Source organism: Macrobrachium rosenbergii, chromosome 2 (genome assembly GCF_040412425.1).
Source record: "Macrobrachium rosenbergii isolate ZJJX-2024 chromosome 2, ASM4041242v1, whole genome shotgun sequence".
Taxonomy (NCBI): domain Eukaryota; kingdom Metazoa; phylum Arthropoda; class Malacostraca; order Decapoda; family Palaemonidae; genus Macrobrachium; species Macrobrachium rosenbergii.
This window is the reverse complement of record NC_089742.1, coordinates 38,757,234-38,829,322: the sequence shown is the minus strand read 5'-3', so window position 1 is coordinate 38,829,322 and position 72,089 is coordinate 38,757,234. Positions and strand designations below refer to the sequence as shown.

Sequence of the window (72,089 nt, the reverse complement as noted above, 5' to 3'; positions counted from 1 at the left end):
AGCTGTAGGTCCCGTTGCTAGGTAACCAATTGGTTCTTAGCCATGTAAAATAAATATAATCCTTAGGGCCAACCCTAGGAGAGCTGTTAATCATCTCAGTGGTCTGGTTGAACTAAGGTATGCTTAACTTTTACTGCAACGTTATATACTATGATCTCCCTAACTACTTACTAAGAAAATTGCAAGGAGTATAAAATAGAGCCGCCAGGTTAATAAGAGGGCTACGTGCCTATGATAGAATAAACCCAGCACTAACTGGGTTACATTGGCTCCCATTAAAGCTAGAATAGAAAAGAAAGGGTTGTTTACAGTGTAGCTGGCCAGGCCGCGTAACACCTTCTGCCCGGACTACAATCACTCTGCCAAGGTAAGTAGTTCCGCGACCCGACCCTGCTCGCTACCCCATGTGCCCCAAGATCTGACCCAGTCTCTTGCCAGTTTGCCAAGATGTCATCCGTCCCGTCTGCGCATCCCTCCCACATGCAAATCCTGTGACAATACTCGATCTAGCAGTGCTGTGCAATGACGAACGATCATTAATCATGTTTTTACTGAAGAGTGGCCTTATTGGTGATTTCAGTGGTGTTTGTGGCCACTGCAAAGAAGGAACTGCTGGACTGGTCAAGCATGGCGACAGTTTCCAGTGGCGTTGTAATGCACGCCACTGCATTAAACACACATCCATTCGGAGTGGCTCATTCTTCTCCCGCTCACACCTTTCATTTGGGGACCATTTTAATTTCATTCACGGCTGGATCACGAACTTCCCTAGAAATACAAGCAGATGACTGAAAATCGGGTCACCTAACACCATAGTGACTGGTACACTTTCGCCGGAAGTTTGTATAGACATTTTGCAGGACAACCAGAAAATCGGGTGGCCCAGGACACGCCGGAAACTGACGAATCCAAATTGAAAGCGAAAATTTCACAAGGGTAGACGTGTCACGGTTGTTGGGTTCTCGTTGGATTGACCAGAAACAAAGGACACGCTTTTTCGTTGTTGCCGACAGAACTACGGAAACACTCCTCCCAATTTTAATAGACACTGACTCCATTGCAATTTCGGACTCTTGGAAATCATACCACACTTTGAACCAACATTTCAAAACACACCGTAACAATCACTCATTACACTTTGCTGATCCAGACGACACAAGCATACACATAAACACAATAGAATCTACTTGGTGGGTGTTGAAGCGTAACGTTTGCCTAAAAGCGGTACAGTAAAAAATTTGTACAATTCTTATTTTTCGATGTATTGTATTAAGAAACGCTACCTTTCAAATGTTGATTGCCCTTTCAAAGCCTTTTTGGAATTAAACATACATATCCTTTAAGTAGAGTCAATTCAACATCCACCAAGATGCGGCCTAATTTCGCTGAAACCCGACAATCCCGAGACGTCGCCATACAAACCGATTCGTCAATTACACGCGTCCCTGTTCCGCCTGTTCCATTCGTCCAGATTACGCTAAAACCAGCCATCCCAGCCCAAAAGTGAAGAAGAATCGAGCCGCCCAAATTTTCTGACGATTCCGACTTCGACTAAGGTACGTGTGATTTATCATCAATTTACGGTTATGCATTTTACTGGCTGTCTGGGTCCCCCCTGGACAGGTCAGGGCACGCCATCTTGTGTAAGATTAGGTCGGTTCTGCTCTGCTAAGTCAGACCTTGCATTTTTTGTTGAATTGTATTAGCTGGCTTTGGGGAGAGAAGGCTCCCCAAGCCAGGTTGTTTCACCCCATGTTAGGTTAGGTTAGACTCTGGCACCATGGGAAGGGGTTAGGTCTGTTTATGAAATGATGGTAAACATTGGCTTCCGACCGCTATCTTGTTAGATTTATCCACAGTTTCCTAGTCGAACCTGCTGCCACCTGGTGGTGGGTCCCAACCCAGAAAACTGGCAGACGACAGCCTTGGCCAACCAAACTGTAGGCGCTCCAAAAGAAAATACTACTTACAGTCTTTAAAGTATTAAAATATGATGAACCAACATATCTGAGAAACTGCTTAAGCTTCTTTAAACCCAAAATGAATATTGTAATCAGACATGCAAGTGAGGCACATAGGGTATTTGACCCTAGAACAAATTGTAAGTCAGGCGAGAGAATATTTGTACACTGCAAACCAAGACTATACAACAAAATACTGCCTGAAGTGAAATGCATACTAGAAGAATGCAAATTTAAAAGGAAACTAAAGACTCTATTCTGCAGGAGCTACAATACTGACGAGAAAACACTGAAAGACAATTATAAAATATAAGAGGCACCTTATTTTGAAAACGTACATGGGCCCCGCCAGAGGGAGTTATCCACGTGGAGGGCTGTACATGAAACCAAACAAAGTGAAACGGAACTAGCGTCGCTACTTTTACAATATCTTTTACCCCACCAGCATAAAATACTTTCATGACTCTGCTTGCCAGCACCTCCAGAAATGGTGCCGCCACTGCAGGCCCAGTACCTAAAATTGGGCTACTTTTACCGGTGACATCGGCCGCGGCATCACTGAGCCAGACTTTATAGGCCACTGACAAATGTAATGTTATTTCATTGTTTTACAAGAACGAAAGACGGTATTGAATCTAAACTGTATTGATTTTGGATTTTTAATAAATACTGTTCCGCCGCGTCCACCACCTGCCCCATAGCTAATGAAAATTTACATTTTTTTTTTTTTGTTTTAGCTGTTGGTTTTTTAGGGGTCAGACTGTCAATTCCAGACACTAAACAGGTAGGTGGGGGCTTCTCCGCTGAATGCCGCTAGATCTACCTTCGGCATGAGTCACTGGTCAGATTACAGTTTTTCCCATTCAGTGAGAAAATATTACTTTAAATTCTTTAAGATGCCAAAAATCATCAATTTTAGTGTTTATAAGAAACATTATTATCCTAAATGGAGAGTGATAAGGCCTTCCAATGTCTGTCGTTGTACACTGTTCTGAGATGAACTGCCTTCAACTTAGCCTACTGGCGCATTTTTGCAATGCTCCGGATATCTGACTAAGAGCCTCACCATTCGATGTTCATATGAAACATGGCCAACACAAAACTAAGACCCATAAAAACGATACTGTCATCAGCCTAAGAGGGTCAGAAAGCAGCGGGTAGCTTAATGAAGGTTTGGCCAGTAACCTCATCAGGTTAAACCAGCCGACTGACTAATACAACCAAAGAGCGTAAATTTATTTGAAACGTTAGCTGTGTATTGACGTTGCCATACCTATTTAAATTTGTTTGTTGAGTCACGATCTGGGGAGTTGTTCCACCAAACGAATGTGGAAAAAGCTGTAATTGTTGTAAAAATAACGTCAACAATCTAGCTGTAAAGCAGGGCATAAAAAATCGTTATCAAGCTACTTTTTCAGGCTATTGTCCATGTTTTAATTTATTTGAATCGACGTTTGACTATCAAGTTATTTGGCAACCCCAGCCAACATAAACTTATTATACACAGTGACATATTACAACTTCTATATTCCTCAAGTACCCTTCAATATTCGCACAGAATTATCATCTACAAATAAAATCCGACTTCAACGAATATATTTTACCTTTGGCTGCTTCTTTATCCGTCATTTTCCCGGGAAATCAGACAACTTTGCAAACAATCCAACCCGGTGAAATTTACGATCATATGGCGGGAAGGTTCCATCTGAGCATGCGCACTGTCCTCCCTTTGAGCCTCTGACGAAAAGTAAAGTCTTCTCAATTAATTCACAGACGCTTTTTACAAAGATGTCAGAGATTATGAAGTAAAAAAGTCCATATTTTCCTTTTGAAGACCAGCAATACTCTTAATTACCTAACAAGATAAAATTATACAAGGAGCAAAATAATCACAATAAAAAGCCGTACAATGAAATACTGGAACATCTACAAAAGCCAGTAAAACTTTAGGAGGAAAAAACTGGTCACTTTTTAGGGTTTAGCTGGGGCGCAAGATTATTGCAAGAAAAACCATTGAAACGCTGATGGAGGTTTTAAATGGGGGCTCTCCGAGAATTTTCGGGAATTTTATTATTAGTCTGTTAACCTCTATTTAAAAAAAAGGTTGAATTACAGTGTTATTTGGAAAGCTACGACAAAATATTAGCACAATAACATTAATGAAAAGAAACTAATGGGAAAACATAGAAAATCATCACACATCGTCAAAATCTCTCTCACCGCGACAGGTCCTTTAGATTTCTTCTTTTTTACCTAACCTAACTTCGGCAGCGGATTAAAAATGAACCTTTCCACAGTGTCCGTCTTGTACACTCACCCGTTAACTGTACATCAAGACTAAAACTCAGGGCTATCAATGATAAACTTAGATAATAAAGAACATACAATTTCCAGCCAACTCTGAGAATCTGATAACCCGGGCCTCATTTCCATATCGAAATTATGCAGTTCCGTAATTATTGGCCTGAATACAAACTAAGATCACCTATAAACGATAAAATCAGCCTTGAAAAAGTAAATTCAAGAAGTAGATAATTAGAGATTGAAAAGACCCTTACCTGCTGGGAACGGTTAACCTAATGGCTGACAGTAAGAATTGCAAGCCGACTCAGATAAATACACAGAATCAGGGCCAAGATGTTATTGACGCGTGCGAGCGGGTAATGTTAAGGCTGCGTATACACAGACAGGTAAAACGGCTATTTCGACGCCTTTGTTTGTCGGCAGACAAACGGTATCAAGAGACATGATTAACGTACGGTGATGAAACACATCAGTGGACGTTATTCTACATATGGCCAATTGCATGAGATTCAAGACACATTAATGGATCAATGCAACAGCATAATCTAGGTGAAATGGAGGGCATAACCATCGTTACAAACAGAAACATAAGCCAGGGACCAAAGTCCAAGCCAAAATTTAGTACATGATTGAACTGACGTCAACAAGTAGTAGGATTGTCATACATTAAACATAAACTTATTATAAACAGATGAAATATTGTAACTTGAAATCGCGTTCCTCAGAGAAAGAAGACAATATTCGCACAGAATTGTCCTCTCGACCTGATAAAACGATCGACGAACAACGAATATATTTTGGAAGAGACCTTTTGGCTGCTAAGGCTTTATCCGTCATTTTCCCGTGTGTAACGTCAATTGTTTGCAGAACAATCCAACGGGTGAACATAATCCCCACATGCGAGGTATTCCATCGGAAACTGCATGGCGACAATTGTAGTTGGTTGAGGGCTCTGAGGGGCGAAAAAGTAAAGTCGGCACTAATTCTCACAGACGCTCAAAGATGTCGGGAGATTATGAAGTGAAAGTCCATGATTTTATTTGGCCGGCTGTGGGCTGATAATACGGCGGCTGATTTGGACCAGCTAAGAGGCAAGATAAAAATTACGTGGCAAAATAATCGTTGGTCAGCCGTACACGAAATACTGGGCATCTACAAAGCTCTGAAAGGTTTAGGGCCCGGAAAAACTGTCACTCGAGGGTCGGACTAAGTTCCAAAATAGGAACGGCGGGAAACATTAGGCGGCGAAGGGTCAACCATTGGGTCGTCATCTTGGGTCGGTTGGTCCTTAAATATTCCTGGGTCACATCGAGTTATTTTGAGCGAATTTTATTATTAGTCTGTTAACTGGTTTATTTAAAAAAGCTTGATAAACATATTGCTGTTATTTGAAAGCTGGCCTTGTGCCAGCACGGGAATCTTGAAGATGAAATTGAAACTAATGGGAAAAATAGAAAATACATTCACATCGTCAAAAATCTCTCTCATCTCTCTTGTCGGCAGACAAACAGATGGCTTATCAAGAGTCCTTAATGATTTCCTTGAAAACTTTTTTAGTAAAGGGTCAGGAAATTTACATAAAGTAAATGGATTCAAATGACACATTAATAATCAATGCAGAGGATAATAAAATGTGAAATGGTAGTCACTACTTTAACTGTTACCTAAGTACGGAATCAAGACTAAAACTCGAGAAACATTATGAGTAAGAGAAAGATTAGAAAGAACACAAGTCAGGGTGGATTGTCCATACATTAAGAAACAATGACTTAAGGAGAAACAGAGGAAATAATGTATGGTTGAAATCGCGTAATATGATAAGAAAGAAGACGAATGCTCCTGTTTTGATCCTGTCGACTATGGATACGACAAAATAGCATTGAAAAAGTAAATTCAAGAAGAAGGATAATTAGGAGATTGAAAAGACCTTGGACGAGATGAGGAATAAATGAAGAAGCGAAGATTTATAGAAACTTTCAACAGGAACCATTTCATTACAGAACTTGAAGCATAGCTAAACTGGCATTACAATGAAAGCCAGGCTCATTATGCTGGACCTGTAGGTGAACTTAAGGGGAGCCGAAGTAGACAACACTTAACATGTATTCTCTGTAAAGAATTGAAGAAAACAGATCAGTACATAACCTTGCTTACCCTAAAATTTCCAAATAAAAGATTTGGAGAGTCAGGAATTAAACAGCCTGCGGAGCCCACTTTGTTATAGCCTACTATGAAAGGAGGAGAGTATCTTTTTTTCTGAAAATGCCCCTTAGACCAGGTAGAGTTTTTATATGAGAATAATCAGCTTGAATCTTTGATACATTACTACCCTAAAACAATTCACCTTGTACTTAAGTATTCCTCTTCTTTCAGCATTTCGTATTATCTTCTGTAACTCATTTCATGTGAACACTATATTCTTTGGAAGCTTAATTCCAAGTCAGTGGCCCCTTTAGGCTTATTCTATACGAGGGGGTTCATCTTTTTAATAATAATAATACACTTTTCATAGTGCAGAGAGAGAATGAATGAATGATGACTCGTGAAACTTAGCCTATAAAGCCAAGCTACTAAGGCAGAAGAGAAATAAGAATTAAACCATCTGTTGAAACAGGTACTGAAGAAGATACAGACAGAAGATTATCAATAAAGAAAGAAGGAACAGTGGACTCAGATTACTAAGCTAATTTTCTCCTCACCTTCATCGATTACATAATTCCTGCGTAAACGTTAACATTCACCTAAATCATTCCATTTACCTAGACTGAGCAACCAAGGTCCTAAGCTTAATATACAGAATTATTATGCGTATTTTTTACTTACAATATTTTCCTTCCTTAGTGACCACCAATGACCATATGCTGACATATTTTAATACTTACTAACGCGAAGTTAGTCAAAGGTGATTCTTTGGGATTTTCATCATCAGCATCATATCCGAAACCTAATTAACAAATACCGAATAGATCCGGTTTATTCATTCAATCAGTTCGGTGCTCAAAATATACCTGTGTGAACACAGATGTTACAAATTACCGTAAGTAACCAGGGTGTCATTAATGAGAGGGTCACACGTGCTCGAGTATGTAAACTCACGAATATGCTTACCTTAGTAATGTTCGGCTACAATATTCTTCATTGTCGATTACTCTGGCCTCACTGGGACCCATAGCTGCTTACACCAGTCTGCTGCAAAGTGGTTGCTAGTCTCATAACCATTCTTCCCTCGACTAATCAAAGATTATCCTTAACCCCTCCCCCCTTTAGTGTTGGGTGGGAAAGGCTTTAGCTGAGCCTAGATTATGTGAAGGAAATGGGAAAAAATTATTAGAGATGGGAGAAAGAAATCATTTGCTATTATTTCATTTGAGCACCACCACATCATTGCTTAGCCTGTAGTTTTTAATGGCAAGCGAGTTTTAACAATCTGATTTGTGAAGCGACTATTGATGGTTTACAATCCACTTTATCCCACTGCTTCATTTTGTGTTTCGTTTTCCACCTTCGACACTTTATAATTATACTTTTGAGAAAGCTGCCTTGTTGAAATTCACTTATATAGTCTATAACACCGTTTAGTGAGAAAGTGGAATCCATTTTACTGAAACCTCCTACAACTATGATACATAAATATAAACTAAGTGCATTTATACAGCTAGACACAAATTTCAGCCCAGAATAAATGTATATAAAGATACTTATACAGCGAGAATAATGTTATGTAAATGCGTCACGTACAGCTGTATGCAGCTCAGACTGTTGGCTAATTCATGCGCTCTAATCGGCATCCTTGATAACTTTCACAGATTTATTGCTTTACCTTTAAAATTTGTTACTGAAATGGTAGCAAACTATCGATCAGAATTGCTGCCAATCACTTTGTCTGATTACAGTTAAGGTTTTAAGATATATTATTTTCATACAGCTCACCGAAAAAGTTTAATGTGGCTCCAAACAGAATGTTTTTTTTTATGAAGTATTTGTGGACCAAAAAAAAAAAAAAACCGTCTGAGACGGGGATAAAAAACAGGTTTAAAACCGACCCTAGCACTGGCTCGGCATTATTAGCAATACAGTTGGTGAATAAAACTTTTAAAACTGAGCATTTATACTAATGCACCTTCTAGTTTTTCTGAGGATTTTCCAGGCCATGTTTATGGTTACCCAAGCACTCCGTTCATTTTCAGTTTCTTATTTTTTTCTCTATGCCAGGATGAAAATAAATGCTTTCAACGAATCCTTTCAGTTAACAGTCTAAGGATTACCCAGCTTCATTCTTTAAAAAATCATAATTGTAAAATTAAAAGAATTTTTGGCAGATTAGTCTTTCATTATGTTCAAAATTATTATTGCCAATCATTCGTTTCGTAATCACATAATCACAACTCATAATAGCAAATATGATGATGTATACTTATACGCATAGAAATAACAAATGTGTACAAAGTATTTGTAAACATACAAATAAATTTTACCCCATTACTGAAAATTATGGCTTTCTTTTGTCCATTTTAGAAAAATGATGTGTTCAATAAACTGGACACCTGTGACATCAACACAGATGTTGAGAATTTTAATGAACTGTCCGGAAAAAAAAGCAGCCTATCCCCGAGACGATTGAGAAAATTTACAGTTATAATCGACTTTTTTAGAGGAATTGCATATGCTTTTAGAATTAATATATGTATGTATATATATATATATATATATATATATATATATATAATATATATATATATATTTATATTTATATTTATATTTATATATATATATACCTATATATACAGTACACACACACACACACACACACACACATATATATATATATATATATATATAAAACATTATAACATTAAACTGTTTCTTCCTGACAAAGGATGGTTCCAGAAGAAAAGCCAAGGCAGCCGTTACTCTTACGTTCACAATTCAGCTGTTGATCGTATCGTAGAGGAACTTATGTACAGAAATACTTCCACAGCATAGGTGTTCACGAACCACAACATAGGTGTTCACGAACATACACAGAAGTTTTATCAGCAGCATCGAACATTCCAACACACACTCTGTCATTCGTTCTTCTCTATGTTGCACGCACTCTCTTTATTCCAGGGTATTGAGGGCCTTGTTTATAGAATAGCTCTTTTGCACCATCTATCAAGCCATTTCTAGATATTCCTCGCCTTCTCTCTCCTAACACCTTACATTCATGCACTTTTATTCGCCATCCTTTGTCTTCCACTCTTTCCATATGACCAAACCATCTTAAAGCACTCTGATCCATCCAACACGTTAATTATTTTTTTGTATCTGCACGGTTAATACTGTTTCAATTTTTATTACACCCCATTTTCCTTTTAAAAAGGCATGTTTAAATAACAGCATTGTTGTTTCTTTAATTCTTATTCAACATCCATGCTTCCACAGACACTCCAAGTCTCTTCCCAGTCTTCTGCAAACACCCTGCTTCCTTCCTTAATTCGCCTTTTCTGTGACTCGCCTCTTTGCTCATCTTAGGTATAAAATAGCAACAAACAGACCTGAATATATATGTGGTTAATATCAAAGAAACATGAATTAAATGGGATATATGCAACTGATAGCAAATAACAATATATTAAACTTAATCAGCGTAATTAATACCAGAATGAAATAAACAGAAAAGGAAAGGAAAGTTATCATTAGTGTATCATCAAGCACCAGAACTCAAACCCAAGATTGTTGAAGGCCATGGTACGAAGACTAAGGTATAGCCATCTCTCTCTCTCTCTCTCTCTCTCTCTCTCTCTTCTAGATATACATACATACATACACATTATATATATGCATATATTGTGTGTATGTATGTATGTATGCATGTATCCATACTTTTACGCAAGTATTTATAGCCTCTCATAAAACCATGCACTTAATAGAGAATTCTTTGTCGAATTTAAACCGTGGCATTTCAGAAACTCTCCCTTATTTCGCCATTCGTTTCATGCGCAGCCGTTCACTCCGAGTACACATGGCTTCATCATTACTGTCTTTTTTTACCCTAGTCTTTACGCCTCCCACTAACACCAGAAGGAAATAGACCGACCCAAGCTGTACTGTTGCAGCAGCTGCTCTCGGTTACTTTGCATTTAACATCTCAAGTTACTCCAACAATATGCTTGAACAAAATCGCATCGTCTTTACACTTTCACTGAATCTGGGTATACCCTTGCGTTTGGTTTGCTCTTCCTTTGTTGATATCTTTAGACTTATTACGACTCAAAGCCATTTACAAGGCAGCTTTGCCAGTCTTAGGTTTAGCCCTCCATTTATTAACCATGTTTACTAACCGGTGTATGTGTAAATATCTCTCGCAACAGAGTACTTGACGTTATTCGTTTTTGCAGATTTCTCCTGTTTGTCTTGTCATTGCATTATTACAGCGACATTTGAATAAAAAAAAATGTGGAACGGGTTACTACAGAGTAGAAAAAGCGCTCGTAGGGCCCATCCCCGCGCCAACGTCATACCACCCATGATCACATATTTTGATGGACCAGAAACGATTACTTCTCCGACTCCGAGTGAAGATATTTCAGTTTAAGAAAGGACACAGGCAGTGTCCATGGAAGGCTGAGGCGTGTAACAACACAGGCTCTCATCTCCTGGGAAGAATTAAAAAAAAAAAAAAAATAGAGAATACCAGAAATGAAAACTTATATTGATAAATCCGTAAGTCAAAGCCACGTTGACCCCCTCAACTTTTCCTTTGACTTTCTGTCCCTTTCAGAATAATCTCCGCCAAGCATTTGCTTCGTAACTCTCTCAGGATTCCTGCAATTCGACTTCCCGCCCTTTTCTACCCACTCACTGGGTTGGGTCTTCCACCTCTCATTGTGACAGCGTCTGACATTCATTACTAGTTATCTATCTAATTACCGAACATATTGAACGTCTCTCAGCTTCATTGATCGAGAGACCCTCAGTTTTGAAGACGAATGAGCTCCCTGTGTCTCATCCGTTCTCCTAAAATGAGACATAAACAAGAGGCACTCAAGTTTGAGTGGAGAGACCTTGAACCCAATAATGGGTGATGCCATCGCACGGGTACGAGACTAGCACTCCAGTTAAACAAAACCATTGTTGAACTTTACGCCTCATTTCTACTCGTCTCGCCTCTTAACAGCATTCTGCTTGGAGGAGGAGAGATAAGGTTTACCTAGACGCAAGTCGGAGTTTAGTTCGTGTCTTTATAACTATTTAGTGGCGTTTAACAGTTGATAATTGTAAAGCAACATCATCAGATCAGTAGAGGTAAAGATATTTGTCCAATTTTTTTCCTTTACTTGAACACATTCTTAGATAAAAGAAGTCAACTTAAATTCATTCAGTTCGTTAATCGGGCCTTATTGTGGGTCACTGCCTCTTCCACTAGACTCCCTGGATAACTTGCAGGTTTTTTAGAACATTTTTTTTTTGGGGGGATGAGGTTGCTTGACTCATGGTCGTTGAGAATGTATCCTGCTTTTTTGTATATCACTAAGAAAAGACTGCCTGAAGGCCATTCATTTTAAATGAAATCGTTCAAGTCAAATAACAGTATCATTGTCTCTTGGATGAATATGGACGTGGGGTCACAGAGCCTTTGCGTTCTACGGAGGGCGGGCCGGTCTGCTCAGGAAAACGCCAATAACCTACCCTTCTGCCCTTATGTAACACTAGCCTACCCAATACTGCCCATTACAGTATTGCCTTTTCTACTTGTTGAGCACTGTTAGCCGGCTGAGAAAAGGGTTCTTGTGACAGAGATAAAAGTGGAATTCGAGAATAAGTTATTCTATTATCTTAGTTATTTTCCTTTATATGAATATTGATGTTGATTTGATTTTTCCTCCCTTCTTTATCTCGTGTGATTTAGAACCTGACACTTGTTGCTGATCTTGGCTTCTTCCAACCAATTAGACACCGTTTTTCTTATAAAATCTTACTATAAAAATTCTATTTGCACCCATATATTTATTTGTGTGTCTGTGTTTGTGTGTGAATGTACCTTCCAGCACCACCCTACAATCAGCCAAGAGTCATCCTGTCTCGCCACTGGCCCGTCTATTGTGCACGTAAAATGGACGGGTTAGGACATAGCCCGAGAGCTGTGACCCCAAGGTCATTCAGCGCTAACTAGCAGCATTCTATCGTCCCCCACTCTCTTTTACATTACCATCATTTAGGACGGTATGGGTATAATAATAATATAATAATAATATTGCCAGAAATTCGCCGTTGAACGTAAGATTTATGAACGCAAGATTTATGCATCCACAAGAACAGAGATGCAAGGAATAAAATATGAAAGAGAAACAGCAAACTAAAATAAATTAGATGAATAACAAAGGAAACCAAATAAGATAAATAACAACAAATGAGAAATAAAGTAAAAGGAATGAGAAAAATAACAAATAACCTAAGAAGTAAGACTCATATCAGCCTGTCCAATGAAAATGCATCTGAACCAATATCAAGATTCGATAAGTCTAGCTACCTAACTGTATTATTCACGTTTTCTTTCACAAGCAGAATGAAGAAGTCACTTTCTGTTTTTGTGCACGCCAATGACCATATAAAATAAAACAACAGAATCAGCTCCAGATTTAAAATCACGCCAAACTTGTATCAAATGCTTCCTAGAATATAATCAATCGTATTACTATTTCTTAAAATCCATTTGACGCTCCTCACTTAATCCAGATAATAAATAAATACCAAAAACGTTGCCTACTGAACGAGAAGGATAATGAATGTAGTAAAAAGGCGATACGAATAATGATATGATGATGAACTACGTGGATGCATTGTGAAGAATTCAACTTGAAACAACACGAAAAATAGAGAGAGAGAGAGAGAGAGAGAGAGAGAGAGAGAGAAGAGAGAGAGAGAGATTAGTCCTATAGCATAATACTTGTCCTTCCCAAGGGTAACCAACGGTTAACCCACAGCCGGATGATATTAATTTACCTCATCGCATTATTTAATGGACGACTATAGCTCACGCATCCAGTATCTGAAGTGAACAATATATATATATATATATATATATATATATATATATATATATATATATATATATATATATGTGTGTGTGTATAATTTTCTTTGACTCTCAGTTGATGCTGCTACCCATTTAGAGCTTAATTGGTGGGTCGAGTAGATGAGACTAGGCTAGAATCAAAACACGGACAATCTCACCAAACGACAGGCCTATCTCAGTAACCAATGCACAACAAAATCCATTATCTAGCTATTTATTCTTTTTATTTGTCTAATGATATATTACGACTGTGGACGTATGCACTAATATCACATGGTAATTGTGAATGTGTATACGTAAACGAATAATATTTCGATTATGCGTTGATAAAAGGACGTTTAACATATTTTTTTTAAAAATTGTAATTCATTTCATTAAAAATCTAATACACTGACACCCTAAGAGCTCAGTAATTTAGGGTTTCGTCCACCCTTGAGTTATCCAAGAACTGTAGATCTTGCTTGAGCCGAGGCGAGACAAACAAAACGAACAAACATCACCAACAGGTTTTATGGTATGTTGACCTTTTATTCCAAGAATGCTTCTCAGTGTCGGAAGACTGACCATATATTATCGGCTCTGTTTGCTAAATGCCAAGAGTTTCTTGACATTTAATGTCGCTATTCATAGCATTCATCATTCTCTAAGCTTCCATAGCCAAAAGGTAAAGAAAAGAAATTATTTCAAATAATTAAGAGCTTTAGTCTACAGTATTTCCTTCTCACCACACGATAGGCCTGCCTGTCTCAATAGGGGAGCTTGTCTAGTCACGAGAGCACGACTTCATCCTCACAAACCCAAATAGGAAATAAGCGAGTTTATGACTCGACCAGATATCTAACAAAACAGCCTAAAGGCGACAGAGAAACTGTCCTCTAACAAACGTAAGAGAATAATCAGCTAGACTAACCAGCTTGCCACACTCGGCCGTTGCCATGTTGTTTGGAGACCAGGGCCCGACGGTGGAGAATGTCTCTTCTATTGAAAGGTGTTCAAGCAGCACGGGTTCTGTAGTGAAAGGAAGGATTCGAGTTTACTTTCACTCCCAGTGAACACAAGGATAGTTTATGAGGGGTGTGTACGGACGGGGGGTGGTGTCTGGTGAGTAGGTTAAGTTGGAAAGAAAAGTTGTGTATCTAATGAAATCTACATTGTCTCACCATCTCTCTTAAAATACGAGATATCAAAAAAAGAAAGATGTCTTACAGAATATGCAGTGTAGGCTACTCTCTCTCTCTCTCTCTCTCTCTCTCTCTCTCTCTCTCTCTCTCTCTCTCTCTCTCTCTCTCTCGTTTAGATTATCCATATAATTTTAAGCCAGTGGGTTTGTGATGAAAATAAACAGAAAATAAATGTTTATTCTTGATGACCATATTTCCTGCAGCCAGGTTTTTGAAACTGGAATAAATTACTATTTACTATGAGGCAGAAAACTGCCAGCGCATCCAAAAAATTGTGAAGAAATCGAGAAATAAAGACAACATCATAACTGTTGCACGCGCACACTCACACAGACCTGAGGGATATTCCTGCTATAATTTGTTTCTGTTAACTTTTTCGTGGGATATCGAACTAAAACCCCACCTCCTACCTCGTCGATCTGCCCAACACACAAGCAGACACCTGTGAAACACAACTGTATTACAGCTTCGTTGGAAGAGTTAATTACTCGGCGTTGAAATTGGTTTCGTGGAAAATAATTATGCTAGGCTGAATTAGCATAGACAAACCAGTACTGTAGGAAGTAGGAACTTGCTGCCTGAATAGAGGTATGAAGGAAATTCCTTTAGGTATTCATTTAGAGGTAATATAGGCTTTGCCTTTTCTGATTTACATTTTTATTTAAGCACTTACTGTATTTATGCTCACTTTGACTTATTTGTGGATTATTTAATGTCATTCGTCATCTTTTATATATTGTTTCAGGATGGGTCTTCAACTCTATGTAAGTTTTGCAGTATGAATGCTTGCTCGAATAATAGTAATAAAGCAGAAAAAGGAGGGATAACTTTTCTTCCTCCCTCTCCCTTCGTTGTCTTCTGTCTTTCGCTACTGTCATCATCAAACAATTATATTTCTCGATATTATCACATTGCTTCCAAGGACATTGCATTATCAACAACACCCTAACTTTATCACAGGTTTTAGTCTACTACCAGAATGTAAAAAGGAAAAATCTGATAACTTTAAGAAAAAACACTTCATAAGCTCTTATATAATTTTCCTTAAAATTGCATTCCCAGCAGACGCCTTATCGAAAAGACCAATGGTTACAAAAAAAAAAAAAAAAAAAAAAAGCTCTCGTGTGTCTGGGACCTAATTTACATGCAATTCTCTATGCGTCTACAGGCCATTACCTCTAATCTTCTCGAGAGAAAAAGGACGGTATAGTGTTGTCACTCTTGGCTCCCACTTTAAGGAATAGGATGAGACTGTCTCGCTCTCTGCTTGCGATTCTTGCAGTGATTTTTTTCCAAGGTTATATTTGGCAGCATCTTCTTAGCAACAGTAACAATGTTGCTAATAAAAGGGGCAGGTTGCAGATGCCTTATGGAAAATTAAAGGTCTATTATACACGTAAAAGACACTAGCTTCTGTATATCTGTTTTGTGTGTGATGTTGCATACCTACGTGGATACTTGATACGACGACATACTCATGTGCTTGTATATATATACGAGGTATGCGACATGCACAAATATTTCCGAGAGCATATAATTCATCTCCGGGCCTTTTTATACAAAATTTTTCAAACACACTCACTGATTTTAGTATTTGAAGGAAGGAGTATCCCCCGTGTGCCTTAATTGACCAACATCTTTGTCTGTCTCCTTTCTCTTTCCTTAATCGAGTCAGTGGTATTTACATCTCACCTTGGAAGCACCAACTCGTAAAACCTGTTCTTTGTGGTGATGACAGTTCCCTAACTTCTACAGTTGTGTCGTCTTGTCGTTCTCACTTCTGGAAAACCGGAGACCTTGAAAAATCTAGTCTCATCTCTGCGAATGCTAATGTCCTGGAATATCTGAACACGCTCTTTCTCTTTTCTGCAAAACCTTAGATCTTTAAAGTTTTTTTTTTCTTACCTTTGCAAAACCTGGAATCCTGAAATGTTTGTTCTTACTTCCCCAGAAGCAGAAGTTTTGCAATATCTCCCACCACTTCGGCAAAATTTGAGAAACAAATATTTTTTTTCACTTCTGTGAATCCTTCAGCACTGATAAATCTGCTCATCACTCGCTCTCTGCAACTACACCGAGGATATTCCGTCACTATTCTATAACGCTTCGACGACGTCTCAAGCCCTAAAATATCGGAATTCTAATTATTTACCTTGTCATAATCCCATTCCGGAACAGTGACGCTAAACGTGAATGTCCAAAAACCAAGACCCTTGTTTTTTCTAACCTGTCTTTGCAGTCAATGAGGTTACGTTTGCTCTTTTGCTATCTTCTCCAGTTTCCTTGTAAGCAAAAGTCTCTAGTCCTACGTGACTTTTCACCTTCACAATCAACCGCTTGGCAGTATAGTGCGTCATTTACCTCTTAACATGTCGGTTGCCTTTAATTGTTTTCTCTTTCCATAAACGGATACTGAGACTGAGGTTGACACTTAACACCAAGCTATATAGTGGCAGGGCTCCTCTCTCTCTCTCTCTCTCTCTCTCTCTCTCTCTCTCTCTCTCTCTCTCTCTCTCTCGGTTAGCTGAGCAAGTAATTTTTAATGTAAAGTTTTGAATTACAAGTATTATTGTTCTTAAGGAATACATCGTAAAGCCCCTGAACTCACCAAGCAAGTTTATTCAGAATAGGACGACTGTATGTGAAGGAAATATTGAGGTAAAACATAAAAGTTGGTCAAATAAGCGGATAAATGAATAAGTAAATAAATATGAAAGGAAAGCGCTTGGGCGTTCATTCAAGGAATGTAACTCTAACCCTAGACTGAGGAAACATTGGCTACTACTCTCAGCAACGGAACGGAAAGGAGTGTGGCATCTGGGATCATCCACCTGCTGCTGTAAATGGCGCGAAAAAGGTTTCCATCAGTGACCCAAAACACGATGAAAGGAATGAATGCGCAGTTTTCCTTAACGGGATGGAGTGGCTAGTTCAATCAATGCTTAGGACAGCATTTCTACGTCTTAGCAGATTAAAAATGCAACATGATCTCTCCAACGCTGCACGATCTTCACGGCTCACACTTACAGCGTATCAGCGTAATACATAACCATAGGATTTGCTGTTTTATATATATATATATATATATATATATATATATATATATATATATATATATATATATATATATATATATATATATATATATATATATATATATATATATTATATATATATATATATATATATATATATAATATATCTTCCCTATGATTCGCAATGATCGCTCTCTTCTATGATTGGCAGTTATCCTCTCTCTCTCTCTCTCTCTCTCTCTCTCTCTCTCTCTCTCTCTCTCTCTCTCTCTCTCTCGTTTTAGTTAGTGGTCCCTGTATTTTGTTTATCTCGGCTCACAGTCACGTCAGTTGCTTGGAAAGTGAGTGTGACGTATTGTTTAATGACATCAGCAACGTGCGCGAAGCAAGTTTGATAACATTAACAGTGATAAATTCACCTTCAGTGTGACTCTCCCATCAACTAGAAAAATTAAGTATAGGAGCTTCACGAATGTTTCATGGGTAATTTGTCACATGTTATATAACAAACATTACTGTTCTGTATATAGAGTTGGTTTTTTAGTATGTTCGTTCTATAAATACGACTGTAACTGCCACTGGGCCAAACAGGTGTTCAGGCGATGCGCAGTTACACTAAGGCAAAGGACATGTTTTATATTTTATACAGTTATAGACTCAAGCACTCGCACCATGGTAATATGATAAAACTGAGTTTTCGCTAATGTTTATTATGTTAAAATTCACACCCAAAGTCACTTCGTAGACGCACGAACATAATTAGAGCTAAATACTTAAAAATCGTTGCCGATTAAGGTAAAACGGAAATTTTATCAATTTATAGATATGTAGTGCAAAAGCGAATGGTCGGTTTCCTGAAAATGAACTACGCACCATTTGCTGAGTCTAAAACGACCTTCTAGATGACACGTCATTTGCAGACTCGGGCAGATGGTGATTGGATAAATTTTACGAAACCGGTCATCGACTTTTAATGGTCTCTCTATTAACTGATGAAATTTCTACGCTTGTATAAATGTGGGTTTACTCTTAATGTTACAGGTATGCCCGCGCACTCATTTTACAGACACACACAAGCGCAGCACACACACATTATATATATATATATATATATATATATATATATATATATATATATATATATATATATAGAGAGAGAGAGAGAGAGAGAGAGAGAGAGAGAGAGAGAGAGAGAGAGAGAGAGAGAGAGAGAGAGAGAGAGATAAGGTCTATAATTAGCCAATATTTTTTCATACGATAACGTCTGAAATTACTTTTGGAATAGCTCATTAAAAGCAATTATCCCTACTGCTGTTTCCTACGGAGGTCATTAGGCATTGCTTTGTTCGCTTGCCCGTCTCACATCGTGGTAATTGCCTGACGGCAGCTTACACAGTGAATCGGTGATTCAAACCAAGAAATCTGATATGACGACATATTTTCACTGACACGCCTTAATTCGGTCAGTCTCTCAACCACCCAACACCAAGTCTACGTAGTCTATGCAAGAGACAATTTTTTTAAATTCTCTTGCTCTCTCTCCGCTCATGAATGCAGTTGCCTTTTATATAACCATCTATCTTATACATACTATGATCCCTCAAGCACAGATGGTGGTTTAGTGTTTACAGACGCTGTTGTCTTGTAATAAAAGCAATGTTGGGTCGGGTTGGTTTCTTGCTTCAAAAACGGTCATCATAGATATACACTTTTCATGGAGAACCTAAGGAAAAGGTGATTATATATATATATATATATATATATATATATATATATATATATATATATATATATATATATATATATATATATATATATATATATATATATATATATATATATATATATATATATATATATATATATATATATATATATAATGTGTGTGCGTGTAGGCCTATATGTGTCAAGTGCCACTGAACACGTATCATCTAATTACCTCTTCCTAACTTTATGGCCGAAGTCTTGAAAGATAGCCAAAAACTGCTACTGTGTTTCTTTAGTTATCCGTTTCCAAGCCGACAGCTGTCTCAGCCATTAAGCCATATCCTTCTTCAGAGCTACACAAGCTATTTGGCTGTTCTCACCTATATGTTAGAGTGAGATCGACAACAGGATTACACTCCAACATAGAGGTGAGAACAGCCAAATATTAACTGAAAAACAATAATCCAATAAGAAAATTTAACACAAATTTCACAATAAAAAAATGAAGATAAAAAAATTTCACCGGCCAGGAAGCTTCTCTATGAATAGTACAGCTCCCAGAAGTCTGCAGCCACTCTGCGTTCAGCTCATTTTATACTGAGAGGTTTAACGACTCTTCCGAATTCAAGCTTGCAAAGTACGCCAGCCAGCTTCCTTGGATCTTTTAAGGATGACAATGTTTCTCGTCATAAGAGTGGGAGCTCTCTCTCTCGAGAGAGAGAGACCCAGATTCGTGTGGGGTATCGAAACGACCTTGCCATATTTACATTATACTTTCCTCCTCCGCAGAAGGATGCTTGAACCTCGTCCTTGTTTGTATCGGGGTGAAAATTTATTTGTTACTCCCACTTTGGCTGTGTTCCTCTTATGCATCACTCTCCAGGTCTTTTCTTCCCAACGTTATCATTCAACACATTGCATCCTTTCTTCAGTCTTGGAATTTACGAAGAATCTTGTCAGGTTGTGTGTACGGATTGTAATAAGCAGGAGACAGGATGCAATGTGCTGGTCACATTTATTCTTTGGTGTATAGCATGGCGACTTTTCAGCAGACGACGCTACAAACCCATTTATTTGTTCAATTCCACTCACTAGCTAATAGACCTATTCAAATCACGTCTTCTCACTGGAATCCGTATTCCCATGTATATTGCTATATGATACGTCTGAATTTATACTTTCATAAAGATTATGTACACACTCTTTAGTTAGAGTTTATTATTTTTTAATGCATTGAGGATAATGCCAAATACAAAAAAAGTGTGACACCTGTTCTGACTCCAGAGTGGATTGATGAGTCAGCTGTTTGATACTGTAAATTAACTTCCTTTATGAGATTTGAGGGCATTGCCATCTCTTTGATAATTACCTTCTACATGAACTCTGAAAACATTACTCTAATACGAATGCCGTCGAAAGTGGAAACCCAGTGGGTTAATCTCAGACTAGAGGGTGGCAGAGATTGAAGCAACAGGTCAAACAACTGTACCCTGCTTCATCTAAAGGATAAGTATGAGGTTGCTTTATATTGCCTCTTCCTTCAAGTCACCCTCGGGTAAAGTGTACAACCCACAACCTTGTCAGATTTCAAGGAACCTCCCGCTGAAAAGGGAGTGTTCTGTTGTAGACACAAAGACAGGCCTTTGGAAGGGGTTTCCTAATCTGTGGCCCAACTCCTCTCGTTCTGGTTCGTCTTTTTGTTTCAGAAGGTGATTCGACCTAACGACAGGGTACAACCTGGTCAACTTCCGGTCTCCATTGACCTAGCCTTGGCCTATTCGCCAAATGCCTCACTGCTGTCGCCATATGTTTGGAAGAAGGACAGTAACAACCATTCGATCCTGCTGGGGCGGCCGAGAGAGCAGAGAGCGCACATATGCAGTTGTTGCGATCTCCCAGCTTCTTCCTTTGCGTGACATTTGTTTGTTTTTGAATCATGAACAGCCATGCCCTTTTTTTCGAGATTCACGTACCCAGGGTGCAGAAAAATTCATTTATAAAATTAATGCTCAAACCCAAGATATAATAGTGAAAATGATCGGTACGTGAAAAAAGATACGGAAATGAAACTTAAATAATTTCAACTGGATACTCCCATCGTGAATCTAGTTAATCATTTGTCTCTAATGCATTTATTTTTTTCTTTTCCTTCATTTTCTTCTTCAGGCGTGTTACAAGATGCCCTTGAAGGCACCTGTAAAATTTGGTATTCATCGACTGTGGTCCCAGGAAATGCATAATTTATTATGGAACTTCACATTTAGCCCGCGAGCACTCTGAAAGTTTAATGAATAAAATATAATTCAAGTGGTAATTTGGGGCAGAAACAACGAAAGGAAATTTGTAATTCATAACTGCACCTACCAGGTCTATGGTTGTGGCAAATATCAACCCTTACAGAGATTTCAAGGTAAGTTCCAGTACTTATAGATATTCGTAACACTAACACGTGACTCAGAATCATACAGCATAACCGTGCTTCGAATTGCAATGCTGTAAGCAACGAGAAACGTTTGCAAAGGAGGCACATCAAGCAGTGCAAACTTTGAATTGGTCTCCTTGTTAAATCTGTCCAAGAAATGCCTAAACAGGTATTAACAGCAATGATAATAATAATGATATTCCTATGGATTCCCACGTACCGAAGTACGATAACTATATCATCTTTACATGGTGCGTGCATATGTTACCATCTCTGTACTCGCGGAAACGCGTGCACAAAATATGGGTACAAACACTTGTCCGCATATGTACGTGTGTGTGCGCACGTGGTTGAGCCAGAGTACAAATAGAAGGTTAAAGAGTCAGCCAACCCAGTCGCTGGTCAGTCTTTGATTTCTTCGCCTCAGACACGTGGAAATCTCTCTCTCTCTCTCTCTCTCTCTCTCTCTCTCTCTCTCTCTCTCTCTCTCTCTCTCTCTCCTCTCTCTCTCTCTCTCTCTCTCTCTCAAGAAGGCTTGCTTGAAGTATTCACTCTTGATTTTTGTACATATATGTTTTGGAATATTACTTCCGCCCTTTTTTGCTATCATCATAGATTTTACTTTGGATAAAAATAAACTCTTCGTAAAATGCCACTCTGGGAACAAATACCATGATAACATAAAAGCATTAAAACTCAGTATGGAATGCATTTCATATTTCGTAGGTATCTGGGATCTTTAACATAATTTCAACGATGTCTGCTAACAGAGAGAGTGCCTTGTGCAACACAGCTTTCATTTTTATTAGTAATTAACATACCAAGGCCAAAAAGTCTTAATACTTCTAGAGTCATCAAATCATCAAGGATCAACCAAACTATGCAATCGGACAAACCGAGATCTTGAAATAAGTGCGGACAAAAAAAAAAAAACAGACTGAGGCACTTAATTAAATTAAGTGCTGTCTGATGACGTCAGTCAAGGACATGAAATGGGAACGAGAGATGCATTGATTAAACGATAAAGAGGTCATGAAGAATATATTTTTGAGTTTAGTGAAATATCCAGTTTTGATCGTTGACAAATTTTTAATTGGCCATGCGTTATTTCAAGGCTTAAGAAACAGTCTTATTTCTTGCAATTGCAGGAAACTTTAAATCTAACCGAAGCAGGAAGTTGTCGATGCTGCAAGAACAAGACTGCGAAGCCTCACCAAGGTCAAGGAACTAAGATTTGACTCGGTCTTTTCAAAGTTGGCACTCGCTTGAGGAATAACTTTGGTTTGTTTCACAAAAAACAAATCGCGGACTTTGGTAAGAGCGTGCAATTGATTCAGAGAGAACCATGTTTGTTATTCCTGACGTGACATGTATCATCAATGAGTTGTCCGCCGAAGATAAAACAATCATCAAGTGGTTGCTGCTCTATCGTGTTAAGTTGGCACCACGTGACATCGAAAGGCACTGTAACCTCGTACCTCAGGCAGGCGGGGAGATGTATCCGGCAAGGCCATTGGTCCGTTGAGGAGATCTTCCGACCAATCGCCTTCCAGATGGGTAAATCTGCCACGCGCAGCTGTTGTCAGTAGCCTGTCTCCAAAACAAACAAAAGACAGTGAGGCATAGGTCTATTTACCTTTTGACATTTCCCACAGAACATTATAATTACCGGTAATTTCTCTTCGAGAATTGTTACCCGAAGTTAATGATGAACTGACTGCTCATAGGAAGAGCTGTTTTTAATGGAGTGACACTTAATTGCAGGAGAGATAAGTGAAATAAGTTGAGGATCGCTTCGAGAGTTGAAACTGCTCGACGGAGCTGAGAGACATTGAGAGAACCTCACGTCTTCCTTCAGTGTTAGAAAAAACGAATTCTTTCTCATAACTCGTCGCCATGACCAGCTACATTAAGGGCATCTACGGCTATATAAGACCGGTAAGTTTTTAATATTGTATGTTTCTAGTCTTTTAATTAAATCTCTGCCCATGTTTAACGGAATGAAAATTGTTTTGGGTAAACTGCTCATCTAAGTTGATGAGGCAAGATTTCAATTGGCCTGTGCGTAGACTTTACGTTAACTTAAAGTAAATGTCCTAGTTTTATTAAAATATAATTGTTTATAATATAGAACATACACTATTACCTGGACATTTCATTTGGTCAGAGTTGCGTAAAATTTAGGGGAAATAGGCCTAGGCTTAGAAATATGAGGGAAGTGGAGTCACTAGGCCTACAGAGCAAAACGGCCATTTAAAGTGTGAAATGAACCATGTTTGTATACTTTTATGCGAAACTGGGTCGCTAAACTGTAAAGTAGTCTAGCCAGGGCTATTACTGCATGGCAAATTTTGATATTGCCGTATTTTCGGTAAAATTTTACGTTATCTGTAGGTCTAATTGAATTTCAGCATAGCTGTTGCTTTTCCAGTAGTTTTTCATGTGATTTTGATGCTTTTGACATAAGTAGAAAATGCATAGGGCTATTTACCATAACACATCCCCTCCATGTCTAACAAGAAAGGGGATTTCAATTGGGAAGCTGTTGGAAGGACATATGAATTGGATAAGGGATGCTTTCTAACTTTAACTAAGGTACTGGGCCCTTACCAGGCTGAGTATTTAGTGGGATTTGGATTTCACAGAGGGAAAGTAGAAGTTTTTTTTTCTTATAGGAGAGCCAAAAACAAGTGAATTGCACCAATAGGAGTTGTCTAAAATGCATAAACAACGTGTTGAAACCCAACCTTACCGAGGGTGCTGGGTAAGTCAAAGAGTAATGGGTAAGAGTTTGTTTCAGGTCTAAACTCCAATTCCACATGAGGGCTAGTACTAAAAACGGGGAAACAGTGATTCATCTAGACTGTTTCACCATGTTTAGTACTGGCCCATGGTGGTCAAATGTATTTTGCTGTGTTTAGTACTATCCCCTGGGGGATCAAATGTCCCTAAAGAAAAAATCCCCAATCATTTACATGTATTTTATATTTTATTGTGATAAATATTAGTTTGTGAGAATTGTGTATATAGGAATATTTTTTCATATTTTACGAAGATTCTAAAGATGAAATTAGAAAACCGATTAGTGATGTTCAGACCGGAAACGAACATTATCCATGTAATGTAGGCAGATGTTTCTTAGCCTAACCTAATGTAGGATACTAAATGATAGTTTTGGGATACTAAGAGGGGCAGTAACAGCCTTTTAGTCCTGTTAAGGGAAATAAGTTGTGCACGCACTATTAACTGTTGTGGTTGATGGAGCCATTCAACACGATGCTTGCAGCAGACTGCTAAGTCGTGTTGTAAGTTTAATTGACATTTCATTTTCTTAATGCAAAATTATAAGTCAGGGTGTCAACCATGTTTTAACCCATTTTATCTGGGCTTGGAATCATCATTAGTGTATAAATTCTGTTGGCAGGGTTATTACTCGGTATTTAGTCTGATTAGTTACAACTGTTGAGTATTTTTGTACTGTTGGCTGCGTCTCAGTGGTAATGGAACAGGATAGGTATAAGATTGATAAATAATAGTGTTTTCAGTACAGTATATGGTGGAGTAATCCAATTTTTGTAATGGAGTGAAAATAAAAATCCTATTTCCATTTTCTGGCTAAAGGTATCTTCCATGCAATATTTAAAAGAATCAAATTGTAGGAAGTCAGACAATATCTATATCAGATGAAAAATAGAGTTTTCAGAATTATTTATTCTTTTGTCATATTAATTATAGTACAGTATTTATCTCTACTTCATGCTCACCTAAGTGATGCCCCTGATTATATATGATTAGTCCTACAAAATATTCATGAGTATTCACTGATGTTGAAAACTTTCATCAATATTGGGTGTGCAGTTCACCACCCAATCTCGGGATAGAACCAAATATTTGGCAAGCCTTAGCTGTGGTAACCTCCGCTGTCAGTCTTGATATTAAGTATATACATGTCATGCAACTGATTCATGTGGAAGTCAGCTGGCAACTAGCCAGCACTTATTTTGGCGCTATTTCTTTGATGCATATGATTACACTTTACATGTAGGTCAGCAGGAAGTACAATTTGAGTATTTTATGATTGTTGTGATGAATGACAAGGTCATTCAGGAAGTTTTGTTAGTCATCTTAATGTGCTTGTCTGCCTTTTCTGGATTTGATTCATTTAAGTATTGCATGACAGTATCTTTCATCCAGAAATTGGAGGCTGTTTTTTATTTTAATTTCTGTACAAAATTTGATAACTTAATTATGCTGTACTAGGAACGAAGCCATTTCTCTGTCTTGCCAGATGGGTTCATGCACCATTGAGACACTTGCTAACTTATTGAGTTAGAACCATGAAAACTGCATTTGATATCTCTGTCTTTTGAAGTTTACAGACACTAACAGTGTATGTGGTGTTCATCAAGGATCTGGGAAGAATTTTATGCTAAAGTTGACCTGATGACTGTTCCCAAGGTCAATGTTGTGTGAAGTTTGTGAAACATTTTGTAATGGTTTATGTTGCAACATGACACTGGTATAATTAATTTTGCATTAAAACTCAAGAGGGAGTCTTTGAAGATTGATAAGAGATTTGAATTAAAAATTTATTGGCTTTGGATTGCAATTTGCAATGGATCTGTAAGCATCATGGAATTCTCTGCAAGAAGGCTGAAAAAATGACCATTTCATTCCAGCATTCCCTTGTTCAGACAATAAAAGGTTTGGGCTTGGTGTGTGACCTGGCCTGAAGGTGGGACAATGATTTTTTTGTTCTTTTTTTTCCTTATGTGGATATTGTATATTTTTTTTTCCTTATGTGGATATTGTATATTTTTTTTTTCCTTATGTGGATAGTGTATAATTTTGAACCTTCAGTATGCTGCCTTTATTCTAGTTATTGAAGCTTTCCTTTGGAGTTGTACCCTCGGTTGAGACAAATAAAAATGCTGGTAAGGTACCTAGTTGTGGGGATCTGTCCAAGAAAAAATATTAATTAAATTATCAAGGTTCTTAGATTTGGGGACGAAAATCAGAAGAGCTACCACCCCTCATTTCAGTTTCAAGATTGAGATATGCTAAATATACAAACTTTAGGCTAACTGACGGAGGCTGGATTACTCAAGAATTGGCTAACAAGTTTGATAAAGCCATACACTGATAAATCTTACAACTAACAGTAGCCAACTGGAGCCTCACCCTGTTTTAAGTGAAATCAGAACAAGTTTTTACTTTTTATTTAACAGATATTCATGAAACATGTGCAATTGATAATTAAGATGAAACATAGAAAGATGAGATAATAGGTCCCTAAGTTTTAAAATAATTTTTATTACAAAAGTTGCAAAAAATTTATATGATTCAGTGAATAATAATAAAGATTATTTTAATACCAGTCAGTGTTGTTCCTTGTAGTGGAGCTATTCATAAGTACAGAAATAGCCATAGACGCTTTTCATTAAAAAAGAAACAGTAATTATTTAGTTGTATTTGGGCGTAGACATGTGGCTTAGGTTTAGCGGACTGGCTGCCCAGTTAGCCACTAAATGCTTTGTGTAAGCTTTATTTAAGCAGCCAATGCATAGGTTAAATTATGGCTTGAGGGGATAAAACGGAGATGTTGCACACAATAGCTAGTTATCTTACACTCGTTAGTTTAACGTTCACGTTTCCCTTCCAAAATTAAATGATGACTTACTTGGCTGAACTTACTGGATGGAAGGGATTGTGTGTTGGGCTTTTAGTTGTAATCAACTCTGGATAAAAGGTTCCTCACCTTTCTGTGTCTGTTATTATTATTATTCAAAAGATGAAACCTATTCATGTGGAACAAGCCCACAGGAGCCATTGACGTGAAATTGAACCTTCCTAAGAATATGGTGTTCATTAGGAAGAAGTAAGAGGAGGTAAAGGGAAATACATAAAGAATAGATCCCACTCATTAAAAAGAAAAAATAATAAATAGATAAAAATGTAGTAAAATACAAGGAGAGTAGAATTAGGGTAGTAATGCATTACATTTTCGCTTGAACTTCTGAAGTTCCAGTTGCACGACATCCTCTGGGAAACTGTTCCACAGTCCAACGGTGTTAGGAATAAAGGACTCTGGAACTGAGAAGTTTGACAGTGAGGCACATTTACTGCATATTGGTGCTGCTGTTCAGCGAATCAGTTTACTCTCGACAGGTAAAGGGGATCAGGGCTCAGTTGTGAATGTGAGGGATTTTTGTTGAAATACAACTTACGAAAAAGTGACAAACAAGAGACCATCCATCGATGGTCCAAGTCATAACTGCTGCTATTAGGAAACAGAAACCTACCATCACAAACCACTCTATCTAAAAGAGATAAATCTCTGGTAGAAGCAGACATCCACACCGGAGAACAGCATTCTAGTAAAGGAAGCATAAACGACAACCTAAAACAGGTTGCATTGATTTTATCACTGTTATAAATATATGAGGCCTTACAAACAGTACCTAACTTTTGTGCGGCATTTGCTGAAACTTTCATTTGATGTTTCTCAAAAGTTACACCTAGAATTACTAAAGCTTCAGACTCATTCAGTGGAGTTCCATCCACCTTAAGGAGAGGATGGGGTAGGACCGTAGGAAATCTGTACAAGATCTGCTAATCAATAGTGTTTTTGTTTTATTGGAGTTTACCTTCATACCCCACTGACTACACCATTCACTGACCCAGTCCACGTCCCGATTGAGGCTGAAGGCAGCTTCATTTCTCATAAGTGGAGGTAAACCCACAAGTGTTGCATCATCAGCATACTGATCAATCTTGTTTTCCAGGCCAACAACCACATCATTTGTATACACTAAAAATAACAGTGGACCAAGAACACTGCCCTGTGGAACTCCAGACAAAATAGGTTTTGGTCACCAAAGATCCTGTCCACAGCAACTCGCTGCTTCCTAACTATAAGGTAATCTTGAAGTAATCCAAAAATATATCCACCCTCTCCAAGATTCTGAAGTTTATAAAGAAGCACCTTGTGATTTACTAAAAAGAAAGCAGCACTAAAATCTGTTTGAATTACTCTGCACTCAAAACCCCTACTGTATCAAGGTTCCCTTGCAAATAGCAAGTCAGGTCTAAAAGAGCATCACAGGTACTGTACCTAACTGCTTCCAATATGAGAATAGAAATACAAATTGACCTCTAATTACTGCAGTCTGCAGATATGCCACTCTTTGGAACAGACACTGTATTACTAAACTTATGCTCACCCCCAAAGATACATACTACCTCAACATAAAAATCTATAGAATCTACTTATCCTGGGAGACAACTCACTAGAAGCTTTCTTAAAAACAAAGGGAAGAAACCATCAGGATCTTGTCCACCCCAGCTGTCAAGATTATCCAGAATTTTCCCAACATGGCAAGTATCAGGGAGAGGGACTTCCTCAGCTGATTGCTTAGCTTCAAAAGCTCGATGAAGCAGTTCAGCCTTTTTCCTAGGGCCAGTAACTGTTAGTGGTGGAATGGAAGACGACCTTGACCCAAAGATAGATGATGCCAATTTGGTCCACCACAGATGAGGCTGGGTAATTCCTTCAAGTTTCCTCTTTAAGTAATTATTGTAATTTCTCTTGGCTGCACAGTAAGATAGTAAGCTCTATTCGCAGCATGGCAAGACTCAACAAAAATGGTGTCATTTTCAATTAAACTATTTTGTATCCATGCGTTGGATTTGATCTGTTTGTCGTGGTAGGTTCTTCTACATGTATCATCAAACCATGGCTAGTCATTTGTCCTAAATATGATGACCTTTCTAGGGGCATATCTTATTAAAATAGTCATCATAAAATAGTCATCAGCATTTCATTTAGCTTCTTGGGATTAGGATCTAAGTGCCTGACAAGCTTCAAGAATGCGTTTCCAGTTGACTCTGGATTTTAGCCAGACTGTTTTTCCAGTGGTGGCATTAGGAATATACCGATTGACAAATATGTCCATATCAGTGGCACAGTAATAATAACGGTCAGACATGTGTTATGTGAATGTCCAGCATGACCGACAAACGAATGTCTACTTTGAAATAGATCAGTGAAAGAAATTTTGGTCAGAAATCCTTCACATTTTCAATTGTTTTAGTTTTGATGTTCTTGAAGAACTGTAATTTAATTAATAAAATATAAAAATAAGTAAATAATAAATCATGAAAACCCTTTTAACATTTGAATTTTACAAAAGAGAATAAAAATAAGTAAATAATAAATCATGAAAACCCTTTTAACATTTGAATTTTACAAAAGAGAAAAATTTAAAAAATTTTGTTTAATTTATATTCTGAATTTTAATATACCGTTTTAGTATGTATGTAAAAGTACTTATAAATGTATTTGTTGTATGAGACGACAGATTATGTGCAGTTTTTAATTTAATTTTAGTTCATTCATCTTTGTATCGGATGATTTTGTCCTAAAGACTTGACTTCAGGCCTGGACTTAGTATTTTAATCAAATCCTTCGGCCAGCCTATGAGAGCTGAAAGTCAGCTCAGTGGTCTGGTTAAACTACTTTAGTAATAATAGTGATCAGAAGAGCCTATATATTCACAGACCTTGGACATGACAATAGCTGGAACATCTGTGAATATGTCTAATCTGTTACCAGAAATGTGGGTGGGATCATCAGTTAGCTGGACAAAACTGGAAGTTACACAGAACTCAAGAACAGACCTGCCATGTTCATCTGTGGAATTTGAATTTAGCCACTCACTGTACTTTGCATTACAGTCTCCACAAATAATGAATGAAGCTTTTGAATCCTGTGACTGAGCCATACTAATCCTCTCCAAGAGACAGTCATATACATATAGAATCGTTGATATTTGGATTGCGGTAAACAGCAAATATATATACATACATTGTAGAATTTCCTGAAAATCTTAAAACAACTTCATGGCAACCACACTCCAAATTTTTGTGACGAAAAATGGGTATATAGTCATGCCTTGCACATGTTGGATGTCACAACAATATATAAAGTCAGGGCCATCAAACCCTGGGATTAAAAAATCAACCTTTGACTTATTACTACCTACACGAGTCTCAGATAAAAACATCAAATCTTAGTTATGGGCACACCTCTGGAGATCAAGAAAATTTTACCTTAAGCCCTGAAGATTTAAGTAAAGTACTATGCAATTTTTCTTACCGTAATGAGTAACAGGTCCAGGATTCAGCTCAATGTCTCCCAGAAGAATTAAAATTAACTATATAAAATCAGTATCAACACTAATAAATAGACTTAAAACAACAGTGACATTGTAAAAATCATTAGAACAACAAGCAACAATGCCATCAACAACAACAGTACATTATTTACAAAAATTCTGTTGAGAGTATAAATAACACGTCCATATGTCAATGAAAAAAGTGTCGGAAGCAACTGGTCAACGAAGTGGGGTCGGCACACCTTGTAGGGCAAACAAAGTCCACCAGGTTTGCCACAAGAACTGGGGGAGGACAGTCAAGATGGATTTAGAAATAAAATACTCAGTATGAATAAGTTAGGTAAAGATGAAGGTACTTTCCTGCTAATCCATCAAGCAACTTTTGCATTGTCATCAGCCTGTCTTACACACTTTTAAAAACAACAGGAAAGTGAACAAAAAAGAGGATAAATGCCTGATTGTACCCCTCAGGCAAAGTACTCTGTCCAATGGCTTTTCAAGATTCACAAACATATGTTCTCTGACACCTCTCCTTTTTTGTAAGCCTAGGGACTCCACTGCAGAATGATGTTGATTGGGGCAATGGTTGTTATAGGGCAATATTCAGTGCCTCAATTTAAACTTCCAGTAATTTGCTTGGTTTATTAGGCACTAAATTTTGACATGCTCATATACTGCACTATAAATTTGAACTTGATATTGCTGTTATTCATGAGACCTTATAAAGCTACAGGTGGTTATTTTTGCTTTACCATTACCTGGTTATGAGAATTTTACAATTATTTCCATAAATTTGTAGAACTTTACACAATATGGCAACATTAATGCATGAAAATAATTTCCTGCAACAACAGATTTACTGTTGTAGTGAAATTTTGCTGTTTCTAAACTATGATTTCATCTTTAGGGTGCTGATGTGAATTCTGCTGCGCCATCTAATCCGTCCAATCCTAGTTCGCCTACTAGTCCTAATCATAGTCCTCCTGAGAGTCCTGTATCATCTTCAGGGAGTCAACTTGAAACACAACAGCAGCAGCAGCAGCAGCAGCTGCAGCAACCACAACCACCACAAGGGTACTTGAGTAGAGCAGTTTCTGGAGTAGCATCAGGGATTTACACTGTAGGTGAGTTGGAGAATGTGAAAGATTTTGCTAATAGAGGTCCTTCTCATGGAAATTGAAGGGGGTTTTGTTTGTGACTGTACTCTATTCTAGGTTTTCTCCGGTTTTGAGATATAATTACTGTTTTTTGGATAGTTATTCTCAATCCATTGTAAATTAGTAATGATGGTTTTTGCCAGTGAATGAAATATAGGACAGTATTCTTTATCAATACCTTTAACTTTACACCATCAGTATTACTACAGATCTAATATTAGTTAAACCTTTACAAAACTGCAGGACAGTGAAGTTGAAATTAGTACTGCAAATGGATTTCATGGCAGTATTGCAATTAAACTGTTTGAGGTGCCCCATTTGGAAAGTCTACTAATTGTGGTCTTTTAATAAACAGTTTTGCCTTTCTTGCAGATTTGTTCCTACACAAACACTGTACATTGACTGCCTTAGTTTTGCCCCACTTTTCTGAACAGACTAGCAATAAATTAAAATGATTTTGTTCCTACTGGTAAGTACCATCACTACATAAATTTTGCTACTGCAAAATGGCAAGGGTTGTAATAATCATTATTGCATATGGAGAATGGCTAAATAGCAAATGGAGCATTTTGAATTAAACCTGTGTGGTTGCATCCATCATCTTTACAGTCCTTGTTTGATGTTTATGTAACTAAACAAGGAATAATTTAAGAGACAAAAAATGACAAAATCAGTTTATTCCTTAGCAAAAGAGGGAACCTGCAAGAAGTAGCAAATGGCATTATTTCTTCTTTGAGTCAAATTCATAGAGACATTGATCAGGGAGGTATGGAACATGGCTATCAAAAATGCCAAATGAAGTAGATTCCTATTTGTCACCAGTCACAGGATGTAGGAGCCAGAAGAGACAATTAGTGTGTCAAATAAAGTAAAGGCTACTCAGACTGAATTTTCCTTATACTGTATTAATATATTCTATAAACTAACTTACAACTAATAAATGGAATTTTGGGCCCCTTTTACAATACTGGGTGGCCAAAATTTTAGAACAATAATACTCAATCATATATGTATACAAAAAAATACAACATGCAAACTGTAAAGCTTGTTAACAAGACAAACTACAACATGCACATTCAGTCACAGCCACTTTATACAACTACTTAATATGATCAGGGATTAAACACAAGCAACGAAATTTGCATATCAAACGAATTTCTCTCTGCCTGCAATTCAACCTAAGAGAATAGTACAGCAAAACATACAAAATAGATTAGACAGATATATATATACTTAGTACAGTATTTACTTGTCGTGACAAAACTATCCAAATAGGCCTTCCTCTAATATCATCAGTATTTACAGCAGAATTAGCAGCCATACAATTGGCTCTCAAGATTATAACAAAAAAAGGAATTCCTTCAGCACTCATATTGAGCGACTCAAGAAGTGCAATTGAAGCAATAGGATCATTTAGATCAAATAATCACCTTGTCCAAAATATACAACGGGAAATACATCAGTTAATTACAAACGGCCTTCAAATTCAAATTTGTTGGATCCCAGCCCATGTAGGCATTGAGGGTAATGAGAAAGCAGATAAAGCTGCAAAATTGGCTTGTACAATCCTCCCAACTACTATGAAAGCACCCATATCAGACTGGCTAGCATCAGTTAAACCCTTAATTTATAGGGATTGGCAAAATGATTGGACAAATATACCCCCACAAAACAAACTAAAACAAATTAAGAACGAAGTTAAAAAATGGCATTCTTCTACCCAAAAGCAAAGAATCAATGAGGTTATTTTAACAAGACTCAGAATAGGACACTCCAGACTCACACATGGTCATCTGATGTCAACTCCGCACACAAACCCAATAACTTGTGAAAGATGTAACATCCCAGTAACAATCAAACACATCTTGATTGACTGTCCCAGATGGCATCATGAAAGAAAGACTTATTTACAAAATAAATCAATAAAGGATATTCTAGCAGAAGGTAATAACTTTTCAATTAATAATATCATTCTCTTCCTAAACAAAATTAAATTGATAAGTAAAATATAATCCCCCCCCCCCTTTTTTTTCTCATTTTTTTTTCTCGATTGTTTTTTTCTAATCCCCCCTTTTTTTATTATTTATTTATTTAGTTAACTACTTAATTTTTTTTATGTACTCTTTCCCCCATTCTTTTCCCAGCCCGAGAAGAACCCTAAAAGAGTTCAGAGGTCTGGTTAAACAAATCATTTATAACTAACTAACTAACCTTCAACCTTAGGTTCTTTAATCCAAGCAAAAGAATTATTCTATATATACTTTTCTCTTTACATGCTTAGACATACAGTATCAGGGATTATAAACTCAGACTTTATTTAACAACAGTTTGCCCAGAAGATCATTAAAATACTCAAGTCCATATGAGATCCACCAACAATGTGCAAACAGATGATGCTGAATTAGTATTCAAGTTAAAAAAAAAAATTGCACCTTTATACTTCCACAATATGTCTTTACATAAGGTCGTTGAAACAAACCACCAATGCAAGTTTATCACAGTTGGTTGTTTTCTAAGAATGAAGCTATTAAGTAGTTCAGCATAAACCACACATCACCTATCAGTGTTCTGCAGTAGTACACTGCATTTATCCAATTTTAAGTCACATAAAAACTGCCACAAGGGCGGTCTAGCAGGGGAGAAGTTTTCTTTTTGTTCTTTTCTTTATGCTGCCTCATTCCTTGAAGCTCAGAATGAACTGGAACTAATCAAAATAAAAGTATTTATTGAATACATTGAGCTGAAAAAAACTAAAAAAAAAAGGACTCAATAACAAAAACAGATGCAAAAGCAAAACAAAACATCACTACTATTTTTGTTTCTTAAAATACAAAAATAAAGTTTCCCTTCTCAAACCAAACCCATTCAAAATAAAATAACAAACAGTCTGCACCACAAGCTTATCCTTGCTTTGATTTTCATTCTTTTCTTCTTCAATTCTTCTCATCCACCTTTTAAACATTTCCATTATCCCTTCCGATGATTCTGTTGTTAGCACTAGGTCATCTGCATAAAGCAGTTCCCAGGGAACCTTTTTTTTTTGTACTTCATAACTTCTTTCATCACTGTGATAAGCAGCAAAGGATGCTAGTGTTACAAGAGACTAACATCACTAGCTGAATGAGTATTTCTGTTACCCATGGCTTTGGTAATGTCCACTTATTTAATTGCCCTGGTACTCTGTCAAATGGATTTTCAAGAGTCACATATAATGTCTCCTTCTTCATGTGGTACTTTTCTTGATCGCTCATTGTAAAAACTGCTTTTATTGTTGGTCTCTGACATGAAGCCAAACTAACAGGTATCAATTTAGTAGTTTCTGCTATCTATCCTCCAGCACATTTTTCAGTTTTTATATAAGTAACTTACCAAGTAATTACATAGCTATTGGTTCCCTAACCTACAGCAGCTTAAAATTCAAAATTCGCATGGCGGCGCTACTATTGTTAGTGTGTAGGTGACAAGGTCCTGCCCACTATCTGGGACTCAAAGGAACATCTTAGCAGAGAGCTCAATTCGTTTCCTGCCGGCTTCTGGTCAACATCAGAAGTTTTATGCAGCTGCTTCTTCGCTTTTCTGCTAGTTATTTGCCCAATCTTGGTGAAATATTCAGGATTTGTTGCTCTCTGGCTTTCTATCATTGATGAATTGTTGTTTTGGGTTAACTTTAGGAATTACTTTAGTTAACGACATCGGATTCCAGTTCATACAGTGTTCGCTTCTGTTCTGAGGATTGTAGAACTAGGCTAACCAAGCTTTTGTATGATTCTCATACAAAATGCACTAAATGCAGGGGGCAAGAATGTAGTAAAAATAATACTTGCATAGAGTGTCAGGATTGGGAAGATAAGAAATGGAAAACCTTGAAATCTCATCTAGAAAAAGTAGAAAGAGATAGGAAGAGGAAAGCAGCCATTATGGCTGAGAATAGGGCCAATGCAGATTCTATTCCTTTGGATAATGTAGGGGATGATAGAACTACTACTCCTCCTATTCCTCCTCCTACTCCTGTTCCAGGTTTCCCATGATTCCGCTCTTAGTGCCATTGCCAGCCTCGAAGCAAGGTTCGATCAGAAGTTTAGTGTGTTATCTAATACAATTATGGAAATGGGATGGGCTATTAGATCTCTAATAGAGAAAAATGTGAGTAATGAAAGTGCAGTGAGAAGTGAGAGTGCTGTGAATGTTGAGGAGGTGCCTGTCCGTCCCACCAGTGCTCCTAGACGAAGGCCACTGTCCCGCTCCCCCACACTGGAGAGAAGACATACCAGAGGTCCAAAGGAGGCTGGTTGGGGTTTGCCCACGGACAGTCGCCCCCTCTGTTGAGCGTGTTGTTCGCTCCCAGGCTTCGACTAAACGCCATTGGAAAGGCGTTCCAGTGCGTCAGCTATCTTCAGATTTGGAGACTTCCATTTCGTGCAAGAAGCTCTCATATCGCTACAGGTACTCTGTTTCTTCGTGCCCACTGAAGAGACATGCGGATCTTGGCAACACCTTTCCCCTGGCTTTCAAAAGGTACAGGGAGGCTAGCCCACAACCTTCCTGCAGTTTTGAAGTCCAGCCTGATCTGCTCATCGTCTTCTTTCATTGAGAGACAGTCCTGAGCACTATAAGCATTCTAAGCATCCGACTTCTTCCGAGTGCCTGGCACCCACGATTCACGCCAGACTTCCGCTGATGAGCACCTGGCGCCTGCCGCCTCGTGCAAACTTCTACTCTTGAGCACTTGGCACCAACTCCCAAACTTCCGACGCCAACAGGCGAACGCCCAGCCCCACTCAAGCGCCAGTTGACCGAACTTATGGGTTTTTTGAAGAAATCCTCTTCTGCTCCAGAGTCCAAGGATAAATCCTTGTCTCCTATCTCATCAAAGGAGGAAGAGGTTGTTCAGGATACAGTCCCCTCTTCTGCCTACTCGTCTCTTCTGCGTTTCCGCCTGTATAGTTTTCCTGATTTCTTCGTGCTTGCTTCACCTACTTCTCCAGCTTCTACCTTCCTCATGAAAAAGCATATGTCAGAAAGTACCAGGTTACCCAAGCTAGTTCATTCCTCCTTCCTCGAAGAAGGCTTTCAAAGAAGTTCATGTCTGGCTGACTGCTGAGAGAGAACAGGACAAAGCAACATTTGCTTTTCTGCCGAGCAAATTGTTAAAGATGAGGTACTCTTTCTATGCCACTGGGGAAGCTCCTTCCTTGGGAGTTTTCTGCCTCCTCCGAAGGGGACTTCTCTTGTCTGGTGGATTCGACTCATAGAACGGCCTTTTCTACGGCCAAGATAATGTTTTCCTCATCTGAACTGGATCATCTTATCCAGAATATTTTTAAGATGTTTTAGATTTTTAGTTTCCTCGATTGGGCCGTTGAGGTGCTAGCAAGGAAGACTGTCCTGATCTAGCTGAAGACTTTGCCTCCAGTTGGCTGGGAGTTCTTTCGTGCTCAGATAGGGCAATCAGAGACAGCTCTTTAGAACTTGCCTCCCTCTCTTCTATGGGCATCCTTAAAAAGAGGGAGCTCTGGTGTTCTTTCACCTCGAAAGGAGTCTCACCGACACAGAAATCAGCTCTACTCTTTGCTCCTTTAGATTGGTCTCACCTCTTTCCACAAATCAAGGTGAAGGAGATTTTCTCAGACTTGCAGAATAAGTCTACCACTGACTTGTTGGCACAGTCCACTAGACGTCTGAGGGAGCCTGTGCCTTCCACATCAAGATCATTCTCCCCTCCACAGTCTCAGCCCTTTCGTAGAGGGGAGACTAAAACCCAGTCTAGGCCTAGATCAAACTTGCGACCTCCTACAAAGTCCATTAAGAGGTCTTCCCTCAAGACCAACCCCAAGAAGTGAGAAGTTAGTCCTCCGCCCCAAGTAGGAGCCAGACTTCTACTTTATTGGAAGGAATGGGAGCGCAGAGGTGCAGATCCTTGGGTGATCAAGGTTCTCAAGGAGGGCTACTCCATTCCTTTCTTGAAGACTTCTCCTTTAGTTACATCTCCAATTGCCTTGACAGTGCATTCAAAAGGTTCCACAAAGTTTTTGGCCCTTTCTCAGGAAGTTGAATCCCTTCTTTTCAAAGGAGCAATGGAGGAAGTGCTAGATCCCCACTCAGAAGGTTTTTACAGTCGCCTTTTCATGGTTCCGAAGGCCTCGGGGGGCTGGAGGCCCGTTCTGGACATCAGCGCCTTGAATGTGTTTGTACCGAAGACGAAGTTTCACATGGAGAGACCGTTCACTCAGTCATGTCCTCAGTACAACAGGGGGACTGGATGGTCATCCTGAATATGCAGGATGCATATTTTCACGTCGCTGTTCATCCTGTAACGACTTATGTAACTCTTGTTACAGTAAAATTTTTTTTATTCCAGGTTATGAAATATAGCTTTCAAAATGCCATACTACATAGACAAAGCTTGTCTAAGAGCAGGAATACCAGTGACACAATTCAGTGGAAGCACCTTATGGATAACTGACAGTCATTAACGTAATATTTAGAAATTTATTACACAGCTTAAACATTTAACAGGTCCCCAAATAACTGAATAAAGGGACAGAAAAAAACTCATTTACCTACAATGCACATTCACTACCTTCAGTCACCTCATTCTCTCTAATCCACTGATCTATCTTACGATAGATAAAGAAACAGGTTAGAGAAAAAGGTAGAAATGAAACTGTCACACTACAATGTAATTCTCTCACATACGACAGGAAGAGACACAGTAGGGGAAGAGAACCTTAAGCCTGATATATACAAACTCGAAATTTAACATATTTACAGTTAGGGTAAAGCTATTTCCTTCGCTTAAGTGATCCTAATTAACACCAACACCTATGAACTTAGACGAATACAGCCCTCGGGTAGCAAGCACAGGATTGTCTCAATAACCACGAAGATGTGGACAGCTGAACAGGGGTCGTCTTTTATAAAAAGTAAAAACTGGTAATTCACGGAAGGCACGCTTAGCCTTCTTCGTGACCAAAAGGCCTCCTAATGGCCCCGAAAGACTAGACAAGGCAGGGAGGCAGAGCCACAGTAGGTAGAGAGGCGGTGCAGTAACATATAGAGAGGCGTTGCAGCAGAGAAGCAGTACAGCAGAGAGCAGGATGTCCCTCATCAACACCCGCAGGAGACGTATATATCTCAGGATATATCACCCAAAATGACAGGATGGCGTCTTGTGATATCCTGACAAAGAGCCACCAGCAGCAATAAGGCACCCAATGACACGTCGGTCGAGTTCTTTCCTATAAGGAGCTGAGTCCCAAAATCGCCTTAAAACACACCCAGTGTCCATAAAACACCTTCGTTGGGAGAAAACGAAGGCGCAAAACCATCCAGTGCTCGTACATGCAAAGAAAAAGAAAATTCATGGGCAAGGTATCAATTACAAACTAACAAACCCTTGGTGGGAGCGAAAAGACCCTATCCAGCTATATATATTCGAGGCTCGAGAGAAAAATAAAAATAAATGAAAACTTGGAAAGAACTGAACAAAATATTTACGTTAATATGAGCCACGAACATAAAATTAAGCAGCTTAAAGTTACAATCCAGACTCATGGAAATTTCTACACTTCATTTTTCAGGACAGGGTACATTACTACAGTTCTGGGCCCTATGCTTTGGTTTGCCGACGGCCACTCAAGTCTTTACATGAATCCTTGCTCCTCTAGGGAATTGGCTTCACTTTCAGGGAATCAACATCAACTTAAATCTAGATGATTGGCTTCCCCGCTCACCGGAGGAGGAAAAGTGCATGGAGGACTTGAGAAGAACTCTGCTTGACACAGGAGTTAGGCATTCTCATAAACGAGAAGAAATCCATAATGACACCGACTCAGGAGATTCCCCATTTAGGGATGATACTGAATTCTCAGACTTTTTGGGCATTTTTGTCGCCCAAAAGAGTCAAAAACTGCCTTCGCTGTTAGTCAGTTCCTTGCACTTCCTTCCTGCTCGGCAGTGCAGTGGATGAGTCTTCTAGGGACCCTCACTTCAGTAGAGCAGTTTGTAAAATTAGGCAGACTGCACATGACCCCTTCAATTTTTCCTCAAAGCAAACTGGTGCAGAAAGACCCAACCAGGCTTTCGTCTTCCCAATTACGTCGGAAATCAAAGAGGATCTCCGGTGGTGGTCGTGCTCAGAAAGACTTCAGGAAGGGAAGTCTCTTCTCCCATTGCACCCAGACCTTCAATTTTATTCAGATGCCTCTGACCTAGGCTGGGGTGCTCTTCTGATGGCGTGGAAGTTCCGAACATGGATCACGGTGATGCCAACAGACTCTCGCATCAATGTAAAGAACTGAGAGCACTCACTGGGCCATGTCTTTCTCAGATCTAGCTCGCGGCAAGAAGATAGTAGTGCATGACAACACCACTGCATTTTCTTATTCACAACCAGGGGTCAGCTGGCCCCTTCTCACCATAAGGAGATGCATAGGGACCTACTGTGGGGCAGAGAGAACCAAGTCACTCTTGTCAAATTGACGTTCATTCAAGGGAGAAAGAACGTTATTGTGGACGAATTGTTGCCTCAAACAGGTCCTTCCCAACCGAATGGACCTTAGACCTGTTAGTCTGCAACAATTCAGGGAAAACGGTGCAAGCTCCACATGGATCTTTTTGCAACAGAAAACCACCATCTTCCACTCTTTACTCCGCCCCGATCCTCAAGCATGGAGCATGGACGCCCATGCTTTGACCGGACAGGCTTAAATGCATGCTCTCCCTCGCGAATGATCAGGGCGCACCAACAAGCTGTCGACACATCAGAACACCTCCATGACCCAAGTCGCTCCTTTTTGGCTGAATGAGGAATGTTTCAAGACCTGATTCAACTCCTGGTAGATTACCTAAGACTCCTTCCACAAAAATGGTCTCTGCTCAAACAATCCCACATTCTGAGATTCCACCATGGGTTGTCCGCTCTGGCCCTGACAGGCTTTAGACTGTCAAGTGCCTCATCAGAGCAAAAGGTTTTTTGAGACGGGCTGCAAAGGCAATTGTGAGATGCAGACAAGCCTCATCTACAAAGCTCTACCAATCAAAATGGGCAGTCTTTAGAAGTTGGTGCAGCCACTATAACGTCTCTTCTTTAAAGACAGATAAGTCAAACAGCATACTTTTTGATATTCCCAACTGTCAGGAAGCTTAATAACTTACCATCAAAGGTGAAAAGGATGTGCTCAGCCTGGGGTCTCTTAGTACAGAGTGAATGGACCTGTCTTCTAACTGGCGATATCATTGACTTGATCAACTCCTTCTCGATACGCTTCCAAGAAAGAAGTTTCTTCCAGCGATTTGGAACTTAGATTGTACTGAAATGGCTTTCAGGTCCCTCGATTCGAACCTCTCCATTCTGTTTCCTCGGGAACTCACAAAGAAGACTCTCTTCAGTGGCTCGCACGCCAAGTGTATTAGCGAGTTAATATGGGCAATAGACAAGAGAACAAGTTTTATGCAAGGGAACGCAGTATGCTTTTCTGGTTTCTCACAGAAAGAATGTGGACCCTTCTAAACCCTTGCCTAGATCCTTCATCATCAAGAATCTATGGGTATCTTAGGACCTGAGAAGAAGAAAGACTTTCTGTCCAGTGAGGTATCCTCAGGTACTACCCTCTATAGGACAGAAAAAGATTAGAGGACCTTGAGCAACCTCTCTGGTACTCTGTAAGAAACCCAGTTTTCAGCCTCTGCTTTCCTCCAAAAATGCCATCTCTTTTCTGAGAGAATTAATATTAGAAGCCCACTCTCAGATCCAGGAAGAAGCCTTTCCATTAGTTAAGGTTAAGGCTCACAAAATTAGGGCTTTCAGACATAACTTGTCTCCTTCTACGGTCTTACAGTCGACGTTCTGGAGATGCAAGTCCATGTTCGCCTCACACTACCTCAAGGACATAGAGACCGTTTTTGAAAATTGTAACACTGTAGAACCTTTATCCGTGGCTGGCATGGTGCTGGGAGTGGAAGCATAGGGAACTCTGTTTGTTCGCTATCCACTCGCCTTGAATTAAGGTTTTGAGTCGATGGGAAGCCAGGGGTACTTTGTACCTGGAGTACCCACCAGTTTTGTTTTTTATTTTGTAAAGGTTGGGTTATGGTTGTAATTCTGTGGTGTAGGTGATAGTGTTGTTATTTTGCATTCTGGTCTTTGCCCAGGGCAAGAGCATCCTTTTAAAACCTTGTCAGCATACTGTGTACTTCCTCCGCTGCAAAGTTCCCACTAATGTAGGGGCAACCCTTGGCTACACTGCCATGCCCACTACAAGTTGAGAGAAGCGCTGACCAGAGGCAGTACCTACCTGCAGCAGCTCTCTCAACAAGTAAGGAAACAACAAACATTTATTCAGTGTTAGCAACCTTTCTAGTTCAAATTCGTTACAGGTAGTCCCCAATTATCAGCGGGGGTTCCATTCTGAGGGTGTGATGATAACCGAAAATCGGGGTTTTTTGGTGGTTTTTGGCGATTTTCAGGGCTTATCGGCGCCAAAAAGCGCAGATTTTTGGTTATCGGCGCCGATACCGATAAGTGGAAATTAGGCGATTTTTCAGTGCCAGGGCAAACCAAAACCAGATCGTCATAACTTTAGACTGCCGTACCAATGCTGGAGTAGAGTATGTCCATGATCTTTCCCACCTCCCAACAATGTGGAATCAGCTATGTAATTACTTGGTAAGTTACATATATAAAAATGACATTTTTATAATAAAGTAAAGTTTTATATATACTTGGGCCAAGTAATTACATGATCGGAGCCCGCCCTCCTTCCCTTGCATGGATGTTAGAGCATGAAACAAATTGAGCTCTGCTAAGTTGTTCCTTTGAGTCCCGGATAGTGGGCGGGACTTTGTCACCTACACACTAACGATAGTAGCGCCGCCATGAGAATCTTGAATTTTTAAGCTGCCTTAGGTTAGAGAACCAATAGCTATGCAATTACTTGGTAAGTATATATAAAACTTTATTTTATTATAAAAATGTCATTTTTTTGTAGAATGTTCAAGGAGTCTTATTCCTCTATAATTTTTGCATTGCATTTCATCTTTTTTTTTTTTTTGTACAATATACCTTTACTGTACGGCTCTTTCACCACTCAAGCTTACCTTAGGTCAATCATTTTTACGTACCTTAGGCTATGGCCTTTAGTTGTAATTTTGAATTCTGTGTGTATCAGATTCATTGAACTGAAGAGTATAAATGATCCTTTGGTTGAATGTAGGCTCTTCCTACACTTCCAGGACGTGTCTCCGGAAGAAAGGAGTCTTCACATCTAAGTCAGAGAGCTGAGATAGATTTGCCTAGGATTTCAGTGTTTCTCGATCTGAGTTCACTCCTAGACTGCAGTAATCCATTTAGTATAGACCACAGTCCTAACTTTTTACGTTAGTAAGGAGACACTTTCTCTCATTTTCTCTCCACCAAACAGCAAGAGAATTTCTTCTGTGACTGTCAAATCAATTTTCTCACTACAGAGTGGACCTTGAATCCCCTGGTCTGTCGGGATCTGTGGAATCTATGGGGCAGGCCGATTAGCATGGGCAGCAGACTCCACATTGCAAGTTCAGTCCAATTTGAACCCCTAAGTCTTTTCCGCCCATCAACATAGTCAAGGAAGGGCAGAACAAGTTTCAGGCTCTTCGCAACATTACGATGACTTTCATAGCCCCCTTCTGAGCCAAAACGTAATTATTTCCAAACCTCCCATGGTTGTTGGTGAACTCTCCATGACTCCTTCCCCAACCCGTGTCTACTCAGTTAATCTCACCAAGGGTGGCTTGCTGTTATCAGGACAAGCCTCAGATTGTCCAGAAGCTTGTCAGAACAAGGGGGTTTTTTCTAGACGTTCTACAGGGACTGTTGTAACACATACATTGTCCTTCTAGTTCCATCTACCAGAATAAGTGAGCCTTTTTATGTAGCTGGTGTCTCAAATTCTATGTTCCTCCTTTTGAGACATCTGTGACCCAAATGGCAGATTGCCTTTTTTTTTCTTTTAGCTAAGGAGATCTGAAGCATCTCGTATTCTTCATTAAAGGGTGTCGAGCTAAGTTTAATTCAGTTTTAAGCATCAAGTCTTTTGACTAGTCCTAGCAAGGAAAGGAATCCAGTCTCCTGGAACCTGGATTTAGTGTTGAAGCGACCGACAGGGTCCTCATTTGATTACTGTGCTCTTCTTCTCGAGAAAGATCTTAACTGGAAGGCTATCTTCTTGGTAACCTTGGCTTCTGCTAAAACGTGAGATCAAAGCCATCGTTCTAGAGTAGGTTTTACTACAAGGAGATGCGGTTTGCTCGTTACCCTTGGAATTTTAGCCAAGAACAAGGACCCATCCAAGAACTGGATCCTTTCTTTCTCCCTTTAAGAACTTAATGGACATCCTTGGCTCCCAGGAGCGCCTGCTGGCTCCCGAGCTCATAGCTCGCCTGGCACCCAGCTCACCTGGCGCCCAGCTCGTCTGGCACCAGCTACTGCCTGGCCCCAACTCATGCTCTGAGCGCCCAGGAGCGCTCACCAATTCTGAGGAAGAGTAGAGAGCTCTCTGCGCAATTGGTTTTTTAGGTATTACCTGAGCAGGACCTAAAGACCAGAGGACCATCCATAACCCATTGTGTTCTGGCAAGGACCCATTTCATCCTCTGACTAAAGAATGCATTGTCTTTCATCCTAATGGGTTTTTTCTGAGAGACACTCTCAGGTTCAGGAGAACATTTAGCCTTCTTCCCTTACTTCCATTCTGTAATCGAACTACTGGATGTGTAATCAATCCTCACTTCTCACACTTTTAATGAAGTCAAACTGTTAATTTTGCAGTACCTTGCCATCATTAGTAGTGTGGCGGAATTCAAAACACAAAAACAACACACAACACAGATACATAGAACATATAACCACACACAACACTCACCCTGATCCTCGGTTGCTGGGAGATGGATTAAGGTGTCCACGGTCGCCAACACAGCACACAAAACCACACAAACAAAACTGAAGACAGACTCTACACAACAAGGAAATATAAATAAAAAAAGGAAATAGAACCATATACACACAAATAAATAGCACACCAACAAGAAAAACTAACAACTCTCGGAAAAACATACAAAAAACTGTCCAACACGAAACCACTGACAGGCACTAGCTCTGACTAAAGACTCCCCCAAAACCGAAATCTCCTTCACATTTTCACAGACAGACAGCGCCGTAAACAAACTCCAACTAACAACCCTTATCCCTCTTCCAACAACCGAAACGCTCACTAACGACAGTTACACACTCTCTCTCTCTCTCTCTCTCTCTCTCTCTCTCTCTCTCTCAAAACTACGTTTACTTTACAAAACCATCTCAAACGGCAAACTAAAACACACACAGAACGTTGGAAATGCTAAAAATTCATTCATCCTCTATACCTTCCCTTTTAGTATTTTCCAACCAACACGTTTCACACTGCATTCAAAATTGCCTTACGCAACACCCACGGATGCTCACTACAGGTCCTGAACGCTGCCATGGGCACGCTGAATCATTCTCTCAGACTCGCCTTTCGCTCCAGCAACATTCAGATTTACATTTTCTCCATTCTCTCTCTCTCAGATTCACGCTATCTTCTTCACTATTACCACTCTCAATTTCATCCACAGTCTCATCTATACCCTGTAACTCTCGTTCCCAAATACTTCAATTCTTCACAACTAACCCATCCCATTCGCCATTGACCTTTCCACTCCTTGCAACGATTCATTCATGCTTTCAATCACTGCCTATTACTGCTACACTCTCTTACTTTACACTTTCCCCTCACCTCTCCAACTGCTCACTACCCCTACATCGCTCAGTCAACTCGGTTATATCAAACCCGCACATGCTATAATGCTCTATTCATACCATCCCATTCATCCGTATACACGCTTTATCACTCATTTTCACTTCGGCACTCACACCCCTATCACAATAAACTTGTTTATATCATTCCGCCTAATAATGCTTCTTCCCCTTACGCTTCTACCATATCTATCAAAACCAATTGCTGATCCTCCATACACAAGCTCTTATGCATACTTGGTCTACCCATATTCGATTTCAACCATTTATACTTTAATCATTAACTCCTCCTGCAAATCACCTGGATCACCCGTTACAGTCACGCATTGTCCTTCATCCACATTCACCATGTGTCTCGTATGTAGGCACGGATAATATTCCTCGCAGCCAACGTGGCTTGTTGGACACTGGAGGGACGTTGGGTAGGGGAGGGGTTATTTTCAAAACCTGGATCATATACACAATGTATTTTTATCTGACTAATGAAGGTGTTGTATCAATATCCTCATTCTTTGTAAATCACAGCTATCATTAAAAATGTCCTGGAGGCTATCCGGCCAGAATTTTCACACACACAACTTCTCCAATTCATGGCACTCTACCAACATATTTATGATAATTAAGCAAAAGGTATTCTTGTAATTTTATCAACCCTTTGTGTCCTTCCCCAAATACAAATCCCCATTGGACATCCCCTGTCATTACATTAAAAATTAGCCAGGCATGTTTGCACCACCAGGGGGTATTTTTTCAAAAACTTTGGACATCCCAATAAAATTAATCATATTTATCATTCGCACTCTGAGTCACACAAAATCACATTGTTCCATCATTACACCCCCAATATTACTTAAACCGTATAGCCACACACTCTTCCAACCAGTGCTATTTGTTTTCCAATCCTCTTACTCCCTGGACCCTATATCACTCATTTACCCTCATTTACATCCATTCTTAAATATGACATTCATATTAATATCGTATCTACTAAGCCAGATAATCTTACTCCCTTACAACACACTTCCCCACTCATCACTGGGTGAGTCTTTCCAGCAAAGCCTCACTCATGCTCCAATATTGCCTCACGTACATGCATCACACGCACCGCTTACCTGGTGTTTACCCATTTGAACCCCTTCACACTAGTTTCCCACCTAAGCTGTCACAGTCTCCCTCTTCTCTTATACTTGATACATGCCCATTGTATTCCAAGTTTCGATGCACAAGTGCTCAATAATTTCTGAAACACCATTTTCGGTATAATGCCCTAACTAGACACTCAGTTGCCACATGTTACATTTGTCAGGACCTTCTAACCATTAGGTATTGATTTTCCTTTCCGCACCTGCAGCATTTAACCCCTTTTAATCTTTGTACACTTCACTGAGAGAAAGTCCTGATTGCCCACACCAAACACGCACAAAGCCCACCTGCACTGGTATCCCAGGACAGAGTCCTTCCTTTCCACACTGGTAACACTTCGCTGGTATCCAATCACCCCACTCCCCTTTGTACACTGGTATCCTAACCCGTAGCTTGTGCTGGCATTTACCCAAACCCACCATTCATCCTCAATGGCACCATTCACATTACTTTGCTCCAAAACAGTTATCTTTACATATTTTTTTTTATATCTTCCCTCAACACTGTCTCCCTAAAAGCTTCCACATATTCTGGCACTTTTTCATCTACCCCAGCCTGTTGTACTCACACTGATTGTATTAAGTTATAATTTTTAAGCTATATGTTTTTCAGTAAAATTTCCAAAATTTCTCCCAGAAGTCAAAGGTCATTGAATATCCATCCTTTTTCTTCTCCCTTGTGCTCAAGTTCACAAATTCTCTCACATTCATCTGGCACTTCTCTAATAACTTTCTGTAATAATTCTTGTTTCATGTTTTTATCATTAAACTTCTCACCAACGCGTTCCAGCCTTCAAACATACAGTGACAACTTGTTTTCCTTCTTGTTCATCAAACTTACCTGACAGATACTTATACAGCTGTCATTCTCCGAAGGACAACTAGTCAAAACTTCACCTTGTCATACCAACATCTCCCACACCTAGTACAATAACCCTATACATATCAAGCAAAACCCAGTCAATTTTCTCCCAATTTCTGCCCTGTCTCTCTTACTCTCCCATACTTATCCTGACAAAACCTTCATACTTTCCCAAAGAAATCATGCACATCCCTATTCCATACTCTTTTGGTTTTGACACCGGGGGTACTGGATCACATACATAGCCTTTGGACTGTTTTGATTTTGTTTTAATTTTTCACTTCACTGTCGGTACTAGTTCTGCTAGTCCTTCATATGTGTTGTTGAATACAAAGTGAGGCCACTCAAGTACTTACATTCATCCTACTCATTATGCACTCTTCTTCCCATGTCTGTTATCCACTTGGATCCATCGCTGCATCCACCCTCAATCACTGCCTGATTCTTTGGAAGGCTCCTTCCTGCCTTCCCACCTTATCCTTACCGTGATCTTACCAGGTCTTCCTCAGGGTTTCCCTCTCTCCCTTTTTTATCCCCTGACTTATCCTTACTAATCCTTGTCCTTCCCTTGCTTTTCATTCTAACCTGTGATTGCGTCCCTGCCTCTCATTCTCTCGTTTTGAACTCCGATTCCCACATCACTGTTCATGACTGAGTGCATTCACTTCCTCTTCCCCAGTGTTCTGGAGAGCCCCTTCACACGTTCCAGAATGCCTCTGCCTCCAACAGCCCCTCTTCCCAAAAACACCCTTGGGCATACCTTTCACCAAGAGGTCCACACCTTTCATCATTCCCTCCAACTTTTATCTCTCTTCCAGCGTCTCCCAGGCTGCTTTCGTTATCTCGCCGCATATCCTCTTTCTTCACTTTTTCGTCCTAATGATCCCATCTCTCCCAACCGGAGCCTCAATTTCTCATTCTCACTCCTTTCAACCATGCATTCGTTTGACAGCCGCAACTCTTCAACCTCTTTCTGCAGTGCCTTGAATCTTCTCCTTTCCTCCAGTCACAGACTACCAGCCACTTTCTTAACGTTGCTGAACACTGTTGCACCAGAATTGGGCCCACATAATGTTCCGAAATTCAAAACACAAAAAACTCACAACACCTCTTCTTCTCCTATAAGGAGCCCTTCACAACACTCGCCCTGATCCGTCTTGCTGGGAGATATTAAGGTGTCCACGGGTCTTCCTTCAGCACACAAAACCACACAAACAAAACTGAAGACAGACTTGTCAACAAGGAAATTAAATAAAAAAGGAAATCCCTCATATACTCTTCAAATAAATCTCTCTCCAACAAGAAACTTCAACTCTTGAAAACCTACAAAAACTGTCCAACACGATCACTCAGCTCCTAGCTCTGACTAAAGACTCCCCTGGTTGACCAAAGTCCTCTTCACATTTTCTGCAGACAGACAGCGCTGCCACAAACGCTCTAACAACCCTCTATCCTGCTTCTCCAACAACGTTGAAACGCCCACCAACTACAATTCTCACTTGGCCCGATCCCTCTCTCTTCAGGACTCTCAAAACTTGGCTACTTACAAAACTCTCGTCAAACGGCTCGGCGGCTCTCTCTCTCTCGCTCTCACAGAACGTTCGGGAAATGCGAAGTAAAAATTCATTCATCTCGTCATCAGGGCGTATTTAGTATGGCTATTGCAGAGGGAAGCGGGATTTTCTCGTACATCTCTTCACTTTGCAGTGAAGTTCAATTTGTTCATGACTTACCTGACAGAGATATATATGCAGCTGCAGTTCTCCGAAAGGACCGACAGAAATTCAAAACTTCTTACGGCACCGCCCAGATGGGCCAGGTGGTTGTACCCATTCCGCCGCTGGGAGGCGGGTATCAGAACCATTCATTTTCTATTCAGATTTTTCTGTCACGGGCTGTCAACACCTGTTGTCAATACCTCCATGTTGATTTCGGGAAACTTTTTCCTCGAGTATTCTGATTGTCTTTTGGTTTTTGACTTTGGCTTTGTGGATGGCATACGCTGCTGTGGATTGTTTTGATTTTGGTTTTGGCTTTTCCTTGAACAAGATGTCTGGTTCTAGTTCTGCTAGTTTCAGGGTATGTGTTGTTAAGGAGTGTAAGGTGAGGCTACCAGAAAGCTTCAGTAGACCCTCACACAGTATGCATGGATGTAGGGGGCATGTCTGTATGTTGGATGATCGCTGCAAGGAGTGTGAATCGTTACCTGATTCTGATTGGAAGGCGTCACGATCTTCCGCACGCAGTTAGAGCATGACCGTGTAAGGAGGTCCCCTCCTCCAGGTGTGTGGTGGTGGGAGTCAGGGTATTTATCACCTGTTAATCCCTAATGCTTCACCTTTCCCTGTAGAGTCGCCTTCTAACCCTGTGATTGCGTCTGCAGGAAGGTAATGCTCTTGCAGAGATTTTGAGCTCCATTCGTACTTTGGAGTCTAAGGTGTTGGCGATTGAAAATGCAGTGAAGTGCAGTGATCCCCAGTGTTGTGGAGGGGGCAGATCGCCCTATAATGCCTCTAGCCTGACCTCTCAACTCCCAGGACTTAGGGCAGGCGCGTCGAAAAGCCGCGAAGAGGGTTACGGGGACCCCACCGATCTGGCGCGCCGGCGGCAGGCCTTGTTGATGCTGTCTCCAGGCTGCCAAGGATGCGTCTTCAGCGCGCGTGGTCCTTAAAGACTGTTTTCGTCCTCCGAGGCGCCTCTCCACGCCAAGGGGTCACGTTCTCGGTTGGACTCTCCTTTCTCAAGAGGAGCGTTGAGGACCTTCTTCTCCTCTTTCGTGCTTTAGAGTCTTCCCGACTGGTTGGCTGCGGATTTTGCGCGCAGGAAGAGGACCAGGACTTCAACTGAGGAGGGCGTTTGAACGCCCAGCTGCCCCAAGAAGAGAGCTGTCGTCAGCTTGGTAGAAGGAGGAGGACGTCTCCTTCCCCCTTCTTCTCATAAAGAGCAGCCCTTCTCCTGAGAGAGGAATGCCTCTCCTCGAGCGTCTTATCCAGGATATGCAGCGGCAGGCTTCCTCTCGCTGCTAAGGAGACGGAGCCTCGTGGCGCGCGCGGGATTTGACGCTGCCAGTTAAGATGCAAGAGGTCTCCTCTCCTTCTCTTCGTTCGTCTCTCCCCCTCAGGTTCATCGTAGCGCTCATCGCTTCTGCCGGATCATCGCTCTCCTTGCCCGTCCATGACGCCTCAGACTGTTGATCAGGACTCTCCTGGCTGATCAGGAAACACCCCTTGCAGCTAATGAGCCACTAGTAGAGTTCCGCGCCAAGACGCTCTTTGACACTCCTCTGTTTCATCGCTCTCGTTTGACGTTCAGGCAGGACGCCCACCAGAACGCTCGTTATTCTTCCCCGCATGACTGCTCTTCACGACACTCGCCAGGACGCTCGGAAGCTCGCTCGTCAGGACTCTCGTCAGGGCCGGCAGCTTGTAAGACAGGGCTCTTCAGGGCACCTGCCAGGATGCTCGTCAGGAGCAGGCTCATCAGGACGTTTCGTCAGGGCGCTCCTCAGGGCTACGTCGGGGACGTCAGGGCGCTCCTGTAAGTTGTTCCCGAATTTTCTTCTGCTTTTCCCACCAGAAGAGGTCTTTGGGCCGAATTGGACCCAAAGGTCTTAGTCTTCCCTCCTAGCCCGAAGACTCTCCCTGTCGCTCCTGTCGAGGGAGGTGTGTCTCAGAGTCAGACTCTGCAGAGCAGAGCAGCCCCTTTGTCGTCTTTCTCCGACTACAGGTTTTGGCTAGCATGCTGAAGGAGCTTTTTCCTGATAAATTCCCAGCCTTCTGCCCCTCTTTTCCCTCAAATGATTAGCTTCTTGAAGGTGAGGAAATCGCTTCCTAAATGAAGACTTCTCTGGCTACTAGAAAGCACTGCAAGAAAGCCAACTCTGATGGAAGATATGAAGTCTCAAAGGAAATCTTCCCGCTCCCCGTCTAGATTGTGCGAAAGCTGAATGTGGTATGAGACGGAGAGGAAATTGGCTCTAGGTCCCTTCTTCCTCTCAAGGTGATTTCTGGAGCCTCGCTGATGCTAAAGAGGTCTCTTCTTTCTTGACTAAAGTGTCCTGGACGCTTTCTGAGACTGACCACCATCTGAAAGGCGTCTTCAAGACTATGGAGGTTTTTAACTTCTGGACTGGTGGCAGGGGGCCTTGGACTTGAGGTTCGTAGTCCAGGATTCTGTCTTCTCTGGGGGAGCTGTCAGTGTGCTGTCTTGCATGGACAAGGTCAGAGATGGCGCTGGATGAACTGATTCTCATTTGGTACAACCTCGTAAAGAAGAGGGCTTTATACTGCAATTTTGCAGCAAAGTCAGTTTCTCCGTCCAGAGGGCTGAATTACTATGCCCCTCTTTCTAGCCATCTCTTCCCCAGCCGCTTGTCAGAGATCTCGCCTCAGCCTTAAGGAGAAGGCTACTCTCAGGACCTCCTTGCTCAGTCTTCCAGACGCCCTGTGCCCATCCACGTCTTGCAGGGAGACTTCCCGAAGGACAGAAGCCCTCTGTAAAATGCCCTCCTCTAGACCCTTTTCTTCGAGGAAGAGGCTCTCAGAGGCGGAGCCCCTCTTCCCAAAGGGGCAAGAAGTGACTTTCTACACCTCCAGACACACAGTAGAGCCAGACTCTCTCCTGTTTTGAAGCCTGGAGAGTAGAGGGCGGATTCTGGTCCCTCAATGTGATCAAAAAGGTTACAGGATCGTTCCTCTAAAACCCCTGTCCTCAACTCCCAGAGATCTGTCGCCCCTTACCGTCGGGAGAAGCAACAGATCCTTTGATCTGCTGGAAGAAATGATCAAGAAGAGAGCAATAGGGCGAGTCCTGGATCTGGAGTCTCCAGGTTTTTTTTTTCAATTGTCTCTTCCTGGTTCCAAAACAGTCAGGGTGGAGACCAGTCCTGGACGTCAACAGACTGAACAATTTTGGTTCAAGAAAAAGTTCAAAATGGAGACGCCCCAGTGTTATCAATGCACTGCGACCAGGCGATTGGATGGTCTCTCTGGACCTCCAGGACCCAGCGTATTTTCATGTCCCCATTCATCCTCAATCGAGAAGTTTTTGAGATTTGTCCTGAAGGACGAGTGTACCAGTTCAGAGCTCTCTGTTTGATCTGAGTACAGCGCCTATGGTGTTCACAGTCCTGATGAACGCGTTGCCCGGTGGCTTCATCTTGCAGGCATAAGTGATTCGCTCTATCTGAGCGACTGGCTCATCGAGCCACATCGAAGAAAGGTGTCTGGAGGACTTGCATTCAACTGGGAGCTGGGAAGTCCCTGGGACTTGTGAATTTAGAGAAATCACATCTGATCCCCTCTCAGTCATTCTATCTGGGGATTCGGATGGATTCAGTGGTTTTTCAGCCTTCCATCCCAGGAACGTCAGCAGCACTGCTTAGTAAAAGTTTCGGCCTTCCTGGGGAAAGAACATGCTCGGTGAGAATGGATGAGTCTGCTGAGGACCATTTCATCACTAGAGAAGTTTGTTTCCCTTGGGAGGTTGCAGACTCAGACCCTCCAGTTCTTTCTTGGACAACTGGAAGAACAAGGAGGACTAGAGAGTCTCTCAGAGGATCTCTCTCTGTCAGGACCATCCAGTGGTGGCTCCCGATCCTGTAAAGTTGGCAGAAGGCTCTCTCTATCTTCAGGGACTGGGGAGCAACACTGACTGGGAGGAAGTGTCAGGCACCTGGAAAGGGAACAGGTGTCCTGGACACATAAAATCCTCAAAGAACTGAAAGCGATTTTCTTAGCTCTTCCAGTTCTTCAGGATCAAGTTGCAGGTCAGGTGATTCAAGTCAACTCCAGACAACACCACGGACCTGGCGTACTTAAGAAACGGAGGTACTCATTCTGGTCCCTGTTCTTGATTGCCAAAGAGATCCTGTATGGGCACATTCTCACCCAGGTGTGGTTCTCACTGCGTTTTGTGCAGAATCGAGAATGTTCGCTACGACCTTCTCAGTCGGCAGCATCAGCTTCTTCCAACAGAATGGCTCTGAACGCTGAGAAGTGTGTTAGGATCTTTGGAAACTTTGGGATGTCCCTGGTGGACATCTTTTGCAACTTCAAGGACCACAGAGGCTGCTCTTTACTGCTCTCCCCGTTCTCGACCGGGCCCTAGCAATAGATGCCTTTCTCTGGGACTGGAAGGGTCAGACTCTGTCATGCCTTTCCCCATTCAAGATTCTGGGAAGTCGTCAAGAAGTTTGTAACCTCAGAAGGGACGAGAATGACATTAATCGCCTCCTTTTGGCCTTCAACAGGAGGGTTCACAGAGGTCAGGCTCGTGGTGGATTTTTCCAAGAACGCTTCCTTTGAGAACAGATCTTCTCAAACAACCCCACTTCGAGGTACCACAAAAACCTTTAAACGCCCGTTGACTGCATTCAGACTGTCGAGAAGTTGCTCAGAGCGAGAGGTTTTTTCTAAACCAGTGGCTAAGGGACGCCAACGCCGCTAGGAGAGCCTCTTCCAGCAGTGTACCAGTCAGTGGATCATTTTTAGAAGTGGTGCAAACTTAAGGGAATTTCTCACAACTCCTCTGGTTCCCCAGTTAGCAGACTTCATACATATCTGAGGAATGATTTGAAGCTGGCAGTCCCTACCATCAAAGGCTACAGAAGTATGCTGTCAACAGTCTTTAGGCATAGAGGCCTGACTTCTCTATCGGACAACAAAGACCTCATGATCTTCTCGGGTCTTTGAGACGTCTAAGGTAGCCTCCCTAAGTTACCTTCGGGAATTTAGATGTGGTTCTAAAATTCCTGATGTCCAAGTGGGTTTGAACCTTTGCATTCTGGCTCCCTTCAAGGATGTAACAAAGAAAGCTATTTTCCTAACTGTTTGGCGACAGCGAAGTAGAGTTAGTGAACTTCAAGCGTTCAGCAAGATTATAGGTTTTAAGAGGCCCTGATGCTGTCTGTTCTCTGAGCCTATTTTCTTGCTAAGAATGAAAAACCGTCTTCCCCTTGGCCCAGGTCCTTCAAATTAAGGGCTTGACGGACATCACTGGACAAGAACTGAGAGAACCCTGTGTCCTGTCAGGGCTCTGAAATTTTATTTACAGAGGACCCAGACGTAAGAGGTCCTTCTAACAATCTTTGGTGCTCGGTTAAGAGGCCTGATATACCTCTCGAAGAATGCCTGGCTTTCTTTAAGAAGCACCATCATAGACACCCATTCCAGTGTGTGCTAGACGAGACTTGAGAACTTTGAAGGTTAAGGCTCATTTAGTGAGAGCCATTGCTACCTCAGTGGCCTTCCAGAAAACCAGTCTCTCAATGACATTCTGTGCCCTTTTTGGCAAGCAATTCGATCTTTCTTCTCATTATCTCAGGAAGTAAAGACGTCTATGAGAATTGCTGTGCGCTGGGGCCTGCCGCGTTTCCACAAATACGATCTTAGGAACGAAAGCAACTCTCATCCTCTCCTTTAATTTTGTTTTGGTGTGTTTTTAATAAATTCTGTGTTGTTTTTTTTGGTTGTTGGCTCCCAATGCCAGTGGTGTCGCCCCAGTCCTTAGTTTATGTTAATCTTATTCATGACGCAATTAGGCTTGGTCAGGTGGTTGTTTCGTTGTCGCCACCCTCATGGTATGTCATATGGTCTAGTCACAATGTGGTCTCGCCCCATTGACAGATCATCTAGATTTCACCAGCTCATAGGTCTCTACCTCGCTGGAGTTTTCTAGTAAAACAGAAACAGACTTGGGTGACAGTAATCACAGAAATCAGCAATGCTACAGGTAAAAACTGGCGTCAATCGCCTACATTTGTTTGTTTCCTAAATCCTATTCTGTCTCTTCCCACCTCCAATGGTGGGATTCAGCTATATATATATCTGTCAGGTAAATGTCATGGTGGTAATATTTTATGATAAAATAAAGTTTGTTCATACTTACCTGTGAATATATGCAATCATGTTGCCCGCCCTCCTCCTCAGGGACAGTAGTTCAGTTTCTAGAAATCTGAATAGAAAATGGGAATGGTTCCTGATCACCCGCCTCAGCGGCGGGAATGAGTACTAACCACCTGGCCCATCTGCGTGTGCACGTAAGTTTTTGAATTTCTGTCGTCCCTTTTCGAGAATACAGTCATATATATATCTGCCAGGTAAGTATGAACAAACTTTATTTTATCATAAAAATATCATTTTTTGGAGAGCCGGAGGGTTACAATGTGCCCAGAGCATCTGCCACTCCCTCAGTTGATGGGTTGTGGTTTTCCTTCACTGTAGGTGACGGCATTATCTGGTTGGTTCTTATTATAGTACTGTGCCCAATCCAGGGCAAGGGCACCTTTCTTAAGTTTTGCTAGCCATCAAATAACTCCTTGAGCTGCATAACTTCAACTGATGCTTTGTTAGCAGTCAGAGTACTTCTTTGCTACAAAGCTCCAAATCAAGTAGAGGTGCTCCTCGGCTATATTGCCACACCACTACAGGTTGAGATGAGCACCAACCAGAGACAGTATTCTCCTGCAGTAGCTCTACCTTGACTGAAAAGGAGCAACAAGCATTGTCTTTAATGCTAGCAGCTTTTCAATTTCAAATTCATTACATGACTTGATGTTTTGGAGTAGAATATGTCCATGTATCCCACCTCCTGTCAATGTGGGAGTCAGCTCTGTAGTTACTTGGTAAGTTACTTATATAAAAATGACATTTTTGTAATAAAATAGTTTTATATATAATTAGCAAGTAATTACATGATCAGAGCCCTCCCTCCTCCCCTCTCATAGACTTAGGGCACAAACAGAATGAGATTGTCTGCTAAGTTGTACCTAGTATTCTCAGTAGTGGGCAGGACTAGTCACCTACACAAAACAATTGAAGCTCTAGTGTGAATCTTGAATTTAGGCTGCCCTGATAGTTTGAAACTATAACTATGTAGTTACTTGGTAAATGTATATAAAACTATTTTATCGTAGAAATGTCATCGTATTGAAAATTTCTTCATAATAGGAAGAAAAATGAAATTTAGATTAATATTCTTCCTAGTAAGCTATTAGCCATTTCTTGTTTATCCTGATTTTTCAGTTATCTCCTGACCCTTAATATCTTGAGACATTCAGATAAAGCTTTTTTTGTATTACCCAATAAGCTGTCTTATGGAACTTCTGATTTGGCCTAGGAGCCTGTGCTAGCCATATTTCTGGTTTTTAAATTTTGCTGTGATTAAGCAAAAGGTATAGTATTTGTATGATGAGTGACCTCTTTCTATCTTATGCTTTCTTCAAAGGTGCTGTCACTCTTTCCATTTTTCTTAACGCATTACTTTGTCGATTTCCTCATGCTATTCATTGGGTTTTCTGTTTAACTCATATGAGGCAGCATTTTCCCATGCCATTTTGAATTTGTAAATTTAATATGTAAATTGTGCGTATTGTGTTTTACTACCAAGATAATTTTTTTCACGTAGGGTCAACCACTGTAGGTGCTGGTGTTACGGGTGTCAAATGGGTCGCAGGAACAACATACAATGTTGGTGCAGGAGTTGTCGGAACAGCTGGAAGTGTTGTCGGAGCTGCTGGATCTGTCGTGGCAGGCACAGCAGGGGCAGTTGCTAGCTCAGTTGGAAGTGGTGCCTCTGCAGTTATTTCAAAAGTTACTACAAAAAAGAAGGAACACACCGATTAACCTTTTTATGTATATTCACGTTCTGTAAGTTTACAATATGCTACATTTATTTTCAAGGTTTTCTGTTGGTAGTCAGTCAAAAAGGGAATACTGTAGTGTATACTGTAAGTTTACAATATGCTACATTTATTTTCAAGGTTTTCTGGTAGTAGTCAGTCAAAAAGGGAATACTGTAGTGTATACAGTTACAATTAAATTGTGTAGAAAAAAACAATTCATACTGATTTTTTTTATAGTTATATTTAGTTTCAGTGGCAAAATTTCTGTTGTTTATAACCATTATAATTATTTAGTTGTGATGTTAATATCTAAGGACAGTACGTAATATATAATTTCATATAAGTAACTTACCATGTAATTACATAGCTATAGTTTTAACTCGCACGGCAGCCTTTATTTAAAAACTCGCGGTAGTGCTTTGATAGTTTAGTGTAGGTGACAAGCCCCGCCCACCAGCGGAGTACTGGAAATGACCTAACAGAAAACCTCATTCTATTTGTGCCGGCTCTGAGTAACATTGGGGGTTTGCTGCAGCTTTTGTTTACTGCTTTTCAGTTGTATGGCTGGATCTCAGTGAAATATCGCTTACTTGAATAGCCTTCAGGCTTTAATAGCTTTCAGGATAATTTTTTTTAGTTCTTTGGTTATTATCATGTCTGATTCAAGTTCACCTATTTTTGCTATTTTAGGCAAGCAGGCAATGTTGGCCATTCTTCTCCACTGCCCAATTAACGAGCCGGGCGCAGTCCTCAACCTTCCTGCAGCGCATGAGACAGTCTGGATTATTTCTCTCCTGAGCGTACTTCTTTTAGGCGCCAGTATTTGGTTCCAAGCGCCCAACGATCCTTCGCAGAGGCCCATGGTCTTTGTTCAAATACCCATCTCTTCACAAGCACCACCGCCAGTTTCCGAGCACCTGGTGCCAGCTCCCGAGCGCTTGGCACCAGATGACAAGCGCCCGGCACCAGCTCCCAAGTGCCTGGCACCAGCTCCCGAGCATCCAGCGCCACCTCTTTAGTATCGATCTCCTGCTCGAAGCGCCAAGCACCCGTTGCCGACCGCAGGCCTCCTAGCCCATGCAGCTCTCCTTCAGTATTTATGGGCGAGCTTTCATACCCTTTTTTTGGCTCCTGCTAGCCCCGGTCTCACCTACCTTGACCTTCCTGATGAGGAACCATCCAGATGACAGACCTAGGCTCCCTCACATGGTTCTTTCCTCGTCTTCTAGGAAGGCACTCAAGGAGATTGGAATTTGGTTTTCTGCTAAGAGGGAGCAAGATAAGGCTTAATTTGTATTTCCTCCCTTTTGCTTAATCCATAGGAGGTTTCTTTCCTACGCCACCAGGGAAGATCCTTCTTCCCGACGCTTGGCATTTTCGTTGGCTAAAATTATGTTTTTCATCGGCAGAACTTGACCTCCTTGTCAAGACCTCTTTGAGTTGTTTAAAGCTTTCTGTTTCTTGGACTGGATGGTGAGAGCGCTAGCCAAGAAGATTGAAGATTGCAATGGTTTGTGGAGTCTTTGCCTCGGACTGGCTAGGAGTCCTTTCTCATGCAGGCAAACCATCAGGGATGGCTCTCATGAACATGTGGCTCTTTTCTCTTTTGGGGTTTTTGAAGGAAAGAGATGTTTTTGTGCTCCTGTTCCATTAAAGGAGTCACTCAGACCCAGAAGTCGGACTTTCGATAGCAGTCGTAGGCTCTTCTGGTGCATTCTTCCAAACGCCCCAAGGGTTCATTGCGTTTGTTCCTAAGATGGTCTCTCCTCTCCAGCAACTTCCTTTTCATGGGAGTAAGCCCAAGTCCAGTCGAGGATCCGCTCCAGTATCAGCTGTTCTACCGGAAAATTCCAGGATGTGGTCTCCGGAAGAGCAGAACCTTCACATCAACATGAGAGAGCTGAAAGCTATTCACTTAGGGCTTCAGTGCTTCTAGACCCTAGTTCACAACAAGACTGTGGCAGTCCATTCAGACAATACTACAACCCTTGTACATATGAAGCGAGGTGGCTCTCTCTTTTTCTCTTTGTCAGATAGCAAGAGACCTTCTATGGTGGATAGATCAAAACGAGTGACTCTAGTCACTCAATTTTTTCAGGGCAAACTAAATTCTGATGGACAAGCTGAGCTGTCTAATAGTAGGTCCTTCCCACCAAGTGGACCTTGGATCTCCTAGTCTATCAGAATCTGTGATACTGTGGGGCAGACCAACATTGGACCTGTTTGCCACCTCAAGGAACCATTGCCTTCCTCTTTTTTGTTCTCAGGCCCTGGACCCCCTAGCATGGGCAACAGACGCCACAGTTCCTCATTGGACGGGTGGGTATCGTTCTCAGCTAGCACTCTGCTGGTCCTGCGTTCGATTGTCCGGCCAGCCAGTGAAGAATTAGAGGAATTTATTTCTGGTGATAGAAATCCATTTCTTGCTATAATGTGGTTCGGATTCCACAATAAGCTGTAGGTCCCGTTGCTAGGTAACCAATCGGTTCTTAGCCATGTAAAATAAATCTAATCCTTCGGGCCAGCTCTAGGAGAGCTGTTAATCACTCAGTGGTCTGGTTAAACTAAGGTATACTTAACTTAACAGACGCCATGCAGCGAGATTGGTCCCACTTGGAACAAGAACTATCAAGAGGAGCCCAAGTCTTTGCCCAAGAAATGAGGAAGAAGTCTTCCGTGCACAAATGGGAGCCAGTCTTCTCAAGTTTTGTGAGTATCAGAGGAACAGAACAGTGGATTGTGAAGATTCCAAGGGAGGGCTTCTCCATTATGTTCTTGAAGAGCCCTCTTTTGGTCCCTTATCTCTTCATTTTAATGGCCTACTCAAGAGGCTCGGGGAAAACATTAGGCATTTTTGCAGGAGGTCTCCTCTCCCCCTTCAAAAGAGAGTCATAGAAGAAGTCGAGGACATCCACTCACTCAGAGGACTTCTACTACTGTCTGTTTGTGGCCCCCAAATCATCAGGGTTGGGAGACCAGTCCTCAATGTAAGCACCCTCAATCTCTTCGTCCGGCAGACGAAGTTCAGATGAAGACCAACCAGACAGTCCTTTCATGCATTCACCAGGGTAATTGAATGATAACCTTGGACATGCAGGATGCATGCTTTCACTTTCCCTTCCATCTGAACTCCAGGAAGTATCTAAGGTTTGTCTTCCAGGACACACTCTCAGGCGCCACACGTCAGTGTCTAAATGCCTGTCTCCCCTCGGAGTGCCCAGCGCCACCCAACCCCCCGGCACCAGCTAATCTCCAGTTGTGGGCTCTTTGCTTGGGCCTCTCTATGGCACCTCAAGTGTTCACTCGAGTCCTTACTCCTCTAGCAAGTGACTTCATTTAATATTCATTAATGTTAGTCTATATCTGGACGACTTGCCTCTTCGATCCCTTTTGAAGGAAAAGTACACGAAGGACTTTTACATCTCCGCTTTCTCAGGAACTGGGAATTATCATCTACCTTCAGAAGCCCCAGTTGGCCCCATCACAAGAGTTCCTCTGTTGGGGATGAGTCTCTACTCTCAGACGTTTTGGGTTTTTCCATTTACCAAGAGAACCACTGGCAGCCTTCAGACAGTCCACAAGTTTCTGTCACCTTAGTCATGCTCAGCCCGTCACTGGATGAGCCTACCGGAGACTCTGTCGTCCGTCAAGATATTCGTCAAGTTAGGCAGCTTCTCATGAGAAGTTTTGCAATTCTTCCTCTAGGCCAACTGGGACAGGGAAACACAGCCGGACACCTACGCGTTTCCCATAAACCCAGTAATCAAGTCGGACTGGCGTGGTGGTGGTATGAACGTAGATTTCGGAAGGAAAGCCTTTCATCCTCTGAGCCCAGACTTAGACTTCTGTTCAGACTCCTTGGCTCTAGGTTGAGGAGTCCTCTTAGGCTAACCTTTCCGCCCTTCAGCATGGTCAGTGAAGTGCTGAAGAAGTCTTGGGCTTATCGCAGTGTTTTGATGATTCATAGCCCTGTTATGGCCCATGAAAGAATGGTTCCAGGACCTGCTACAGTTGTGGGTGAACTTTCCAAGACTTCTTCCCTTAAAAACCATGTCTACTCAGATAACCTCATTTTTAAGAGATACCAAATGGGTAATTTTTTTCACAAAGAGACACAGTTTGCTTCTTTACCCTTGGATTTTTAGCCAAGAATGAGGACCCTTCAAGCCCTGGGCCATTTCTTTCTCCATTAAGACCTTAATGGATACCTTGGTTCTGAGGAAGAAGAGAGTTCTTTGTCTTGCTAGGGCTTTATGGTATTACCTGAGCAGGACCAAGAAGATCAGAGGACCATCCAGTAACCTCTGGTGCTCTGTCAAGAACCCGTCTCGCCCTCCAACTAAGAACGCATTGTCCTTCTTCGTCAGAGACTTAATTTCTGAGGCACTGTCAGATTCAGGAAGGCATTTTGCCTATTACAGTGAAAGCTCATGATGTCAGGACAGTCTCTACCTTATTAGCTTTCACTCACTTCCATTCTGCAGTCGACCTACTGGAAGTGCGAACCAATCTTTGTGTCTTACTGTTTGAAAGAAGTTGAAACAGTGTTTGAAAATTGCAGTACCTTGGCAGTCATGGTATTGAGTGAGGAAGCATAGGAATCTCTCTTTTCTCCTACCATCTCTTTGCCTTAAAGTAGGGTGTCAGATTTTCTGGAACCAAGGGGTACAGTGTACCTGGAGTACCCATCAGCCTCAGTGGATGAGTTGTGGTGTTTTCAGTGAAGGTGAAAGCATTTTCTGGTTGTTTTTATTGTGGTACTGTGCCCAGGGCAAGGGCAGTTACTGATTCTTTGCTTGCCATCGGACAGATCCTTCACTGCAAAGCTCCCACCTAAGTAGAGGCGCTCCATGACTATACCACCACGCTATTACAGGTTAAGATGAGCACCAACCAGAGGCAGTAATTACCTGCAGTAGCTCTTTTACCAAATAAGAAAATGACAAGCATTGTCTTCAGTGCTAGCAACTTTTCTATTTCAAAGTCATTACCGTAACTTTATGTTTTGGAGTAGAATATCCTCGCATCCCACCTCCTGTCAATGTAGGGTTCAGCTATGTAATTACTGGGTAAGTTACTTATATGAAAATTTTATTTTCATGATAAAATCAAGTTTCATAGATACTTACCTAGTAATTTTGGATCGGAGCCCTCCCTCCTCCCTTCTGATGGACATAAGGGCGCAAACAGAAGGAGGTTTTCCAGTACTCCCGTTGGTTGGCAGTGCTTGTCACCTACACTAAACTATCGAAGTGCTACCACAATTTTTTAAATAAAGCCTGCCACACGAGTTAGAACTATAGCTATGTAATTATGTGGTAAGTACAGTATATATGAAACTTAATTTTATCATGAAAATAACATTATGTTGTTTGCATCTACCCTCGCTGCATATGTGATGTCAGAAAGCTCCATTTATTTCTTATCCCTCTCCTTCCCTCACCCATCATCTTCTCTCTTCCTCCAATCATACCTAGATTTTGTTGCTACTGTTGCTGTGGCTCCAAGGAGTATTACTGCTCAAGATATGCACGCGACACCGTATTCCTCTCTGACCCTCTGTTGCCAAACTTTCTGACGTAGATAGAGTGAATGTAGACCTGCTGCAACAGTGTATCTGCCAGGATGAACCTGTGTAGTTATTTCCATGCTGCATATGGAGCTACTATGAAAATTCAATCCTCTGGAAGTCAGACCTGTGGTTCATAGAAATTAGGGTCTGTTCTTCATAACACATGAAAGTTCATAATAACCATTACAGCTCAGAAGTTGGAAAGTATTTTCATTGGAAAAAGGTTGATTTGATTTTCTCCTTAACCACTGAAAGCATAAAAATGAATCTGTAATATGTATTTAGAACTAGAATTAATGAATGCCATATTATTTCATATATAAACAATTATATTTATGTAGTAGTAATTGCAAAATAAACAGAAAGGTATTTGTTAACCTTTTTACTCCACCTGCAGCTATCCAATCTGGCTTCATACAGAACAAAAGATATTCCTTCTTCCATTCCTGTAACTTTTTCCAGATCTCTTCTATTTTATCTCCATCCCTTTTTCCTATTCCCTTGTAGATTTTTCTTATAGTTCTCTTGGTTCTTGATACACACTTAGTATATTCATAAAAAAGCATGGAAAACAATCATGGAGACTATTTCATAATATTTAAATTTAAGAACTTCATTAACTTGAATGTCTCGACTGACTCTCACAAGTGATAAATGTAGCTGTTTATTTTATTTTAAGATGATCCAGACCATTGTGTCACCACCCTCAGCATATTGACTTCCTATGAAGCTTTGTATGCTGAATGTTTAAAGTGACCCTAGAGTAATGGTGAGATTTTTGAAGCTGCTTCCCGTGGGATTCTAAAAATTAAACATTTTTTTAAATAGTGTGAGAAGCTGTTAATCCAGAGAATCCTGGAATTCATATTCATGATCACTGTTAACATTTAACATCAAGTTTCCCATTGACAGACTTGGACTTATAATAAGTTCACATTCATCTGTTTTGTCCTGTGTCTACTTTAATTCCATCTGGTAATTTTTCCAACACAGTTTGCCCTTTCTCTTGTATTTCCTGACCCTCTCCTGTATTTCCTGACCCTTTTTGTTTCTCCTCAGCCTGTTACTTCCATGATTATGACTGACTGCTCCTCTTCCTATCACATACCTTAGTCATCTCAATCTCAATTTCCAGCCTCAGGACACCATTTTTAGCAATTTCCTCATTTGTAGTTTGATCTCTCCAACAACTCTGGCCATAAATCTTAGCTGTTGTCACCATTCAGGTAGAGAGCCATCCTTGGCCTCTGTGATAGATCCTGAAAAATTAATATACTTCACTTGGGTTCATATTGACAGAGGTCACACCCTCGAGTAAGAAAAGTGCTAGCCCTAATGTTAGAAAATATCGAAACAAGGTGTCACCACTCCAGAATGACTTACTCTGCCTTCATTGATATGTCTATGCCAGGAGCTTCTTTGGTCTCATCAGGAAGATGAAACACTCACCACATACGGGAATTAGTTCAACTTCTGCAACTTTGAAGACTCCAGCTTCAAGTTAGAGGCCATACCAAATACTTCCACCATGCTGAAGGTGCTCTCAACACCTGTCAAGAAGGATGGCTTTGACTTTTTGAAAGTCCAGGTCAGACTCATAGAGCATTCATAGTATGATATACACGAGACAACTTTGGCCTTATACAACAAAAGCTTCACTTCTGGAAGCTCACAACTGTTTTTGTGACATGAAAGTTTCAGTGACCTCAAAAACCTAAGAAGGAAGCTTCAGCAACCGAATTTACGAGTGACTAGTAAAGTCAATGCCTCAAATGGTGTACTTAACCTGCCTCTGGCCACCACCATTTTGGATATTGTCATTGATATGTGGCTTCGAATGGAGATACAAGGAACCAGCAAAAGTTATGATTGACCCATGGCTGTCCTTCAGACATTTACGCTGCCAGACTTATACTGTACCATTTCTAAAAGCTCAAGACTTCTTACAGGCTAGCCATCTTTCACGAGGTATGGAGATGGTAGTGAAGCATGCCTTGGTTGTCTCTATCTCCAGTAGTCATATAGACAGATTATACAGTACTACAAAATTGTTTCTCTGGGGGTCTCCTCACTATGTTGAAGTGGAAGGAATGGGTGTTGGGTGCCATTAATTTATCGCTTACTTTGGGGGCCCAAGTTATTGGATGATTTCACTAAGGCCAGAAGGATGGTGATGTACTTCATTTAGATGTGCTTCCTCTCTAAATGTAATAAAGAATTGAGGCATGGTAACCAAGAATATTGATGCCTTTATGAATTGCTAAACCTAAGGTGCACTGAAGGTGCAGTGTTACTGAAGTGTTTGCAGTGTCTCTTGAGCCCCTAGATGCACCAAGTATTTGGCTTTTACTTCAGCTGCAGTACATTATCACTTCCTTTTTTATATCTTGCTGTTTAGTCTCTAGGTGTGCCTCTTAATGCAAGTGAAGTTTTCTCCCAAGTTTCAGCTTTAGGTCCATGTACTTCATCTCATTGATTTTTAAGATCCCTTTGTCTTACTGTCCAGCCATTCCAACTTCCTTACTACCATAAACACTAAATGGCTGAGTGTCTCAGTGTTTGGTTAAGTAACCTCAGTGTCATGATTCATTCAGACTACCGAGTTAATATACATGACCTTTATAGGGCCAGCTAAAATCAGGGATTCATCATTACCAAAACAATTATGGTGCCCACAGTCTTTGATTTCTGCCATAGTGAGTTCACATAGAATAGGATGATGTACCTCTTAAAGATCTTTTAATAGTGTTTACACTATTTAACATGATTCATTCATGTATTTGGTGTTATTTTCCATTTCATGTTAATTTTGAGTGTTGTGTTTCTGTAAGTCTTGATTTTCTTCACGAAAACGGTACCAAATCAGTTTTTTTCTTTCACAGGTTGATCTATTTTTCCTGAAGTTGCTGTGGATAAAACAAAACCTACTTGGGATAAATTGCTGTTTGATTCCCAACTTTTCCCCCAGTTTTTCATTGGGCATCTGTAAAATACATACTAAGTCAAATTATGAAGTTGGCCCAAATTTTTCTAGCTGGACTTATGGGAGTCAGTATTTTGTGTAATTTAGTTTGAATAATAGCCATATATAGTTTTGAATGTTGTTTTGAAAGCTTGCTCCCTGTATATAAATTGAGTTTCAGTCCTCCAAATGTATATCCATGAAAGTGTTGGATCATTTTTTCTATTGAATAATTACTATATGGATTATATTTCTTGAGAAATTCAGCAATCTATTTTTTCCTAAGCAAAGCTTTTAGGGAAATTCATATTCTGTACATTATTTTTCATATTTTCTCTTAGGATAAAGTAAATATCTTTTCTTTTGAAAATACAGTTTATCTTTCTTAAATTATTCATAGAAATGTTAGATATATACTGGAGACCCTCTGATGACACTGTAAGTTGTGAGGAAGATATGATTCTTTAAAGCAGTAATGCAGTGCTGAAGCATTTTAGGTTTACCATCTGACTTCTGTGTTTGAAATTGAGTGTTTATAGTTATCATCAGCTTTGAATTGGTTTTCTGAATCTGGAGCAATGTATTGCAATCTATGAGTCATGTTTAGGAGCTGTTTATGTCCTATTTTTTACTATGTAATGACTTAGGAGAACCATAATGAAATACACCTTCATTTGATTATTCATAGGAAATGTATAAGGACAGTTTAAGAGGGCATAGATGAAAAATATTGAATTCCTTTATGCTTTATCACCATTTCAAGAATCTCATGGGATTATGTTATTGTGCCATACAAGTGATGCTATGCGTATGATTGGTATTTTTTGTAATATTAGATTGATAATCAAAAGTATTTTTCTTAGTCTTTTGATTTTGCTGGCAACACTGTATAACCATGCCTTAAAAAGTTGTAATACCATTGTATTTAGATTTGCAATACTCTGCATGTTTATGTAGATAAAGTACTGTCCTGTAAATAGATATAGTTTGAAATGTTTATTAGATGTTGAGATTGAAGGTGTTAGATTTTAATGTGGCTCCGAGAAAGAAGTGGAGAAAAATACTTTTGCCGTGAGGTGCTTTTTATTGCACATTGGAAGTACAAAAGTTTATTGAATAATGTGCAATACTTATGTTAATTATTTTTTGACATTAAAAACTAGTTTATTAAATACAGTATAATCCTTTGAATTTAGGTTTTGCATGCTGTTTTACCAGATATATTGCCATCATGGAGCCTTCAGACCTAAGTGGGAACAGGGATTAGCGAAGTAAAGCATATCAGTTTAAATGTCAGAGATTATAAATGCAGCATATATATTTGTATATATTTTTAATATTGCATCAGATATCCTAATACAGCAGATAGTTTTTACCAGATAACTTTTACGTACTTTATTTTGTCTATAGTAGAGAAAGTGAAGGTAAGGAAATTCAGTGTTCAAATTGGCTGGGATATTTTTTCATTCTTGTGAGGATGAGGCTAGGTTAATAAGTCATTTTATTTAAGAAAGAAAGTAGGATTAAATTCAATGAGAAATTTTGTTCATTGTGATACTTTTGGCATAGTGGTTTTAATCCATGGAACCCTTTGAGAGTTAAGATGCCTTGGAGTAGCTAGAAGAATGTAAGTGTACACAAGTAATTTTATAATCCTCTGCATTTGCCTGCGATTGTTTGTCTGGCTTGTGAAAGTTGCAGTAACCTTTAATTCAGTGATGTGGCTTAATGTTTGAGAGCAGTATAGAATAACTTTCTCAGTTATCCATAGGTTAACGTAGTTTTGGTTGCCTACTTAGTGCAGCTGTTAGCTAGTGCTATTCTGTTTGACATTGTTGCTATACACTTGTGCTGTGAGACAAAATAGTACATTATAAATTATTTCATGACATCAACATGTGTATTTTGAATAATTGTTTAAAGTTTCCATGACATCAACATGTGTTTTGAATAATTGTTTAAAGTTATTCATGAATTATTTATCTTAATTATTGGATATATGTTCATGTAGTTGTTTATTACTTTTAGGTTTCATCATATTCAGATATACTACTTTAAAGTAAGGAGTCTTGAAATTAGTTGATGTGTGTAAATATCATCCTAACTCAGTCATTTAATTTTTTTTAAACAAGACTGTAATAATTATAAAGGGTATTGCTACAAAAACAAAAATTTTTCTGTGATCAGTTTCCTGCTAGTAGTTGAGAATGTAAATTTTTCAGATTTAACCTTCCAGTGGGTTAAGAGGTTATTAATGAATGCAAGAAACTATCCTGGAGAGGGAATTTATCTACTGCTTTCATCACTCAGATGCTAAGTTCTTATTATGGTTTATATACAAAGTAAACTTTTGTTATATTGTTTCAACTTTTTAGATTTCTGATTATCTTTGAGCAATGGTTTCTGAAAGAAATTATGTCAGAATCTCCAGTTTTGGTCAACCCAATTGTAAATTGTTCCTTGAGATATACAAACTGTTGCTATTCATATGGAGAGAGTCATCGTCATGAATGTGTGAACCAGCTGTGAATTTTGAAACAAAGGTATGTCATGGTGGAGATAGGGAGTGTGAGTATTGGGGAATAACTCCACTCTACTCACACCATCCAGTCTCTTTCTTTGGCCAGCAAAGAGATTGGACGTACCACTTTTCTATTGTTTCTTTGTTTCCATGTTTATCTTATGTAGATGAAACATGAGCAACACCTATGTTGGGGACATGATTGACCATGTAGTCTCTTCTTGTCTCCCATGTTGGGAGACCAACTGCAGCACTGCCTATAATGTGAGGAAAATAAAAAGTGTCTTCTTGTGAGGAATGTGCTGATTGATCATCTCCTCAGTGGGAGGTTTGGAAAACAGAAGGACAAGAAACATTTGCCAACTTTGTTTTGGGGGAGAGGGTGTACCCCACTGAGCGTGCCACTGGATTCTTCTAGGTCTTACCTTCCATCATTTTCCACTCCTTTACCATCTCCAAGGAAGGATAATTCTCCTGCTCCAGAGAGACCTGTTCTTACCATTTCCTCAGGAGATGAAGGGGCTGCCATGGCAAGTGTTTCTCCTGCAACTCCTTTGTTTTCTAATAGTAATAATGATGATTTTCCTTGAACAAGTAAGATGTCGACACTTGATTACTTGACAAAGGTCTAGCTTGTGCTGGATATTCCAGGTAGCCCATCATTAATGTATTTTCTGGACGACACTACAAAGGATGAAAAGAATCTCTCCCAGGTGTGCATTTCGGAGGGTGGATACCACTAATACGGTGTCTGTTGTCTCGTCCCATATCATCATCAAAAATTGTATTTGTCTTCCACCTCCTCATACCTGGATTCTTCTCCACCAGGTAGGCAAAGAAAGAAGGAAAAGTCGAAGCCTCGTAAAAATTCCCTGTGGGTTTCTTGCATATTTTCCTCTTCCTCAGAAAGGAGTCAGGGTAAGCAGTCACCTATAGGTGTGGTTGTTCCTTTGGCAGGGCAGCCTCTCTTGCGTGTGCCTACTTAAACTAGAGGATGGCACTATCCTCATCCCCCCCCCCAAGCTTTCAAACTCATGTCAAGGCGAGTATGTGTGTTTGGCTAACCCAGGACATGCTTGGTCTGTGGGCTAAGTGTATGTGAGAGCTCACAGTAGTTCTGTTTCCTTTACCAATAAGGAGTTGAGAGAGAGATGAGTGTGCATAACCTGTTCACTCTGGGCCATGTGAGCTCAAGTATCAAGGTAAGTGATCAGTTTTGCTCTGCTTCAGAAGTGCCTAGAGTGGAACCTACATCATTGATCAGTCGGTGTGCCTGCGTTCTCAGGAGCTCAGTCAATCTGATGGTTCTCATATGAAGGAGAGCTCTCTGATTACTTCCACTGAGTTGTGCTTATAGTTTGCTGCAAGCACTTGAAAGGCAATGGTTTATATTCCCATAGGAAAACACAGCATATTTTTTAAACAATTTTTATCTAAGTATACAAACCAAAGCCTGTTATGACTTCAACCCACCTCACCCACCCTACTTTGTCCCTGTGGGTAGAATAGGGTATTTTCCTCACTCACACCCCCATCTCCAATTTGGGATACCCTTGTGTCCAAGTTCACAGCTGGTTCATGCATATACAAAAAGATCCATGTAAAAAAGAGGCTTTGGTTTACACACCTAGGAAAAATACAATTTGCTTATCATTATTTTTATTTTTTTTATATATTTATTTTTTTCTATCACAGTCATCCTATTCGACTGGGTGGTTTTTATAGTGTGGGGTTCCAGTTGCACCCTGCCTCATTAGGAGTCCATCACTTTTCTCACTATGTGCTATATGTACAGGAGCCTTCCGCTCATCTCCAACTGTCTCTATCCTAGCAGAAGCAGGCCAACTACCTCTAAAATATTACAGAGATCTAATTACTTTAAGAAGAGGCTTATCCCTTCAAGCAGGCACATCTGTACCAAATAAACTTCTCAATAATCAAAATACAAATAATAACCCAAATCAGAACTCATTTACTGAAAAAAATAATCATCTATTGAGTTTACTTAACATGATACCCAAATTTACCCAAGAAATAAATCAGATCACACCATGGACACTAAAAAGGGCAAAAATATGCACATATCTGTCATATCTTTCAAAAAAAGTATATTTTCAACACAGAAATGTACCATCAACATGCCATGGAACACATAAGAAGGAAGGGTAATCCCTTCATAATCTATACAGACGGATCCAAAAATGAAGCTGGAGTGGGCTCATCAGCATATTCAAGTGATGAAACTATCCAAATGGGCCTTCCTCTAATGTCATCAGCTGAATTAACAGCTATACAATTGGCTGTCCAGATTATACTGCAAGGAATTCTTCAGCACCTCATATTGGAGTAACCTTCCAAGAAGTGCAATTGAAGCCAAATAGGATCATTTAAATCAGGCCAATCACTTTGTCCAAAATATCCAAATAGAAATTCATCAATTAATTACAAACGGCCTTTCAAGTTCATATTTGTTGATCCAGCCCATGGTATCATTGAGGGCAATGAGAGCAGATAAAGCTGGCAATTGCATGTACAGTCTCCCCAACCACACGAATGCTTCCATATCAGATCACTAGCATCATAAACTTTAATTTGTGATTGGCAAATGATCTGGCCAGATACACCCTCAAAACAAACTGAGACAACAAGAACGAAGTTAAAAGGTGGCATTCTTTCTACCCAAAAACAAAGATTTAATGAAGTAATTTTAACAAGACTCAGAATAGGACATTCCAGACTCCACACATGGTCATCTGATGTCACCCTGCACACAAATCCACAATAACTTGTGAAAATGTAACATCCTAACAACAATCAAACATATCTTGGATTGACTGTCCCAGATGGCAGCATGAAAGAAATACTTATTTACTGTACAGTAAATCAATAAAAGATATTCTAGCTAGGTAACAACTTTTCAATTAATACATCATTCTTTCTTAAACAAAATTAAAATTAATAACAAATGTAATTCCCATTTTTGCCTTTTCCTCGATTTTTTTATTTTTAATTTTTATTTGTATATTTATTTAATTTTTTTATGTATTTTCCCCCATTTTTCCAGCCTAAAAGGGTCTGTAGAGGTTGGTAAACAAATCATATATAACTGACTCATCAGTGTAGCTCTGGTTTGTAGTGACACACTTTTCTGCACTGAGTCCTGGAGCTACTTCTGGCATCTAGATCTTGGGATCATGCTCTAGTGTTCCTGGATTATGGGTACAACCCCACTGGCATATCCCCTGTATCCTTCAAACGGGGATTTTATTTTCTGGTCTCAGATACCACAATTTTTTCTCTTTTCTCATCTGCTCTGGTGTCCCTTGCATTGCAACATCAGTGAGTGATACTTTCTTCTTGATTTTGTCAATCAACGTCACGTCTGGTCTGTTGGCATGCTTCACCCTATCTGTTTTGATACCATAGTCCCTGAGTATCTCAGCCTGATTGTTTTCTATCACTCCCTCAGGTTGGTGTTTATACCACTTATTACTGCAAGGTAGCTGGTTTCTTACACATGCTCCAGTGGAGGGCTTTTGCTCCTGAATTGTGCCTCTTTTTGTACTGGTTCTGTGCAAGCGCCGGACATTCGCTAGC

At 40.3% G+C, this 72,089-nt stretch overlaps 2 protein-coding genes across 7 annotated transcripts in view; one reads left to right on the top strand and one right to left on the bottom strand.

The window, feature by feature from the left end:
- The window catches only part of Caf1-55 (chromatin assembly factor 1 p55 subunit), a 29,458-nt gene extending 21,898 nt beyond the window's left edge, over positions 1-7,560 (bottom strand). For 3 of the 4 annotated variants that reach the window (XM_067115435.1, XM_067115454.1, XM_067115462.1), the window contains exon 1: positions 3,566-3,698. In XM_067115435.1, the coding sequence (XP_066971536.1) occupies positions 3,566-3,590 (25 nt within the window). In that variant the 5' untranslated portion in view covers positions 3,591-3,698. Of the gene's footprint in view, positions 1-3,565; positions 3,699-7,373 lie in introns of those variants that run through there. The other variant, XM_067115443.1, reaches the window with a different exon arrangement.
- A 15,344-nt stretch (positions 7,561-22,904) lies between these two features.
- Positions 22,905-70,354, top strand: LOC136845261 (transmembrane protein 263-like). Of its 3 annotated transcripts, none has more exons than XM_067115401.1 (5): positions 23,163-23,283; positions 23,433-23,606; positions 31,752-31,968; positions 57,221-57,462; positions 65,892-70,354. In XM_067115401.1, exons 2-4 carry the CDS (start codon positions 23,565-23,567, stop codon positions 57,436-57,438), a joined length of 477 nt encoding a protein of 158 aa, XP_066971502.1. In that variant the 5' UTR covers positions 23,163-23,283; positions 23,433-23,564; the 3' UTR covers positions 57,439-57,462; positions 65,892-70,354. The 3 variants fall into 3 exon arrangements, with proteins under 3 accessions (XP_066971480.1, XP_066971502.1, XP_066971491.1); XM_067115390.1 differs by having other exon boundaries at positions 23,214-23,339; XM_067115379.1 differs by having other exon boundaries at positions 22,905-23,606.
- The last annotated feature ends 1,735 nt before the right edge of the window (positions 70,355-72,089 follow it).

What these genes read in the sequence shown, in the direction of transcription:
- LOC136845261 (XM_067115379.1), top strand. Translation starts at nt 23,565, where the DNA reads ATGACCAGCTACATTAAGGGCATCTACGGCTATATAAGACCG. An exon ending in TCTACGGCTATATAAGACCG is followed by an intron (nt 23,607 to 31,751) that starts GTAAGTTTTTAA and finishes TTTCATCTTTAG; the next exon opens with GGTGCTGATGTGAATTCTGC. An exon ending in ATCAGGGATTTACACTGTAG is followed by an intron (nt 31,969 to 57,220) that starts GTGAGTTGGAGA and finishes TTTTTCACGTAG; the next exon opens with GGTCAACCACTGTAGGTGCT.